Source organism: Malus domestica, chromosome 08, assembly GCF_042453785.1.
Source record: "Malus domestica chromosome 08, GDT2T_hap1".
In the NCBI taxonomy this organism is placed as follows: Eukaryota; Viridiplantae; Streptophyta; class Magnoliopsida; order Rosales; family Rosaceae; genus Malus; species Malus domestica.
Window position 1 is genome coordinate 15,048,209 of NC_091668.1, and position 61,621 is coordinate 15,109,829.

Below are 61,621 nucleotides of genomic sequence, written 5' to 3' on the forward strand. Positions count from 1 at the left end.
GACTAGCATCGAGGTTCGTGAGCTCATAGTGATGCTGCAAAACTCAACAAAAAAATAGCAGTTAAAATTTATAATATTTGTATACTTTAATATAAATTTAGTATTTGAGGTTGAAAATACTTACCAATAATTCATGAAGAACGGCTTCCTTGACTTCATGTGGGATGGCTTTCCATGACTCCCATAGGAAGGGGTAATGATTCCTAATAACTGAGCCAATGTCGTTGGCTAACGCACTGTGCTGCTCCTTTGTTGTAGCCACACGATGTCGAGGATCCCACATAATGGTGATCTTCTCGATCGTGGTGCGAGTGGTATGTGACGTTTTCAAAAGTCTGCATGGACCCTTGATGTAAACATCAGACAAATTCTATATTCTACCAAAAATTCGACAGAACCTCCCCTAATGCTATAACGTTTCCTACAACCTGCAAACAATATATGAACAAAAACAACACATCAACCCAACAATTCAAACAGCTTATACCAATTGGGGACGTTAAAGCAAAATTTACAATTTGTTAATATGACTTCTCACTGTGAGTCTGCAACAAGTTTTGGCTTCCAAGGCCAGGTGTGCTAGTAGTGGTTCTACTAATATAGAGAGCATATGTTAGTGGGATTACACGAACTCACAACAATATGCGCAAAGTTCTCAATAAGTTTGTTCTAATTAATGGGAATGTGACAGTTTTAAAGCTTCAAGCATGCCTAAAGACTAATGTCAATGTTGCTTTGACCATCATTAAACCAGAAGCAAGCTTATCAATCATGCCATTTACATAATGAAATGTCCAGCACAACACACCTTAACAATTGGGTCGAGTAATGCAGATATGACTGGACCAAAAAAAGGACCTAAGAGGATACAGTAAGTTTCTCAAAAACTTACTCCTACCTCCCCATCAATCCAATGTCCCAACCAAAACCCTCTTCCCCAACTGCCCTGTATCCAAAACCCTTCAAGGGTTTTACAGAATTATGCATTTTCAACTCGGTCTTCGATTTTCACAACCACCAAAAAAACTTTCAAAATTTCAATTATACCATGAGAAAGATGCATTACCTGTCTAGGACCCTTCTCCATGGACAGAGGAAGCCTCACTAGATTGCTCAGCCTCCTTAAAACTCCAAGGCCGTCGATGAGTCCGTCGGGCACTTAGTACAAGATGTGTCACCAAAGCAGTCGATGACGCAGGAGCTGTAGACATCGTTGGGCCAATAGGCATGACCAGAGGTACACCTGTCATGCCCATATCAAGTGAGGAGTTGGCAGCAGCACTAGCTGCTGGAGAAGGTGTCTGACTGACCCTACTAGCTGCCCGGCTGTTTGAAATTAAGTTCGACATTTACAAAAACAATAAATAAAAAAGTTACATTCCACTACTTTGACATTGATAACACAATATTTATACATTTATATTGCTCATATTTCCTAAGTTTTATGCTATGTTTTCTTGTGAAATTGGTTGTTTGATGTGTTTAGTGCATATTTTGTAGATAATGGACCGTAGAGAAGACTTTGGAGTCTTTTGGTGAGTTCAAGACTAAAAAGGATCAAAACTGAGAAGAATTGAAGTCAAGAAGCATTCCAATGATCATTAAATGTTAATTTGTTCAATCCACAATATAATGACTGCTGTGTGAAAATTATAACTGGAGCTGGAAGGTGCTGCGCATAACTATCATTTTTGTTGGGACTTCAAAAATTAATCAGAATGAACTGGGTGTTGTGTCACATATGCATGGAAATCTTTGGATGTCTAGTTTCGGCCGAATTTTATAGATCATGATTTGGATGCTTCTAGAAGAAGTTATACCTGTTTTAGTATGAGAATGTCAGTTCAGGAATTCTACGCGGAATTGGAGTCCAGTTTGAATCAGGAAACATGTTGGGATTCTTGTTTGGGCTAGGATTCAACAATTGCAGCAAACAAAAGCCTAACCTAAACCTAACTATATATTCCTTGGATGATTGTAAAAAAAAAAAAAAAGGAGCAGCAACATGAAAAGAAAAAAGAGGAGTCGCACTTCATCATACAGTTTTAGCGAATTGAACTAAGGAAGACGCCAACACCAAGGTGTCACAGCCCGTCCCAAAGTTTTACACTCGTGATGGTGAATTAACGGAAATGTCCCTAGTACGTGACTAAGGTATAATTTTCACGTTCGTTATATCTAAGCTCCTAAACTTTGGTAATTAGAGTGGAGATTTAGACTTAAATTTTATGATAGAATTTTGTAGTTGGGGATTGGGTAGGATCCCACACACCTCAAATCCTTCCCTCTTTCCCGTACCCTGTCTCTCTCTCTCCTCCCTCACGAACTCTCACTCTCTGTTCTCTCCCTCTCAAGTGCACGGACAAACTCCAAAACCACCCTAAACTTCTACCAACGACGGAGTTAAGACCACCATCAAACTCCTGGAACCTCCACGATCACGATGGTATCCATTTCAGGTAAGTTTTGCTTCGGAAAACCCTAGTTTCAAAGTTCCCGTGAAATGGTACTGTTCATGATCTTCTAAATGACTACGTTTTAGGCTAAAACAAGATCACAGCGAGCTTAGTGAGGTCCCAAGGAAGCTCGGAGTGCTTCGTTGGAAGTTTTTGGACGTAAGAACACGGAGATCGACAAGTTCAAAGTTTGGCCGGAGCTTTCGAGGCATTTTCCGGCGAATCCCCGGAGAGTTAGGAGTTGAGGTAGGTATCAATCTCTTCGTCTCGTCATGTACTACAGCTTTCCTTTTTGTTTCACTCAATTTCGTTGAGTATTGAAGAAGTTATACTCATTTGAAAAATACCCAGTTTCCGGCGACCTCCGAGGCTTTCGAGGCAGGTTCCGGACAAACCACGGCGAAATAGGTGTTTTGCAAGGTATCATTCTCTTTTTCTCTTCAAGGGCTACAACTTTCGTTTTTGAATCACTTGATTTCGTTGAGAAATGACAAAGTTATGGCAATTTGAAAAACTGCCCAGAAAACGGCCGCCGGAAAAACCAGTCCGGCGACCCAAGGAAGAAGATGATGCGCGTGGGGGCGCGTGGGCCGTGCTTGTCTTGGCGCGTGGGGGCGCGTGCTACAGTAAAAAATTATTTTAAAAATATGTCGACGTCCGTGACGTCGAGTAGATCACTGTGGTATATTCATATACCCAAATTGAACACCATATGAGAAAGTTATTGAGGATTGTTGGTTAGGTGTTCAAATAACGTTTTATAATTTTCGCATTAGGTGAAAATGTGAATTGATGATCTGACCGTTGGATCGTCACCAAACTTTGATACGTTGTAATACGTAATATTTGAGGATTATAGGAACTTACGGATTGGGAATCCGATTTACGGATCTTCCGGAATTGGAGTTGTAAGTCCATAATATAAAATGTTAACCGTCACTTAGTTTTGGAAATTGACGGAGATCCGACCGTTGGATGGTGATGAAATTTTAGGATGTTGTCCTAGAGATATATTGTGGACCTCTGGAAGTTATGGATTTAAAAATCTGAGTGGCAGATCTTCCGGATCGATCTACGTAGGGACGTATTTTATATAAGTTATATATTCTATCGATATGAATTCTGAGGTTGGATTTGATTACTGTTCTAGGCGGCGATCGTCATGACGCCTTAATGTGTGGTGCTAGGGAGTTGTTGGACGAACTCCAGGTGAGTGGGCAGTTTTGTTTTCCGTATATATATATACTTGACGTTTCCCAGAAATTGAATTGAAATGAAAATATGTTTAAAATAAAATGCATATGAATTATGTGGAAAAACGGGAAGTGAAATACCATGCATAGAATTGATATGAAAAGTATATAGAAATGTGAGTTGAAATGCCATGCATGAATTAATATATGATGCATATGTATGAATTGGTGCGGTGGACGCACAGGTAAGAATTGATTTATGATGCATATGTATGAAATGGTGCGGTGGACGCACAGGTGAGTATTTATTTCTGTTATGATGATGTTGATGTATATTGAGCTCAAATCCTGCACCATAGTTTAGTGCTTATAGTATTCACCGCATCGCACGCTCGTCTTGGATCCAAGTAGATGCTAGTCGTACAGTCCACGCGGAGTAGGTACGACAGGCCAGTCGCGAGAGTGTTAGTGAGATTCCGACTGGTGGGTGACCTTAGATTATGTGCACAGATGATTTATGAGAAGCACTAGAGCGTAACTTATGTGCAGAAGGCCGTACAGGTCACGCGGAGTGACTCCGGCAGAGTGTGAGAGTGATAGATTTTGAGCTCTAGGTTCAACCGGGCTAATAGAGGGCTTCCGGTTGATTACTTTATTGCACCTGATATGATTTATGTTGATGCATTCATACCTTATTACTGTTGAGATGATGTGGCATGGCATAATTATGATGAAAATGTTGAGTTAATGACTTGAAGTCTTGAGAATATATATGTATATTTATATTTTACATTTCTGGGAAAGTATACGGGTTTTACGGAGAGGGGTTACAACGTTTTGAGAAATGTTTGGATTTGGAAAAGAATGGTTTTACTGACCCACTCAATTTTGGTTTTGCGCCCCTCCAGGTTCAGGAATCACAAAGGTGTGGTGACTACGAGGAAATTGACGGTGTTCTGACAGATTGGACAAAATTAGGACTCACCTTCGGGTGTATCAACTTATAAATTGTATCTTAAAGCTTCCGTACTGTGTAAATGGTTACGTCACTCTCACGTGACGGCCAGCATGCCCTCCTTCGGGACGGGGTGTGTCAAAGGGGTCCTCCAAGGGTTTTTTTTTTTGGAGTAATTAGGTTTTCATCCTTATTTTTACTACTCTATTGATTAAAACCTTATTACTTTTCAATTTTTGATCAAGGTCCTTTGTATTAATAATATCATTAATTATTTCAATATAAAATATTTTTTATTTCTAAATATATTCATTTAATATTAAAAATGTTACAATTAGTATATTTATATTTATGGCAAAATTTTTTATCATATATTTTTATTTTTAGTTTGTACCCATTTTTAATTTGCAACCCTTTTTTAATTTGTACCAATTTTCCTTTCAATTTTAATTTGTACCCATATATTAATTTCTTTTTGTGCCCATATTTTTTACATTTTATTTGTATTGTACCCATATTTTTTTATTTATTTGTACCCATTTTTATTTTTGCTAAATGTACCCATTTTGAAGAATGTACCCATGTTTTGATACAATCATTTTTTGGTTATTTTTTTATGAATGTACCCATGTTTACACACACACACACAATAGTATATTTATATTTTAATATTTTTAATCCCACAAATTATGTTTTTTATTTAAAATCTCATTACTATAAACAACTATAAATTTTATTTTTTAATTTAAAAAATATAGTAACGTACATAGAAATAAATTATCAATTAATTTTAGGGACTTGGATCAAAAATTGAAAACCAACAAAGTTTCAGTCAAAGATTGTTCATAACTAGGGACCGCATCCAAAGTCTCCCTTTTTTTTTTTACATATTTTCAGACTTTGTTTCATGATTATGTTTTTTTATAATTTGATGGTTGTGATGAACTAATTCCTTTATTAGGGATCCGATGTAGTCTTCATGATAATTTTATGTCTTAGTAAACTTTACTCTTTTATCAATTCAAGGGTTTCTAGTTTCATTCATTATGCTTAAATCATTCTTTATGTTCATGTTATTGATTAGCTACCTTTAATATGAATTTTTAGATGTATGAGACAAGGTTATAGCAGACGCCATATGCTTAGCCTTGAGTAGCTCTCTTGAATGAATGAACTGATGTTGATGCAGACGCCATGCTAAGACACTTTTTGGTTTTCTTTGTTCTTCTTGCACTTAATGGATTTTTTATTATTGACTTAGACTAGACACCATGGTTAAGTTGATGATTAAGAATACTTGGTTACACCCGGATAATCATAATAAAGAGAGAATGAACCCTAGCACTTCAATTGAATTGTTCTTACTAAGTTATCTAATGACATAGAATTGGATTGATATGGTGAAGTCGGATAACTAGTGTTTCAACCATTGTTTTCAGAAATTATTTACATAAATTCTCTTTAATTTACTACACTTAAGATTACTTGATCAACTTTTCTTTGGTTAATTATTTGAATTTCATAGTTTAGTTGTTTTCGTTATTTTAATTCTAGTGGGTACTACAAAATTGGATTTAGTTAGGTGACTTTACAAATCCCTGTGGGTACGACACTCGTATTTGCTTGCTATATTATCATATCAATTCGTGCACTTGCGAGAAATATAATTTGTTCATAAGACATATATAGGAAGGAGATAATGATTAGCATTAACTAATTAATATGGTTTGGATATACTAAAAAATATCCTAACCTTGAAGCAAAATGCTATATATATATATACACGCGCGCGCGCGCAAAACATATATTGTATCCAATATCGTTTTCAATCCTGTTTATCACTTTCTCAGGGAAAAGGGACCTTACATGCTTTTCTCTAGCAGGTACCCTTTCAAAGAAATCTTGAGACTTGCGACTTGCACCAAGGGTAGACGGGCAACTGTAGGAATTACCAAAATGCATTAGAACATTTATCACAAAGAAAAAATAACACCCTGAGATAGAAGAACCAAAAAGATTAAACATGCTATGAGGTACTATAGGAATTACCAAGTTGCAAGTTTAGAGCTTTCGTGATAAGTTTTAGTTGTGATGTAAATTTCAGTGCCTAAACTTGCAACTTCTAAAGTAAGAATTCCACCCCCAAAATTTGAATTTTATTAGGAACGCTGTTAACAAATGAATTAAATAAATTCAAATTTTGGAAAGATGAATAAACAATTTTATATAAAAAAAAGATGATATATGGATGCGAAAGAAGCTATACTAATTGAACAAATTGTATTTGTGATAAATTCATACCAATCGACATGGGGGGTGTAAAAAAAGGGATCCTATCAACTTGTAATAAGCTCATGATCTTAGTCTTACTTAATCATTGACAAAATTAGGTCCTCAACATAAGTAGTATGCATGTAGAAAATCTAGAAAGTAACAAAACAATACCAATCTATTGTTGGAAGTATGCCCGCAAAGCCACTCATTTGATGTAATAGCTTTTGGAATACTTATTGTGTTAAACTATTATATGTTTAATGAAGGGTAAAGCTTATTGTTAATCACTATTTATTGTATTATGCGTTTAAGTAAAAAGGGAATCCAAGGAATGTATTTAATCTAAGAGAGAAGTGATCTAAGTAAGTTAGATTAACAAGACCCTTCTCTTATGTTCATTCCTAAAATGTTCCTAGCCATAGGATTGCCAATTGGGCATTGACAATCCGCTAAGGTTAGTATGTGTTATGTTAACTCAAGCATGAGTATGACTAGTCTCAAGTCACTTAGTGTTGGACACTGAGACAAACATATAGGTGCTCAAAAGGTAATTGAGTACACTGAACTATGATTAAAAGAGAGTTCGAACATACAAGTCATGTAAGAACTTGTAAGTTGCAATATGCAAAGTAGTCCTTTGACCTGAGGCATCATAGATGTCTAATGGTTAGGTCCTTGACCTTTGATCATGTCAAAGGCATTCCATCGAAAGTGTCCATGACATTGTTGAGGTCAAGCTATCTAGTCATGTAGGCATATGAATGCATAACAAGGGATCTCTAACCTTCCATGGTGGAGGAAGAATACTCTGAGATATGATTTGGGAGTCTTTGGCCAAAGCATACGAATATGACTTAGGAAGTTTGTTCCAAATCATATTAAATTGAATCATATAGAGAAGTATCACATTGGATAGTAGACATGAATCAAACTATCACTCAAACAATGTGATTAAGAGTATTGTATTAGAGAATGACCGTATTGCATTGTCATTGTAACTGGATAGGTTCTCCAACCACTTCTACTTAGCTTGGGTTGCCATGACATACTGCTAGGTGTCACTCATGGTTTGTGGAAGCCCAAAAGATTAGCAAACACTAATCTTCATCAAAGGGAGAATTGAAATGAAGTTTCAATTCACAATTGATCGTTAAGAGTAACAATCGCCCACTGCCTCACTAATTGGAACCTAATGGATCGTACACCGAGTAAGGATGAAAGTGAGAAATATAAATGAGATGGATAAGCAATTAAATGGTTTAATTGAGAATGGTCAAGATTAATTAATTAGTTAATTAATTATACGAAAGGTTCATATTAGGCTTTCAAGTTAGTTTCGAGTCTCGAAGCCCAAAGGGGTTTTATAAAGGTATCTTTATAGTCATTCTCTCACTAGGGTTTTCTTTTGAGGCAAAAGAGAAAAACTCTTTCTCTCTTTGTCTTCCAAAGAGGTCGGCTACACATAGAGGAAAATAGCTAGCAATCTTCCTTCCTCTAAGTCATCCATTTCATCTTCACACCTCATCCTTGGTGTGGAGACTTAAAGACACCAAACTTTTGGTGTTCTTGGAGTTCCCCTCCTCAAATCCTCAAGGAGCAAAGGAGAAGCAAAGAAGCAACCATCCAAGAAGCGAAGGAGGTGACTTGAAGGCCCTCCACTTGGGTGAATCCCTTGTGTAAACAAGGATGAGCTTCAAGGGTAATGAAACTCAAACTCTATCTTCTCTTTAATTTGTTGTAGAGTCTTTTGGTTCACCATTCACTAGACTTTGAAAGTCATGAGTTTTAGAATTGTTTTTGAATTCATGCCTACTTTAAAGTGTTATTAGTTTGCTTATGTGTTCAAATGTTCTCACATGTTCTTAGCTAGGACAAAATTTTTCCTTCATCTATCTGAACTGAAAATCAAGCAGAACCAAAGTAAACCAAAATATATCGAAGCAAAGAACTACCATACTAGAACTAATAGAAAATAAGGTTAATCTCGGTTTACTACCCTGAAGTTTCGTGGTTTTCAACATTTGGTACATGAAGTTTTTTTCATCCCAGAGTCATACCTCAAGTATTAATTTTGGGAGAGTTTCATACATCTGTTAACTTTTCCACTAGAAATTTTGTTAACTGATGACGTGGCGTCCATGTGGACAATAACTGAGCACCATGTGTCAATATGGGCCCACTTCAATATTAAAAAATTTTAAAAATACAAAAACACCAAAAAAGAAAAGAAAAAAAAAAGACCCCAACCTTCCCTCACCCCCCACACCCTCTCCCTCCCTTCTGCAAATCCCACCCAAATCCTAGCACCTCTCGATTTTCCATCAATTTGACCCATTTTAGACTGGGAGCCAAATTGGACTAGGAGTTGGAATTAGAGGTTTCAGGGGAAATGGGGAAGACCTAGATGGCAATCTGATTCACCATTGGAGATAAAACCGGATCTTGGTATTTGCACAGTGCAGAGCTCAGATCCTTTCACAATTGAGCTATTGCAGAAGAAGGCTTGAGGTTTAGACTTGCAGGTGGCTGCGTTGGCCAACATCCACATGTTCTGGCAGAGGCTGGTGACCTTGGAGAGGATCAGGAAGGAGAGAATGGCGGCTAAGTTGTGTGAGGCGACGTAGCAGCATGTAAGGAAGATGAAGAGCGTGAAGAGGATGACGATGGGGGTGCTGTGGGCGAGAAGAATAGAGGCATGGAATTGGAAAAGAGAGAAGGGAGAAGGGAGGGAAGGGAAGGGAGGGAGAGGGATAGGTGGGATTTTTTTTTTTTTTTTTTGTGTTTTTGTGTTTTTGTGTTTTTGTGTTTTTGTATTTTTTTTTTTTTAATATTGAAGTGGGCCTATATTGACACATAGTGCTCAGTTATTGTCCACGTGGATGCCACATCATCAGTTAACAGAATTTCTAACGGAAAACTTAACGGATGTATGAAACTGTCCCAAAATTAAGACTTAAGGTATGACTTTGGGTTGAAAAAAACTCCATGTACCAAATTTTGAAAACCACCCAACTTCAGGGTAGTAAACAAAGATTAACCCTAGAAAATATATCCATCTAGAGAACCAAAGTAAACATGGGTGTGCTGGACAAATACTACTTCCATTTATTTAGACAATTCGAAGATGGTCTAAGATATGCAAACAGAAACAACAACATGAAATATAAAGAAAATGTCTTTAAGCAGTAAAAATACTTTGCAGTATAAGCAATTGAAAAACAAAAAAAAGAAAGAGTTTGCGTATGTATGTGTGAAGGTGGCCAGATATTAGAAGAAACTATAAGCAATCGAAAACTACCACCCAATATTCTCAATTCGAAAACCATAACCCAATATTCTCAATTCGAAAACCCTAACCCCAATTTCTCAATTCAAACCCTAAAGCACTAACCCAGGATTCCCAATTCAAACCCTAAATCCCTAAATGTTCTAATTAAAACAATTCAACAAAAAAAATGAAAAATTGGACTAATAAATAATTGAATTAAGGGATACTGGGTATTAACCTAGTCTTGTTGCGGCGGCGGTTAGATGGTGTGGCGTCGGACTGCGTCAGCTTAGAGAGGGAGAATGACAGAGAGACAGAGAAATAGAGAGAGTGCGAGAAAGGGAGAGAGCAAGACACTAAGATAGTGAGTGATGAGAGATGGAGAGAATCGAGAGATAGAAGAGAGTGAGTTCGAACAAAATCGAGAGAGAGAACTAAGTTTGAGCTTCGCATGCAGAGAATGAGAGAGAGACATAGATAAGTTAAGCTGCCGAACTCCAAACGCGCCCAATTTTGACAAAAAAAAAATCAAATTTTTACATTTTTGTGCAACGACGTTGTTCTAATTTTCGTCGCGCGACCAGTTTTTAAATAAAAATAATAATTTTTAAATATTTGCTTTACAAACATTTCCAAAACGTCATCACGCATATTTGTACATTTAATTTACATTTTTGGTTAAATAAATAAATAATTTTTTTTATTAAAGGAAACTTTTGTTTGTATACAAAATAAATACCATTAAATAAATATCATTACATTTACATCACAAGTTTTCATTAATTCTCGTCTTAACTAGAATAAATATCATAACTATCGTTAGATTCAGACTCCTATTCCTCATCGTCTGTAGGCACGTCAACATCGTCACTGGCACACTTGGGTGCATTATATCGCTGTAGATCCCCGAGGTCAATCATAATGGAGTCGATCGGTATTTCGAGTTCCGGACCTCCGGCTACCTGATATGATTTTTGTACAATAGTCATATCCCGTGACATTTCTACACCAAGTTCTGTTGAAGCCTCCAATTGTTAGTCAGCAACGTCACCATAATCGTCATTGTCAGCAGGATCTCGGTCTGGAATATCATACAGCCCTCTATGTGCAAACTTTTGAACTAATTTCCATCCCCTTTCACCCTTAGGGTCATCTATATAGAAAATTTGTTTGACCTCCATTGCCAAAATGTAGAGGTTGTCAATATACCAACATCTGTTAGTGTTGAACGATAACAAACCATTGTCTCACTTAACACCTCCAATCCTACATGGGTTTGTATCAAACCAACGACAGTGGTCTTTGTAAAGCAATTGCACAACACTTGTCAGTTTTCTATAAAAATCAATGTCTGCAATGTCGCCCACACCCGGGACATGTACCCCACTATTTTGTGTTCACAGCTTGTCATCGCGATTAGCTGCCAAAAACTTGATGCCATTTACATGACAACCGAAGTACAATTCTGCACTTAGGGGCCCAATAGCCAAGTTGTACAATTCTTCAGTGTAAGCAAATGAATTCATGTCCTTCAATTTCTTCACCTACATTAATGATAAAAAGTTGACATGTTATTTTACCATTTAAAATTATGCAAATAACCCAAAACACGAACAACTTACATTTTCATGAAACCAACGAGTAAACAATTCATGGTGCTTCTTGGCATATAAATGTGTAGGATGTTCCCGCTTCATCAACTCTTCATGCTCATCTAGGTAGGTAATTTTCTCTTCACAATTGTTAAGTACAAACCAATGTGCTACCTCCATGTCCATTTTGTTAAACGACTCCCCTCTGATTGGTTCACCAAAGGGTTGTGCAATTTGGGCAAAAATAGAAAGTTTTTCACTTCTCACACCACCATCATTATTTCATTGTTGTCAATTGAACGTAGTCTCAATGTCTTGTAGGTACATTACACAAAATATAAGCGACTCAAATGCGACCCAGGCCTCCACGATTGATCCTTCAGGCTTTGCCTTGTTCCGTACACTCTTTTTTAATTCACCCAATAGTCTACATCAATAAACAAAATAACGTGTAAAATTAGTCAAATCGTACATACATCACGAAGTAAAGGAATTATGGCGATTAAATACCTTTCTATCGGATACATCCATCGATAGTTGACGGGTTCGGCTAGAAGTGCTTGATCCGACAAGTGAATCATGACGTGGATCATGCTTACGAAGAAAGCTGGTGGAAATATTTATTCAAACTTGCATAGCACTTCAATAATATCGTCGCACCACTGTTTAACGTCAAACTTACGCAAAGATCTTGCAGTTAATTGAGAAAAATATCTCGCCAAAAACATAATCGACTTCACCACATCTTCGGGCAAGAGTCGTTGAAGTATCACATGACAATCATGACTCTTGAGGCCTAAAAATTAGCTTCCATCCACGTTTACGCAACGGCCGATGTTTAAAGAATACCCATCCAGAAACTGTCCAGAAGATAGAAATTCCAAAAACTCTTTCCTCTTATCCAGTTTCACCGAAAACGATGCAAACTTCTTTCTGACTATGTCTCTGTCCCTCATCATCCATAAACCAGGCCTAATGCCCATTTTTTCTAGATCAATCTGAGCTTTTATTGTGTCTTTTGTTTTCCCCTCGATGTCTAGTATAGTTCTAACCAGTGTATCAAACACATTTTTCTCAACATGCGTTACATTGATGTTGTGTCTCAATTTTAAGTTGGACTAGTATGGGAGCTCAAACAACCTCATCTTTTCTATCCAGTTCAGATGTGTGTCTGGTCTTGTCCTATTTACAGATTTTCCTAATTGAGAAAAATCCAAACGATTCACTTGAGCCAAAATTTCATCTCCGGACCATTCTCTGGGTCTTGACCAAAGCTCTGTGCCATTAAAGAAAGCTGTCTCATTCTGACTCCACTCGTGATCCCACGGCAACCATCTACGATGTCATAGGTAACAAAATTTTCTTGCATGCCAACCAGATGTTTTGTTCTCTTTGCAAACTAGACATGTGTAATAATCTTTAATGCTCCATCCAAACACCATAGCGTACGCAGGAAAATAATTTATAGTCCACATCATTGATGCTCTCAAAGTGAACATCTTTTTGGTAAATTTATCATACGGGGGAATACCATTTTCCCATAATTCTTTTAGTTCATCGACTAACGGTTGTAAATAAACATCAATAGACGTGCCTAGATCTTCTGTTATCAACAATGTCATCATCATATATTATTTTTTCACGCACTTCCAAGGCAAAAAAATTATACAGAATTGCGAAAATTGGCCAAGTGCTGTGATTTTGGTTTAGAACCCCGAACGGATTAAACCCGTCTGTTGCAAGTCCCAATCTAACGTTCCGGGGCTCACTTGCAAAATCGGGGTACAACCGATCAAACTCTTTCCAGGCCTCTCCATCTACAAGATGTCTTATAACGTCGTCATCCATTCGTCTGTCCTTATGCCACCTCATGTTGCTTGCAGTGTGAGTTGACATATACAATCGCTACAACTTGGGCTTTAATGGGAGATAACGCATTACTTTTTGTGGAATCTTCGTTGTTCTATTCTGAGAGGTCATTTTAAAGTATGACTCATTACATACAGGGCATTTATCCAACTCTTTATTCTCTTTGTAGAATAAAATGCAATTATTTTTACACGCGTGAATTTTTTCATATCCCAATCCAAGACCGCTCAACACCTTCTTTGCACTTTTATGATCTGTAGGCAGGCAATTATCCTTTGGAAACATCCTCTTTAAAACCCTCAAAAAGTAATCAAAACACTAGTTCGACATACAAAACTTTATTTTGCCATGCATCAACTTAACAATGGTCCTATGCACCAAAAATCCTTCACAACCAAGGTTTAATTCTTGCTTGGCACTTTTTAATAGTTTTTCATATTTTTCAAATGCTTCACTGTCCATGGTGGGAGGGGCATCATCTTCTACTTCCTCATTCGTACTCAAACTAGCGTTTGGAAAAGCATCATTGATAATATCCATAATTTGTTCATTTGGGTCCACAACAGATTCAACTGTCTCCACTGCTCGGGTATTGTGTGAGGATGAAGCATGTTGTATTTGTTCTCCATTATGATTCCACGTAGTATAAGTCTCCATCATCCCATTTCTGACTAAATGGTATCGAACAATTTCAAAATAGTCAATATTTAAGTTGTTACACTTTCAACAAGGACACCGAATTTGAGTTGAACTCCGGTTGTTTGCAATTGTAAAATCAATTAACTGATTTTTTCCATCCAAATAATCATCAACACATCTATTAGGATTATGTATCTACTGTTTTTCCATATCACCTACATACATAAAAAATTTACAAGGGTTACAACAACTTCAATTATGACATGCCACCTTATGCCTCCAATATGGGTCCTATCTCATTCGAGAATGCACAGTTACATGTTGTAATTTATGATTCCAACACATTCGAGTTCGATCATGGGAAAACTTCGGCAGCATCTCCCTACAGTTCTTCAAGTGCACGATGTAGATACAAAAAACTACAATGGGCCCGAAGAACGGAAAGAGATGCTACCAAATTTCCCACGTTCTAAGTCTAATGCGTGAACCTCAAACTACAACATGTAACTGTGCATTCTTAAACTGTCCAAAATCTTAGGACAATTCAAGAATTAATTGGACCATAGTCATGCTTTCGCATCCATTCGCAAAGTCCAACTAATTCTCAAACAAGAATAAGGGGTAAAGTGAATAGTATCATGATTGATTTTTTAGTGTAAAAATGTGGTTTTTCATTAAAATGAACAGTTTCGTGAAAGTTCCCTTATTTTTATTCAAAAAAAACATTAAGCACATGTTTAAGTAAACTGTTCAAAAAAAAAAAAACTTCTAATTCATATCTCATTATTAAATAAGCACTATATTTAAAATAAAAAAACACTATTCTGCTTCTCTGCATGTAGTTCTGGTTCTAGCTGTAGTTCTGCCGCACTTTGATTATCAAACTTCCACTCCCAAAAACAAGACTTGAACATGTTGTCAATTTCCTTCATCAGATTTGGGTTACTTTTGTCAAGGTCCCAATTAGGTTGTCATGCGAAAATTAATAAAATAAAATCTCACTATTATATTAAATTTAACAAACATAATTATTATTTAACTAATAACTTAGCACGTACAGCTAACTCATCAATCATGTGCATCTTCAGCTCCTCGGGGATGGTTCTCCAAGACTCCCAATCCGCATCACATTTGAGACGCACCAATGCTCCAACGTCGAACCAAAAGATGGCGCACTTATCTGACTTCACCACCCCCATTAATTCGTTAGCGGTGATTCGGTAACGGTTCCAACCATAAGTATGTCAGACATGTACCTCAGCTATTTTCTTCTTGTCTATCACCAAAATATATATTCACAATAATGAAGCTAAATAAAAACTTTATATAAAATGAAAAATTTACAACGTAAACCTTTTCCGGAACCTTCGCCATCCATTGTCTTTGACGAATGCGCACCACCGTAGGCCATCACACCAACATTCAAAAAACAAATTGATTATAATCTGCAAAATTGTAAAGCATTTCCAAAATGCATTTTGAAGAAGAAAGAGAGCAGAAGCGCATATTTATAGGAAGGTTAGGGACTTTACGCGACGAAGCCTTTGTTGCGCAAACATCTGCAGTAAATACAATTTTGAATCCACTGATTCACATGCACTGAATGCTCTAACCTAAAAACTAAACAACCTTTGCGCGACGAAGCCTTTGTCATGCAAGGTTTTATCACCTAGTGCAAAACGTATAGATTCGAACTATGGCGGTAAGGTTATCCGCGTTTTTTGCGCCCTTTGCGTGACGAAACTGTCATCGCCAAAAATTTTGTGCGATGAACACAATGGATTGTAATTATGAAGTTTACGTAAACATATATGTTTAGTATCTATATTTACGTAAACTTCATAATTACAAATAAATATTCAGTTATAATATTTATTCTCAAAATAATTTAAAAATTAAGTAATTGAATTAATATTCCAAGCAATTATTTAAACAATAAAACATGAATTAAACCCTAATTAAGTCTAAATACATAACCGATAAAAAAACCTTAAAATTAAATATTGTCCTAAAAAATATAAATTTAAAACTACTGTTTCGATGGTCCTCCATTTTGCTCCACGACATAACGCCACCGCTTGTAACCCCCCTTCAACGCCTTCTCCATCAACTTTATCAACTCTTCGTTCGTTTCATCAAGAGTATAGTTACACTGTTACACATATATGCAAATAATTAATTCCAATATATAACAAAAAATTTAACAAAACTATATATTTTCAACTTTTGTCACACTTAATAATAATTGATCCATCACCGCCTTCTTTGCATTTTCGGGCACATATTTCCAAGAATGCCACTCAATAGTAGGACAATTAGTCCGCAATGTTGCATCAACTGCATAAGCAAACTCCACATATTGGCTCATATCATAGGGCCCGAAGGGCATGTTCTGCTCCTGATTTTTATCCTCCATTTGAGCACGAAGATAATTGTGAAGAATAAGGAGAGCAGAAGCGCATATTTATAGGAAGGTTAGGCACTTTGAGTGACAAAGGCTTTGTTGCGCAAACCTCAGCACTAAATACAATATTGATTCCTCTTATTCACATGCATTGAATACTCTGACTCAAAAACTGACTGGACTTTTCGCGATAAAGCCTTTGTCGCACAAGTGTTCTGTGGATTACCATGCACTGAATGCTCTGACCCAAAAACTTAACGGACTTTGCACGACGATGCCTTTGTCGCGTAAAACCTTGCACGACAATTGGAATTATTTATTTTATTCCATCTCAAAACTAGTTTCTCAAAATACTAATGTTAATATTATAGTATTTTCGAAATCTGTTCTCGAGACGAAACAAAATAAATACAGTCCATATAAATTTATTCTTCCAAATTATTAATATTAATTCAGTGTCATTATTTAAGTAACCATAAATAAGCTAATAAAAAAAAAACTATTCTAATCTTCTGCTAGTCTAGCCTCTTCGTGCCACTCTGTGTCACGTTGAACATGAAACTTCAACTCCCGGAAACGATACTTGAACACAACCTCAATGCACTTCATCAAATTTGCGTCACATTTGTCAATGTCCCAATCAGGCTAATATTCAAAAATAAATAAATTATACATATCACTATTATATTTTATCTGAATAACTAAATTATTATTTAACCAATTAATAATTTACATGTACTGCTAATGCATCGATCATGACCGTCTTTATCTCTTTGTGGACGTCTCTTCAAGACTCCCCAATTCACTCTGCATCTGTCACGCACCAAAACCCCAACGTCGTCCCTAAACTTGTTCACCATATTCGACTTCTTATATCCTACTAATTTTGTGTAAGTGATTCAGTAGCGGCTCTTAGTAGAAGAAGTGTATCAAACGCATGTCGCAACTCTCTTCTTTTTCTTGTCTACCAACAAAATAAAAACTTATATTAGTCTACTTAAATATTTAATTAATTTACACAACCAACAAAAATTAGTACGTATTACCGTTCTCAGAACCTTCACCTTGAACTCTCTTTGACAGAGGACCACAAGAGTCTGCCATCGCGTACAAAAAAACAAACAAAAATTGAAATAATAATTCGATGAAAGGAATTCTGGCTTATTTGCGTTTCTGTAATGAATTGTGATAAATAAGGAGAGCAGAAGCACATATTTATAGGATGATTAGGGGCTTTGCACGACGAAGCCTTTGTCGCGCAAACATCTGCACTAAATACAGTATTTATTCCTCTGATTCACATGCACTGAATGCTTTGATGCAAAAACATAATGGACTTTGCGCGACGAAGGCTGTGTCGCGCAAGGTTTCCTCGAGAAAAACTTCATCATGCAATTTTTTCGGGCCAAAAAAAAATTACCCATGGTTTTCTTATTAACTTTGCGCGATGAGCATTTTTTTCCGTCATGCAAACAATATTGCACGATGAAGTTTTCCGTCCCGCAAAGTTGCTCCAACATTGCGCAACGAAAATATTTTTTCGTTGTGCAAAACCATCTTGCACCACGAATTTTGCTTTGTCACCCAAATATCTGTCGCACAAATAGTTTTCCCTACTAGTGACTTAAAACTCTATGAAATTAACATGAAAAAGGAAGAAATATGACTAGCAAACTAATTCCAGATTATCACCACGTTTTTCTCAGCATGTGATAGACATCAAATAAGCTCCAAGTTTTAATCAGATAAAACCTATTCAGCTAACAATATCTCCCAATTAGCCACAACAACTAAATGGGCTGCTAGTTAAGTCCAAGCTAAAGTAACCAAATTAATCAGTTCGTATGCAGCCAAAAACTAAATGAATTTGAACCAAAACAAATCTAACTATATGTAATGTATATGCATGACAAATTTACCTGAGTGCATATCTCTAAAACGCTTATCATTTTTGTGATCAAAAGCATGAGCGACATACTTAGACTAAAGCAATTACAATTGAGACATGCATTAGTCCAAGACATTATAGACTCAGGCATTTTGTTTAGGAATAGCCAATTTTATCCTAAGAATCTCCCCCTTTGGCATTTCCTAGAAAAAACCCTCAATCACAATATTATAGACGGATAATAATATTAAAGACCATGCATAATATCAAAGTTTATAACCTGCACACACTCAAACAAGAAAACCTGTGATGCACAAAAAAGATATAAGTTGCTGAACATAAAATCATTTATATATGTAATAGCAAGTAAACAAAAAACAACCAGGTTTTCGAAATTTCTCCCCCTAAATATAAGATTCCTACTTCTCCCCCTTTTTGCCTAGAAAGGTCAAAGGCCTTAGAGGTAACCATTAGGTGCAGTCAGCAAAAGATAAGCGGAACATAACAAAATGTGACGGTAAAAGATTTCCTTTCTATGAACTAGAACCTCTTCAGAAGAATAAAGGTGGAGACAAATTCGGGAGGGGAAAGAATAACAAAGTAACGGTTGAAAGAATAAACATGGAAATAAACGTACATCTTTCATATTGTTAAGTTCCCCCTAAAAGAATGCTTAAAAAATAATAATAATGAAATGCAGCACGCAAATGATGTGATTTAAAAAAATAAAATAAAAATAAATAAATAAATAAAAACTACTGTATGAGACGCATATGATTGTACCAACAAGAATAAAATAGTGCAAAAACACATGAATCCTTATTCACAAACTAACATTTTCCCTAAAACATAACATGTATGAGTGTAGTTGCAAGTATAGCCGAATGTTGATACTACAAAAATGTAATTAAGTCTTACATGACTAACTTAACTTTAACCTTTAAGCTCACAAGACATATGCTTGATTTGTCATTCAAAGTGTTTCGGGTTGAAGTGTATACACTCAAAAGATTATTATATGAATGCTCTACTGTAGGCTTGCAAATTGATCCCATCTCCACACATCAAATTTACCTTCTCTAGATCAAGTAGGTCATTGTGAAGGGTTGTAATGGGGCTTTTGGGACTTGGTTAAACAAATGAAGGATATGGGAATCACAAAGTCTAAGAAACTAAAAGAGTAGTTGGAAATGAAATTGAGAGAGACATGCGACAATTAACCAAGGCAATAAATTAAGCGGTTTGATGAATGACATATAACTACACAATGAATATCTAACAATTCTTGTCTTCATTTACAACAACACACTTGATTTCTTATGATGTTGTTAGCTCACTTGTGACTCATAATGATTTCTTTTCCTCTTTTCTTCTTTTGCACTTCATTTGTAGTTGGGCTTTCTTCACAAAATTTGCATCTCCAACTTTTAAATAACCTTGAACTCTCTCCTTTGAAAAACATACTCTACTAGCTTCTTAGTAGGGTAGGGAATTTTTAATATAAGAGGCTAGGTAAGGGAAATGTAGGTTTAAGAACAAAAAGCATACATAAAGGCTCAAAAGGGCTAACTAGGAGGAAAAACATATGTAAGGCACTAGCTGATATGGCAATGGTGGTAAATTCCTAATGCCTACTATCGTCTCCAAAATAGAGTAATATATGATACAATGTTTTGAGAGGTCTCAAAGCAAGTTCTAGAGATGCAAAACACATAAGATCGCACACATGAATACAAAAAATGTATGAAAAATACATACACTATATTTTGGCACAAAAGCTCACATGGGTGCGGGTTTTACTCAAGTTTAACATGTTCAACTCATTAACATACATATATTATCAACAAGAGGCTATTGTCTACAACGGATCAAACATATCATGCTAGGGTCATGCTATCAAGTGAACAAAACTGTAACTCATATGAAATCATACTTTTTCATTTCACCTCACACATATTTTTTTTTAACAAGGAAAAAATGTAATATCTATAATATACGAACATGCAAGCATACATGAATGAAATCATATGCAAAGAGAGAGCTCGGTCAATATAAACGACTTGGAGGTGGAGAGTAATTGACAACTACATCATATGGTAAAAACTAACACACAAATTAAACCCTATTAAGATAGTTGTAGTACGCGTAAGTAGGGATCGTTCTAGGCCGGGGATTAGAAAGGATGCTAATCTACACAATTTAAACTCTAAAACACTAAACTAGACTCAAAAATAGAAATCTAGACTCTAATAACTTAAAACAAACTAGAATGACTCAAAACAGCACAAAACAAGCAAATTGACTTAAAACATAAATTAAGGATAACTTTGGACAAATTTCTAACTTAACTTGACTCAAAACACTAAAAAGAAACAAATTTGAATGAAAACTAAAGTGAAACAAGTAACTTGACACGAATTATAAAAGGGGATTGGATTTTGGACGAAATTAAACTTACACAAACAGATTATGAACACTAAACTAAACTTGGACGAAATTGGGTGAATTAATGGATGATAAACTAGTTAAAGGGTCCTTCTTCACACATAACACATATGCATATGAAACAATTTTGAGTTGCTTTTCCAATAAACCATGCACCTCAACGCCCCAGATTAACCTTAAACAGCACTAATTAACCCTCATATTTTCCTTAAGTCATTGAATTGGATGGATAACGCATCGGCAACCAAATTATTCTTCAATAGTTCCCTACATGAATAGCATAATAGAGATACAGTCAAAGATCATTAAGCTTTGTGAAAATCATAAGCGTTGACAAGACATTCGTAACTATGAACAGCATGATACTCCTGCTAGGAATTTACTTAACACGATTGTGACTAGCAACCTCCACTACTTATGAATATAAGTTCATAACAATTAGGTGAAAATCCCTTATATTCTAGCATCAAATTCATGCATGCAAACTAAGTATGCATCCTTAATCAACAAACAAGAATAAGTTCTTAATCAAACAGTTAAGTAAATTGCATTCACGATTTATGAAATTGCAACTAGAAGTAATCAATTCATATTGCATATATCATCATGGTTTCAAATTCACCCTTAGCTAAAACAAGTTTAGCTCCTCATGATTGCAACAAGACAAAGATAAATTAATTTAAACATTGAAAACAAAGGATGGATTACACTTAGAAACATTCCAACAATCCTTAGGGCTACTCCAACATTGAAAACAAAGTTTAGCTCCTCAGGGCTACTCCTCTCCTTCTCCTTGGATTGTGTGCTGCGGCACAAGGGATGGGTGATAGATGGGTGGAGGATGGGTAGGTGAGTAGATGGATGTGGGGTGGTGCGGATGAATGATGTTTTTTCTCCCCCCCCCCCCAATGTGTGCGACAGAAGGTAATTTATATAGGGATAGAGGAAAGCACGGCAAAGGTTAATTAGGAATGCAATTAGGACTCCAAATCCTCAAGGAAAAAGGGTAAGTCAATCAGAATCCAAGAGGGAAAAGGGAAAGGAGATGCGGCAGAGGTTTGGAGAAACGTAGGATGCCTTGCACGGTAAGGAAAGGGTTTCTTCCTTCTAGAATTAGGCAATTAAATGTCCTAATATATTTAGGAATCCTCCATGCAGCTGGAACTTAGGTAGTGTAGGATTAGGAAAAGGCTAAGTCAAAATAAGGTAGTTTGACTAGCATTCCTTCTTTCTTGCTGAGCTTTTTGATTTCATTTGTCTTGAATTTATTTCCTTCATCTCTTCAGCACATTCCTAGCCTTTTATGACCTTCAATTTCATCCATCCACCTTGCTCCAAGCATGTGCTATCCATTCCAAGCCCAAAACTGCTCCAAAATGCACTTTCTTGCTACTTTAGCACTTTCGACCTACAAACACACGAAAATAGCTTAAAATACTAAAATAACTAGGAACTAACAACATAAATGCAAGAAAACAAGCTAACTAAGTCACATAAATATGCTCCTATCAAATTCTCCCACACTTAGCTTTTGCTAGTCCTCGAGCAAAACAAAATAAACAAAACAGAACCTAAACCTTCCAACATTTGCCTCACGGATTTCCAATGCAAATTGACATGTTAAAAATCACTACTCACACAGATTTTAGTTATCCTTACCCTCGAGTACACACTTAATCGCAGTCACCATTCACTAGCTCGCATTTAATCAATTAAAACAATGTTTTGAATGTAGTAACATGCCTTAGAGAATTCACTCAATTCCTCACTGGATATACTCTCTATTTTCACATAGATTTTCTAACTACACTCTCTATACTAAGTATATGAGAGAAGATTGATGTAAACATGTAGACTAGTACTCACATATGTTTTAAACAAAAAAAAGCCATTTCTGGAGTTATTATTATATGTATAGATATGATCTCATGAACGGAATGCCACTACTTAGATGCGAGAACCAGGGATACCAAATGCTCATACCAATTCCAAACTCCACATATTGAAACACACAGCACTCAAGATAGAAGTTGAGGGTTGTAACGGGGCAAAGGGTATCGGCTAACAAAGAAAGGTTAGGGATAAACAAAAGTTCTTAAAATGATAGTAAGCAAATTAATGAAATTGACACTTAGAATTCACTTTTGAATGCAAAAATCAACTTTAAACACAAAGGAGATTCATAAAACACTTCGGGCCAGATTCACACTTTTGGACCCTTTCTTCAACAACCAATACTTGTGAGTTCATTCTCATTTATTTTGAACTTTTTTCCTTTCTTTTCCTTTTTTCATGATTTTTTTTCTTTTTTTTTTTATGACCATACAAATTTCAAACTAAAAACCTTCCCCCACACTTGTTTTTCTGTATAATGTCAATCAAAAGGAATTCCCTCTAAGTCATGCTTCACTATCCTTTAAGAACAAGGGTATGGAGAGTCCTATTCTAGGCTAGGTAAGGATAATGTGGGTTAACAAAGAAAATAGGCTAAATAAGGCTCAAGGGGGTTAAACCTACAATACATATGCAAGGGATGAGGCTTTTTGGCTCTGGTGGTAACTAAATAACTTCATCTTGTTATATGTTATGCACTCAATTTTAAGCTTTGAATGAAACGGGTATAAGTTCTAGTATTTGGAACTATAATGATGAAAACGCATTCTAAGTAGCAACCAAGCAAAGAAATAATAAGATCATGCAACGACTTTAGAAAACAACAAATCACAAATTAATAATTCTCCAAATAACGTGTAGGCTCAAGTCTTTCAAGGTTGTAGCGTTAGTTTGAGTTTCATCCTTCAAGCATGTTACAAAAAATGATTTTTTTTTCTTTTGTGATTACATGTGAATTCGTAAACGTCAACTACAACCAAGCATAAACCAAAAAGCATATCAAACTTCCATCCATGTTTGTAACTTTCTTTAACAGTCATGTAATTAAAAACCAAATCATCATCTTTGTGTTGGAAGGTACCCTAAGACACAACACACAAAAATGACTCTAAAATGACTCTTTTTGGGTATTTCAAAACATTTTCGTTTTTTTTTTTCAAATTTTCGGATTTTTTGTTATAGGACACAGTGATAAAAACCCACGAAAATCGATGAAAAACACTTTGTTTACCCCCCCACTTAAATCAAACATTGTCCTCAATGTTCAAACAAAGACTCACACATAAGCAATCAAACAAACAACTAGCAGACTTGACACTAATGGCAAAGTAAATGCAATAAAGAGTAGGGTTAAGGAATGCAAATCTGGTTTTGGAACCGGAGGTTCCTAGGGCTTCTTTATTTGAACGCATGGGTTGCCTCCCAATAAGCGCTTGTTTTAACGTCTTCCAGCTGGACGATACTTCCATTCAAACTCCCCTGTGTCCCACAGCATGGAATTGATCTTTGAATAGGAGGTGATACTTGAAATGATCCGGTAATGGTTTAAATTCTAGAGTGGGTGCTTGAATCATTAACAACATATTAGTATAAAACAAAATTGAAATTCAGGGAGGTGGCTTACACCCCTTCAAAAGTTGTAGGACTAGAAAATTCAGCCAGATTTGGTGTTTTGAGAGTTATGATTTGTCCCGTGTCATAAAAACCAACTTCTTTGGGAATTGTCGTCTCAAGTATATCCTCTTTGATGAATTCTAGACATTCCCCATCCACTTCTTGCTCTTGATTATTTGGAAAGGTTTCGAATATGTCTTTCTCACCCTCTTCTTCCTTGGATTGCATGATCCTGCAAGGAATAAAGACATTTGGTGGAACAGGGTCAGGACAAATTGAATTTGGGCTTACCTTGGTTGTAGTGGACGGCATAAAGGGCATATAAGGTTGTGGCAAGGGTGTTGGGGCTAGGATAGGCTGCGGCAAGGGTGGTTCTTCCCTTGCCATGGCCTTGTTATCCTCATCTTTTTCGAGCAGCAGCTGTTCATCCATGTTTTTGCTTGGTTTGGACATCTTGGGTTTATCTCCAACCTCCAAGCCAGTTTCCAAGGTGATAACTTCAGCAATTTCAACAGTTGAGACGGAGAGTTCACTTTGTTCTTGCATTTGCCCCATGAATTCCGTGATCTCTCCCATTTGATTCTTCAATTCGCTCATCACTTGGGCTTGATTTTGTAATTCCTGCGTCAAAGAAGTTAGTACATCAAGAATTTGAGCACAATCTATTAACGAACCTGAATTCGGTTGGAATTATTGCGGGGCAGGCTGTGATGGTTACATAGGCGTTGTATAGAACTCCTCATATGGCTGCCAATATTCTCCTTATTGAACCTCATTGGCTTGATTTTGTGAGCCCTGCGCCAAAGAAATTAATTCATCAAGAATTTGATCACAATTTATTGACGAACCTGAGTTTGGTTGGCCATATTGTATATACGGTTGTGGTGACTGCGCAGGTCCTGAATAAAACTCCTCATATGACTGCCAATATCCTTCATGTTGAACTTGTTGAGATTCCCACCACATAGAGTTTGAATGATCACTCCAATCTCTCTGTGGACGTTCATTTGCTTGATATTCTTGCCTATAAAATGCACCAAATGTAGGGACACTTTGCCTTGTGGTCCTTTCGACATATTGCGACAACTGAGAAGTAAGATTCGCCATTTGAGCTTGAAGATTAGTAATTGCCATGTCTTACTTCTCTAGTACCTAAAATCAAAGAAAACTAAAAAAAATATTAAAAATAAAATAGGGTGATTAGCAAATTTACTAATCCCCTGCAACGGCGCCAAAATTTGATGTGGTAAAAACTAATACACAAATTAAACCCTATAGATAGTTGTAGTACACGTAAGTAGGGATTGTTCTAGGCCAGGGATGAGAATGGATGCTAATCTACACAATTTAAACTCTAAAACACTAAACAAGACTCAAAAAAAAAAAAGAAAACTAGACTCTAATAACTTAAAGCAAACTAGAATGACTCAAAACAGCACAAAATAAGCAAATTGACTTAAAACAGAAATTAAGGATAACTTTGGATGAATTTCTAACTTAACTTGACTCAAAACACTAAAAGGAAACAAATTTAAATGAAAACTAAAGTGAAACAAGTAACTTGACACAAAATATAAAAGGGGATTGGATTTTGGACGAAATTAAACTTAAACAAACAGATTCTAAACACTAAACTAAACTTGGACGAACTTGGGTGAATTAATGGATGATAAACTAGCTAGATAGTCCTTCTCCACATATAACACACATGCATATGAAATAATTTCCAGTTGCTTTTCCAATAAACCATTAACCTCAATGCCCCAGATTAACCGTGAACAGCACTAATTAACCCTGAGATTTTCCTTAAGTCATTGAATTGGATGGATAACCCATCGGCAACCAAATTATTCTTCAATAGTTCCCTACATGAACAGCATAATAGAGATACAATCAAAGATCATTAAGCTTTGTGAAAATCATAAGCATTGACAAGGCATTTGTAACTATGAACAGCATGATACTCCTGCCAGGAATTTACTTAACACAATTGTGACTAGCAACCTCCACTACTTATAAATATAAGTTCATAACGATTAGGTGAAACTCCCTTATATTCTAGCATCAAATTCATGCATGCAAACTAAGTATGCATCCTTAATCGACAAACAAGAATAAGTTCTGAATCAAACAGTTAAGTAAATTGCATTCACGATTTATGAAATCACAACTGGAAGTAATCAATTCATATTGCATATATAATCATGGTTTCAAATTCACCCCTAACTAAAACAAGTTTAGCTACTCATGATTGCAACAACACAAAGATAAATTAATTTAAACATTGAAAACAAAGGATGGATTACACTTAGAAACACTCCAATAATCCAAGCTTGAATGGCTGGCAAGGCTCAGGGCTACTCCTCTCCTTCTCCTTGGATTGCTTGCTGCGGCACAAGGGATGGGTGATAGATGGGCAGAGGATGGGTAGGTGAGTAGATGGATGTGGGGTGGTGCGGATGAATGATGTATTTTCTCCCCCCCCCAACCCAATATGTGCGATAGAAGGTAATTTATATAAGGATAGAGGAAAGCACGGCAGAGGTTAATTAGGAATGCAATTAGGGCTCCAAATCCTAAAGGAAAAAGGGTAAGTAGATCAGAATCCAAGAGGGAAAAAGGAAAGGAGATGCGGCAGAGATTTGGAGAAAGGTAGGATGCCTTGCACGGCAAGGAAAGGGTTTCTTCCTTCTAGAATTAGGTAATTAAATGTCCTAATATATTTAGGAATCCTCCTTGCAGCTGGAACTTAGGTAGTGTAGGATTAGGAAAAGGCTAAGTCGAAATAAGGTAGTTTGACTAACATTCCTTCTTTCTTGCTAAGCTTTTTGATTTCATTTGTCTTGAATTTATTTCCTTCATCTCTTCAGCACATTCCTAGCCTCTTTTGACCTTCAATTTCATCCATCCACCTTGCTCCAAGCATGTGCTATCCATTCCAAGCCCAAAACTGCTCCAAAATGCACTTTCTTGCTACTTTAGCACTTTGGACCTACAAACACACGAAAATAGCTTAAAATACTAAAATAACTAGGAACTAACAACATAAATTCAAGAAAACATGCTAACTAAGTCTCATAAATATGCTCCTATCATTACACTACTTTGGTTCTCTTTTCTTCTCCAAACTTGTCTCACTTTTGGAACAATCAAAGTCAAAATAGACATAATCCTTGAATCCTATTAATCTCTTTCAAATAAGTTACAAATTGTTCCTTAAGATTTTCCTTTTCAGAGTTCCAAGAAACTTTTTCTTGAAAAGAATTTTTCTTCCTAAGCTTGTTGCACTTAGGCCGGATGTGACTATAAATCCCACAAAAATGACGTATAGGAAGTTCCTAGATTGTTTGGATTGTTTAGGATTAACTGAAGCCTCGACGGCATTTGACACAGGTGCAAAGATTGTAGACGTTTCAGAAGTAAGACTTAACCATTGATCGTCACCTACTTTCAAGCTAGGAGTTTCAGAGGCTTTAACAAATCATGTGACAGAAGTAGAACTTGTGGTCCTTTTAGACTCGAATCCCAAACCTTCTTTGTCTCTAAAACTCTTTCCATAACTAAGCATGTTATCAATTTTCTCTGAACATATGTTGAACTCTTCAACTTTCTTCTTCATTTCAATCAGTTCATCTTCAAGAGATATTTTGTCTAATGTGAGCATATGTAACTTCTCCAACATTGACTCTCATAGCTTTTCTTCATTGTCAATTTGAGATTGATGTTCAGCCTCAGCTTCCTTCTTTTTACTTTCAACTAATGCAAGTTTCTTTCTCTAGTTAGAGTTGTCCTTCTTGACTTGCATAGTGATGTCATAAAGATCCGAACACTTTCACATGACTTCTTCCAAGTCAGGTTTTTCAACAAATGAACCTTCTATGTCATATCCATCAACAATTCCTACGAAAGCAATCACTTCCTTCTCATTTTCAGATGCAGATGCATCTGCTGAATCACTATCACTCCAAGTAACATTCATTGCCTTATTTTTTTTTTCTCTTTTCTCTTAACAGTGTTTGCACACTCAGAAGCAATGTGTCTATACCCATGACACTCATGTCGTTGAACTTTATTGTTAGAACTTCTATGTTCACTAGTTCTAGAGGATCTAGATGCTTTGTCATGTGAGACATCTAGAGAACGAAAGTTTCTTGAGTTTGAACCTAAGTTGGTTCGTTGTTCACGACCCTAAGAATTATGAGACTTGAGAAACCTTCTAATTTGCATGGTTAATCCAACCAATTCATCTTCAAAAAGTCTTCAATAAAGCCATCACTTTCTTCTTCTTTGACAGCTTCAAGAGCAATGCTTTTCATCTTCTTGGAATCAGGATGCTCTAACTCATACGTTTATACAGACCCAATCAATTTCTCAAGCTTGTAGGTGTTTAGATCTTTCGATTCTTTAATCGTTGTCCTCTTAGCATGAAACCTCATAGGAAGTGAACTTAAGATCTTTTTTACAATCCTATGCTCTGGAATACTATCACCAAGATTATGGCAGCCATTGACAATTAAGCTAAGCTTAGCATAAAAGTCAGAGAAACTTTCATCATTAGACATTGTGATATTTTTTAATTTTGTGATGAAATGTTGAAGCTTGGATTCTTTAACAGTTGAGTTACCCTCATGAGTAATTTCAAGAATGTCCCAAGCTTCTTTCGCCGGTGTACACTTGCTTATGTAATTGAATTGTTCAGGCGAAACGGATGTGAATAAAGCATTCAAAGCCCTTTGGTTAAAAGTCCTAGAGCTACGATCATCAGTGCTCCATTCTTTCTTACATTCTTCTAGGAATTAGGACTAACAATTTTTGACACGACCCATTACCCCGACATGACACAACACGAAATTAACAGGTTCTTAGGTCGACATGATGACGAATTAGGTCATTATTGGATAACCCGATAAACACCTGTTAAGATAACAGGTTAGTCCGGGCGTGGGTACCCCATTACACGATAAGAAAAATATTAATTTTATAAATTTATACCACTAAAAAGAAATACTATAATGGTTGTTGGATCGGCTGAGATTTAATCTCGGTCGTCCAATGTTTTTCTCAACCCTAAATTAGACTATTTCTCATTCTCGAAGGCTCGAATCGAAGTAGCCGATCTCTCTCTCTCAATCTGAACTCTCGAATCTCAATCTTGAACTTTAACTTTGGCTAGCCACGAGTTCATGACCACCCTCTCCAGCCTCCTTCCACCACACCATTATCACCACATACGACCTAGTAACCCATCACCAATCAATCTGCTACTTTTGTCTCAAATTCTCTCTTTGGATCAAGCGAATCTCGAGCCCTAATCGATGTAATTGTTGATTCTTTTGAATTACTTTCAAAATATAGGGTTTTGCTTCAAGTTAGTTTTCGAATTAAGATTGGTTTTATTTCTTCAATTTAACGTTTTTCATTTCTAGGGTTTTTTCATTTAGAATTAGTTTTGAAGTAATATTTATGTGGTAATGTGGTATGTGCAAATTTAGAAGAAAAAAAATATATTTTTCTTAATAGGTCGGGTCATTTTACCTACTGGGTAAAAAGACCCAACCTGTTAAGAACCCGTTAAGATGGGTGTGACACGACATGACCCGTTAAGATAAAAGGTGTTACACGAACACGGCAAACATGACCTGTTTTCCAGGCCTACTATGAATGGACACATATACTCTTCTAAACCACTATTTTAACTACTTGAATTTTCCAAGTCTAAATCTATCATATTAATACTCTCTATACTATAGATGCTTTCATTATCACTTAAATCATCTAAACTATATATTGACTGAATATCTTCATCTTCTTCTAATTTGAACGTCTCTTATCTCTCGGTTGTTTACCTAACTTATGACATTTTGACCTAATGTGTCCTACTTCCCCACATAGGTAACATTTACTACTTTTATCTTTTGGTGCTTTATATTTTCTAATCCATGGGTTATTACTTCTTTTCCTAAATTGTTTTTGTCACATCCCGGCCCTGGGCGGACCACTTCTCGGGCCCGCTCCACCACCGTAGCACAATATTGTCTGCTTTGGGCCCCGACTACACCCTCACGGTTTTGTTTCTGGGAACTCACACGAGAACTTCCCAGTGGGTCACCCATCATGGAAGTGCTCTCGTGCACTACTCGCTTAACTTTGGAGTTCCGATGGAACCCAAAGCCAGTGAGCTCCCAAAAGGCCTCGTGCTAGGTAGGGATGGGAATATATATTTAAGGATCACTCCCCTGGGCAATGTGGGATGTTACAATCCACCCCTTAGGGGCCCGACGTCCTCGTCGGCACACCATGGCCAGGGTTAGGCTCTGATACCAAATTGTCACATCCCGGCCCGGGGCGGACCACTTCCCGGGCCCGCTCCACCACCGTAGCACGATATTGTCCGCTTTGGGCCCCTACTACACCCTCACGGTTTTGTTTCTGGGAATTCACACGAGAACTTCCCAGTGGGTCACCCATCATGGGAGTGCTCTCGTGCGCTACTCACTTAACTTCGGAGTTACGATGGAACCCAAAGCCAGTGAGCTCCCAAAAGGCCTCATGCTAGGTAGGGATGGGAATATACATTTAAGGATCACTCCCCTGAGCGATGTGGGATGTTATAGTTTTGGAATATATTTTCACTTTCTATATTTTCCTGAAGGTCTTATGTTGAAATTTTTATGTTGTTTATAGGGTTACTATGACTTATATTTCTTTTTGTACATTTTCTTATGCTTATTTTTTGTATGACATTCATACTATTATGGTAAATCTTTATTTTTACAACTCATATAAAATTGCTTCCTAATTTGTCGTTTTCTTTTATTTGGCTACACTCTTGTCTAAGTATATCATATACATGTTGAATTCTAGGTCCTATTGCAATATCATTTTTCTTTGGATGCTTTTGTCATTCATTCCAAATCTTTTCTCTTGTTGATCCTTTTATTTTTATCATATAAGTATCTAATAAATTAATATCACTCATTCTACCTATTCTTCCTAAATATTTAAAGAAATCTGAGTAATATTCAGCTATGTACTGTAAATCAAAATTTGTAATTGTTCTAAATTTCTAATAGCTCTTATTTGTTCTTGTTCACTTCTGTCATCTAATCTATTATGATCTAAAAATTCTTGTTTGATTAAAGTAATAAAACCATCCATATTAAAATGTGTTTTAACTACCTAATGATGTTCTGGATTTTGAATTTTCCATGATTGAAAATAATAAAAATCTAAACCATCTAAAGTATGCTCAAAATAATCTAACATATTTTGTGAATTACTAAAATATAACATTAATGTTGCATGTACTCAACCTTTTTTCCATCTTTCAATTGTTTTCTCTCAATTGTGTGGATCTACATTATCTAAGTTAAACATATTACCTACTATATTAATTTGTTATAACCCTCTCAAGTTTGGTATCCTATTTTTTCTAGGTGATCTCATCATTTTTTTCATCTATATAATCTACTCATGCTTGCTCATTATATTGTTCATTTGTTTGTCATAAGAATTGTTGATCTGTTCTAGCTGTGTAGCTTGGATTATTTTCTACTCCTGATATACTACTTTCTTCTGGTGGATTACATTCTATTTTTACTTCTAGTAAATTATTGTATTCTTTTGATCCTAAAATATGTTCTACTTCTATTTTTAAAATTAATTTTTTGCTTGTTTTATTAACACCTCATATATTGTTGGATACACCCTACATTTGCTTTTCTATTCAAAGTTTATCTTAATGCACCCCACGTAGTTTCCCATTATACCCTCACACCCTACACTCTTAATATACACCCCATATTTTCTACGTACACCTCACACTTCACATCTTAGGTGCATGTACATATTTTTATAGTTTTATTTTTATATTTTACTTCTGTAATCACAACAATAAAATTAGGTTAAAGAAGAATGTGAGGTGTATGTAGAAAATTGGATCGATGCCTTCTTGAATCATTGGAAGAAAATCTATATACTCGAAATGAGTTTTTTTTTTTTTTTTTGGGGGGTTATATAAGGTGCACATCTTAGCCGGTTATTATATTCTTAGCAGGGCTGACCCAAGCCCAGAGTGGGCAGGGCGACAGTCAGGGGCCCAAAAAAATTAGGGGCACCAAAATTATTAGTGTGACATATTTATATACGTTTTCAGAAGAGTATAAATTTATAAAATTTGGTTTAATGACAAAGAAATTTTATTAGAACAAGCGATTTTGTTGTTTGAAATTAATGAGGAGGTCTTGGGTTCAAAACACCTGTTTGCTTATTTAAATTCCAATTTTTACAAATTTCTTTCCATAACAGTATAAATTTATAAAATTTGGCTAAATGATTAGAAGTTTAATTAGAAATAATGGTTTTTGTATTTAAAATTAGCGAGAGGTCCTAAGTTAGAAATGCTATGTGCATGTTTATTTTTTTTCAATTTTTACGAATTTTTGTTTGGTTGTTAATTTATTTTTAATTACTAGCTAGTAACTATGTGAGTTGCTATTTTTAAACATTCGTTCCAATTCAAGTCTAATCTTCAACAAAGGGTAATGCATAGACTAAATTTTTAGATCAAATGACGTGTCATCCAAAGGTTAATTTGGTGCCCTTTCATTAATTATACATATCCCTAAAGACTCAAAAATATCATTATTTTTTTTAGTCTTATATTGACAAGGTTAATAAATAAGAAAAAAACACCTCATGATTTATACAAAAACACTTTAAAAGTTCAGATGGAAAACAAAACTCATAATCTATCTACTTATAAGCATGAAGTTTTTTGGTTTCCTTCTCTGGATACAAAATAAATTAGTTTTTCCGTGTTTCTAAATTATTGAGTTTGAAATGCTTTTCTAAATATAATTTTATCAATGTCTTAACTGTAAAAACAAATAATTTTTTTATATGAAGTGAGGGCACGTTTTTTGGCTTCGCCCCTGGCCTCAAAAATCTATAGACCGGCCCTGATTCTTAGCAATGGAGGTGTCCATTTCTAACAGCAGTCTTCTTGTGATTATATTCTTAGCAGCAGAGGTGTCCAGGTTTTTTTGACAAGAGACTTCGAAATTTGAATACTGGTGGCAGTTGAATGACTGAATTAGTCATGCAGCTCTTAAACGAAGTGTATTACTTCTTCAGCTTGACACGCGTTCGGAGAGCTACATACTGTGTACAAATAAAACCAGTTTTCAGTATGGTGATGAAAGCTTTGGAGATTCGAGATAGTGACAATGTCATCAAATGAAAATGCAGCAAACAATATAGTTGTCCAACTGACCTGGTATAGCCGCTGCAAACTTGGTATTCTTTGCTCATCTAAGGATACAAGCATGAGGTCGAAATTGTTTGATCCAACTGAAAAAAATAAATAAATAAATGTTTGATCCAACCATCTCTTGGGATGTTTATGTTAAAAGTGATTTGGAGTGTATCTAGAATTTATTATTATTTTTTTTTAAATCTCATGAGGTCGAAATTGCATTGCATATTAGGGTATACAAGTTATTTGGTATTAAATTTTAATGTGAGGTGTATTCAACATTATGTGGGATGTTAATAATAAAAGCCTTAATTTTTTCATCTCTTCATCTGAAATTCTATGTAGTTCTAAATCATATCATATGTCTTATATTTTTCTACATATTGTTCTTCATTAAATTATCAGTCTATGAGCTTATCTATATAATATGATCAAAATTTTGCTCAACAAAATTAATATCTAAATTATCAAAAGTCATATGAATACTGTCATTTTCAATTTCACTCTCATCATTTTCTATATTTTATAATTGCTTATAATTACTAATTTAATTGTTGATTCACCTGTACTAGTTTCATATATTTGTAAACTATCTGATTGTCTATTTCTTGCTACTTGTAAATTAGGTGATGTCGACTGAATTTCTTCTAAAAAACTATTATCTACAGGTTTTGCTTCTATCATATTTACATACTTACTACCAAATGTTTAAACTAAATTTTGAAATTCTAAATTAAGCTTATGTGTCACATCCCGGCCCGGGTCCACCACATCCTGGGCCCGCTTTACCATCGTAGCACGATATTGTCCGCTTTTGGCTTACCATTCCCTCACGGTTTTGTTTTTGGAAGCTCATGAGCAACTTCCCAATGGGTCACCCATCATGGAAGTGCTCTGGCCTCCTTCTCACTTAACTTTGGAGTTCCTACGGAACCCAAAGTCAATGAGCTCCCAAAAGGCCTCGTGCTAGGTAAGGATGGAAATATACATTTAAGGATCACTCCCCTGGGCGATGTGGGATGTTACATTATGAGTATATTTAGTAGACATTGTTCCAATATACATTAAACTAATACATAAATACTTATATTCTCCTTTCATATTATAATTTTTTGTTCTTATGCTTACTTTAATAAATTTACTAAATTCGTTAATTGTCATAACATAATTAGGAATACAATCTATTACTGCTAAATTTGAACTTAAGTCTACTTCAACTGTTGTTATTGCAACTTGTTGGTAATTATCTTATCTATCATCATATATGTATACTAAAAATTTTGTGCCTACTTGCACTCTAGTTAATCTTACTATTCCTATTGAAATTGTTCATATATGAATTTGGTTAAAGTGTGATTTTCTGAATTGATGAACTGCTTCTTTACTAAGTAAATTAAGTGTAACTTCTTTATCAGTACAATTAACTTCATGTTGATAGATGTTACTTACAATCCTACTTCTATTTTCAAATAAACCTAGTTGATACAAATTATATTTATTTTATTGTGCTCTCTCAAATCCTCTTCTAATAAACTCATGTGCTTCTTCTACATTTAGATAAATATCTTTAGCTCTAACTATTTCTTTTCTTTTTCATCTAAAGAGTTTTATTTTTTGTTATCAAAAGGGTTTATCTTAGATCTTCTAATGTGATTATTTGTACTTGAAATTAAATTTTCTAGCTTTTGTAACAAAGATGGTGGAAGTGATAAAGATGTGCTATGATTAACTTCTATTATTTGTTCTTTAATTTGATTTAATTTTTCAGCTAAATTTAAAACTAATTGGATAATTAAATTATTTTGTCTAATAGGGATATTACTACTGGCTACTTGCGTCGAAAAGTTTGTTAAACATACTAGTTCTTTATCTAACTAACTAATTTCTTTCAAAGCTTGAATATATTTCCAATTAGTTCTAGAATCGGTCATTAAATTAATAATCTATCTATTTTATTATGTAACTTATTTACTTGTTCACTCAAATATTTTTCTGCTACTTGAATTTTTTGTACTTCTAATTTTAATTGTTCAACAATTTTTTAGTGATCTAAGTTCTACTTGATTAGGCTTACTATTTATAATATTAATAAGTTCTTTTATTTCTCTTTTGTTAAGAAACCTTTAAAATATTTTTATTATTATCTTCTAGATTGAGATGTACTATAATCTAAATTTTGCTTAATAGTTTTTATGCAATTTTTCTAAAATATTCTAACAGCTAGTCTAATAAATAATTATGCTTATTATTTTCTAGTTTTATAGTTTCTACTTGATTAATAATAAGATCTACAGTACTATTTGTTTGTGGATTTTCTTCACTATATAAAATATGATTATGCTTTCTTAATGGAAAATAACAAATTAAGCTATTTTGGTCTAGGGTGATTTTTTATTTTTTTTTTCTGTTCACTAATTTCTAAATTAAGATAATCTATCATAAACTACAGTCTATATTTTTCTAAGGTTATGGCTAATTGATTTCTTAAAAACTCTCTTTCTTCTCTCAAGGTCTCTAAAATAGATCTGTTGCACTTTTTGCTTCTAATACGTTATGTTGTATTTCTGTGTTTTTATATTTACCAATAAATGAAGGGTGTTTAAAAACTATCTTGCTGCAATCACTTCTGTATTTATTTATGCCAGATATCTTTATAAGGAACCAAACTGTCTGAATACCTTGAAGGACAGTATATGTATTTTTGAAAACTTTTGTCCAAATGGTTAAATGGAAGTTTTTAAGGACTTTTCATTAGTCTTTCCTTTTTTTTTCTTTTTTTTATTTTCAATTATTTGGTTGATTCAATTTGTACGGTTATTTGATTGCTCTTTGGACAACCCCAACATCGGCACTTACCGGAGCGGGCGAGAGGCAGGAGGCAAGCCGGAATGGAACATTGTTGTAACGAACAACTGCAAATGTGCTCGAAGCCGCATAATCTTGGGATCCTCCCGTGCTTCTGCTGCCTAATCTTTTACTGTTAGTCGTGGTTGTTGAGAACTAATTGAGGGGGAGGCCCTACAGGTTTTGATGCTTTTCGTTTCAAATAAAATACATGTAGAAATAAATAATCCATTTATGAAACGGACGTCGGAAAATGGTTCCTGCCCATCTCTGTCTACTATTGTCCTCTAATTCGCCCTTTGTCCAAAAGTCATAAACAAACGAGCATAAGAGATAAGAGTGCGCACAAATCACTTCACAAACACCGTTGTAATTCTTATCCATAGAGAGAGAGAGAGAGAGAGAGAAGTATTAAAGGTGTAGAACTAAGAAATCTGATAGCTTAACAAGTACTGTGAACATTTCTACCATATGTGGACATGCCACCTAAATTTTACTCAACTCCTACAACCCCAAATTCCTGATAACCAGAAAAAGGCGGCAAGTTTAAAGAACAATGAGAAAAAATTCATTTCCTCCTCTTAGCAGGTGGCTGAGGAAGGTCTTCCTCCTCGTCTTCCTCGTCCTCTTCTTCTTCGTCTTCAGTTTCTTCCTCCCCATCATCACCATCATCGTTGTCGTCGTCATCATCATCATCGTCCTCCTCATCTTCTTTATCATCATCCTCATCCTCTTCACTTACACCATCACCATTCGCCTTGGGCTCGTCTTCTGGATTTTCTTTACCGTCCTTCTCTTCCCCAGAGGCATCATCCTCGTCGCCACCATCTTCATCCTGGTCATCACCAGCATCATCATCATCATCATCCTCGTCCTCGGTTTCACTTGCATCTGTGTTCTCAGGACCAGGTTTTCCCACTACATAAAGCTCAGTAATACGAAACCTGCATAGAAATTTTGGCCTCAGAAATCCCCTTCAAAAGAATAAAAGATAAAATGGTGGACATTTTAAGTCAGAACACTAACTCTGTGACAGCCTCAGGTTTTTTGGGAAAAACATTGATTGTGTTTGGCATAGACCCCATCTGAAAAAACCAGAGTGTGAATGGAGATACAAGTTAAAATAAGCAGTATTTACTTACCAAGTTGAAAAGGTTCAACTCAGCAGCAAAAAGAGCAATAAGCCAATAAGTCAAAACTAGATTAGGACAGTGCAGCTTCATGATAAGTCATGCTACACAGACACACAGGGTCAGAATCAACTTAGCTTATATGGTCACTAAGATAGCTTATTTTACCCGGTGTGAAGAGTTGGACTTTTATACATTAATGGAAATATCATTGATACTTTCATTTTCAGATAAGAGAAGAAATAAAGGATGCCTCAAGCCAATAACACAGGCTTTCATATTTCAATTTACACCAGCGTGAAAAGCGAAGGAAACTAAAACCTACCCCAACAACTCTATCTGTTCAAGACCGTGACCTACGGCCTAGAAAGGTAAATTTGAGTGTTCCCCTCCACTAGAACAATCTGGTTAAATTTTGATAAAATAAAAAAAAAAAAAAAACACTAGTCCTATAATTGTAAGCCAACATAAGGCAAATGACAATCCTTTTCCTCCCCTCCATGAGGACAAATTGAGTTGTAGACTGCATTTTTCTATGTCCCTGCGACATATTCCACCTTATAAGAACAATATTAAAGCAGAAATATACTCTAGTTCAAGAAGAACCATGCGCCAACCAAAAAACCCTGAAACACAAGGTAATTTTCAATATAATTTAGGACAAAAGGCTAGCATCGCACATCATCATTATGGCACAGGAAGTATCTCATCTGGAGGACATCGTAAAGTAAAAGTGGTCAGGCCATCATATAATTGAACCCCAAGTTGATTATATTCAGTCGACTTCCAAGTAATAACAATTTAAACACTGACCAAGTCAGGATCTAGGGAAACGCATTCAAATTCTATACATTAGACATAACTAAACAAAAAATCCTCTCTTCCAATCTCTTTGTTTTCATCTTTCAAGTTTATACTTTATAGCCGCACACATCAAGTTTGAATCAGTACGAAAATACTCAACAAACGACAAAAACACTAGTTAAAACAACAGCACATCAGAAATCTTACAATTGTAAAAATGTATGAGAAAAAAGTATAGTACAAGATTCCGAACAGTAATAAAAAATAAAATTTAAAAAAAAAAAGAAAAAAAAGGGGAAACCGACAAGCATCTCAACAAATTCACATAGTCCTAAGTAGAGTAAAAACTATGAAAACCACAGGGAGCAAAAAAAAAAAATCATCACAAACATATTAGCAAAAGTAAAAACAAAATATATAAAATACGGAAGAACGTCATAGTTCTTGAAGCTAAAAAATAAGATAAAATAAAACCCCCAAATTACCTAGAGAAATCCCAATGCACTAAACCAAACACAACTAAACTAAGCAAATAACATAAAATTGTTAATTAAAAACAATTCAGACCACAAAATTGAGGCAAAATTAGTTGTGAAGTCAGAGAAAATATACCATCAAGCAGGACAAAGCAAGAGACTTGGCAGCAGCAGCAATGGTTGCCTCAGCCACCACAGCCTGCACCACAGAGCAGAGAAAACTGTCCAAAACGAAGCCGTTTGAGCAGAGGCTGTCCATCTCCATGCCCACAAACGAGTTTCTAGACAGAGAAAACCCTAATTGAGAAAGAATTTGAGGAGAGGGGAATTTAGGGTTTTGGGAAATCGGGGACTTTAGTTAGGGTTTTGAGGATATTGTACTTGGGTAGAGAATTTTGATGCTACCGTAGCCACTAGGACCTGGATCCCGAAGGAGTAGCAGAAAAGATAGGTTGACAGCAATAGAAACGACGAAGAGTTATTGACCGTAGGATATGTAGCAAAGATAAGATCTTGGATGTTAGATGTGATCTGAAGGGTGTGGTTTAACAGTGTTTCGTTGAAATGAAGGTGCTGTCAGTTTTAAGAATTACCTTCATTGACTTATCGGTTTTAACTTGGGCATTGTATTTGGGATTAAGTACTTATTTAGTCCCTTAGACCATCTCCAATTGATAATTGGTCAGATGACTCATTTTAGCTCTCTGGTCCTTCAAGATATTAATATTTTAATAAACGGTACAAAGTCATATTTTCTTCCGTCTCCAACCGAGGGTCAAAGGGCCAAACATAATTTATTATTTAAATTTAAAAAGGGAGCTGATTTTCACACACCTTTTATAGCTTTTCCCACACCCCTCTTTGTTCCAGGCCATCGGATTGAATAAATCAAACGAAAACAACGGATATGATTAGCCAAGGGTGTGTAGAAAGCTATAAAAGGTGTGTGTTTATCATTTCCCTTTAAAAACTACAACAACTTAAATTCAAAAAATAAAACTTATATTTAAAAACTACAACTTAAATTTCAAAACGACGAATTAAATTTAAAAACTACAAATTAAATTTAAAAAATTACCTACAACAGGATTTTGTTGCACATCTTTGGGCTTAAGAAGCATGGAGTAGACGTTTAAGTTTTATATTGTTAAATGTTTTTAAAAATGTTATTTAAGTTTCATGTTATTAAATGTTTTTTTATGTTGTATAATTTGTATGTTGGTTAATGTTATTTACTGTTGTTTCATATTGTTTAATGTTGTTTCATGTTACTTAATTTAATTTAATGTTGTATAATGGCTTAGGAAGTTAAAGGAAAAAAATATAATTTAAAAAAAAATATGAAACAAATTTTGTAAAATAGAAGTTATAGGAAAAAAAATATAATTTAAAAAAAAAATACGAAACAAATTTTGTGAAAAAGAAGTTATAGAATTTAAAATAAAATAAAACAAATTTTGTGAAATAGAAGTTATAGGAAAAAATGAAATTTAAAAACAAATATGAAACAAATTTTGTAAAATAAAAGTGTTGAACAAAAAAATAATAAACATATGAAAAAATAGAGTCCACACAAATTGGGTCAAACTACAAGGTGTAATCCAAGCCCAAAAGATGAGGATGGGCTTTACCCACAAATACATCCAGAAATAAATAAATAAAATTATATTTTTCTCCTACAAAAGTGGGGAAGTAACGTGCACAAAAGAAAAAAACAGGTGCTCCCCATTTTCTGCAAACAAAAAGGAACGTGGAGTCAGAAATGGTGGTTAACAGAAAGTGGCAGGAGGTCATGGCCTCTACCTCTCCCCCACGTAACAAATTCTAGAGCTTTCCTAGGATGCCTATAAATAAGCATCACCTGCAGCAAGTAAGGGGGAACAAAAAAAAAAGAGGGGATACTCTGCAGAAAAAAAAAATAGAGAAACATTGAGAGAAAATACTCAGAGCAACGAAGTGCTGTCAGGAAAGAGAGCAAGCAGTTCAACCTTCGTGCTTTCGAGTCAAGAACCAAATAAGAATATTCATCACCAGGTATGAAACAAGTTCTATTTAAATTATTTTTTCTGTCTCTTGTTTCGTTGCAGGAAGAACAAAAGCAGAGCAACGCAAAAAGCGTTGCGGCATAGACCACCATAGAGAAACAAATAGAAGGCAAAAATAAAAGAAAGGGGAAGAACATGCAGAGGTCCACGGCAAATGATTTGTTTTTCCTAATCTTTCTTTTAGCCTTTTGGCTTTTGTTTCTTTGTCTGGTATTTTCCTGCACCAAACAGATAGAGGTGGAGACTCTGAACAAATCTACCAGTTCCCCACTAACAAGCAGCAGAGATAATCTCCAAGAATCCCATGAATTTCTTCAGGGTGGCCTAGACCACCCCGTGAAGTTCCAATCAAAGTCTAAGTAACCCATACATGCCGTCTGTACATTATGCGACTTGAAGTAGATGGGTTTGGCAAATGCCGTGTTGCATAAAGCCAGAAGAAACTCATTCTTTGCGGTCCAAAACAGATGCATTTGTGGCAAATAAACAAGGGAAAAGAAGCAAAATGCAACTTTTGCTCCCCTTGACCGACTCATATTTGGTCTCTATGAAGAAAAGACAGCAAGGACACAACACATACAAAGATGTAACACAAGAAAGAGAGGAAATTATTCTGTTTGGTGTTTTTGCTACCCACGGGTACAAAGCATGGAGGTTGCCTTTGGCTAAAAATTATATGAAAACTTATTGGGGAAAGAGTCCAAGGAAAAGGAGAACATGGAAAAGATGGTTTGCAAAAGAAAAGAAAACTGAAACTTCCCCTAACCGACTCATGCCTGGTCCAATTCCACAAGAAGAAAAGTTTTCAAACACAACTCTTGACCAAAGACTGCTACAAGACAAAAAGGAAAGAAATGAAATTTCCCAATCTTTGAATAAACAGCCAAAAGAAGGTTCAAAGCCTTCTTTGCCACGTGAAGATGGAGCAAAGATATTCATTGTGTCAAAATTAAAATTTTCGCCTGCTTCTCTGCCACAAACATTTAAAAGAAGGTTCAAAGCCTTCTTTGCCACAAGAAGATGGGACAAAAAAAAAGGTTCAAAGCCTTTATATTAAACACTTGTTGTCCCAAGTCTACAAAGAAGGAGAAGCTTGCTGCCAAGTTATTTAGGAAACTCATTCACATGGCAAACACCCAAGGGACTAGAAGACAAGTCAAAACTACAAAAGATTTTGGGAAAAGCATTCCTTTGTACAAGTGTTAATTAGAAAATATGGCAAGTATTCAAGACGAAATACGAATGGGAACACAAAAAGTGTGTCCAAATCCCCATTGTCAAGACCAGTCAAATAATTTCCCCTGTGGAAACAGAAATGCCAGCGAATACTTACACTCTAATACATCAAAACTCATTCAAAATACAGCAGATACGAGGAATGCATTACTACGAATTTAAGAATGCAAATTCCCACCTTTGGAGCCATGAATCAACACTTGTTTTCAAAGTACTGCAAAATAGTTTGTCCAAACAACCAATCGAAGAGACTCTGTTACTTCTGCACGAATTAATTAAACCAATCAGTCACAGTTCAGAGCTTCAACCCACTACAAATGAAATTCAGAACACAGAAAAATGAAAACGGGGTTACCTGCTGGTTATCTTCTTCCTCTTTCGCCTTGAATTCAAGCCACAAAAAGAGGACAAGCAAGTGGTGAAGAGCCGAGGCAGTAGAAAGAACAGAAATTTGCGACCTACATAAGAAGCCTCCGCGATTTAGAAGGAAGATAGGATAAAATTGGAGCAATTCAAAAGAGTTCAAACTTCACCAATCTTACCCTTATTCATTTTGGAATTCATCGGCTGACAAATCTGAAAAGAGTTTCAAAACATTACGAAATCATTAGGAGCCCAAGTATTGCGGAGCTGCTACCTTTTGCTTCTAGAGGAAGACTACCGGAATTTAGAGTCAAAGAAAAGGAGGACTTCTGAGGCCATTTCGCAAGAGAGGGGAATGAATAAAGCTGCACCTCACGTGGGAGCTTGGTCACGTAGAAGAAAGAAGAGAAGTCTTTGGACTTGGAAGAGTTGCATAAAAAAAAGAGAGAAAGTAAAGTTTGTTGTCAGGAGTTTGGTGGGTCAAATCAAATGGGTTCAAGGACCTATACTGAATGAGGTCGAAAAATCAAAAGAATATATATAATAAAAAGGAGAGGGCTGCCATATGTTTTTTTTTTCCATCTTATAAGCCTGTTTGATCCAAACACTACAAATATATATAATAAAGAAAGGAACGTGAGTATTATGAGCATGGTTCATGGATTAAAACTCACGGCAATGGCTCTATGACACCAAAGATTGAAAAAACATCATTGTTTCCCAAAAATAGGGAGATATTTATGAACTACGCTGGTTTGATTCCGTTAAGGATACGTAGGCAGTCTGGTATCAATTTTCAGACACAACCATGAAATCAAGATAATGAACTACGCCGGTTTGATTCCATTAAGGATACGTAGGCAGTCTAATATCAAGTTTTAGACGCAACCGTGAAACCGAAACGAATCCCTGGTTTATATAAACCAAATTCACTCCTGCTATCAAATACCAAAATGGCACGAAGCCGAAGAAAAGTTTTCAAAGGGCACGAAGCCATATCAAAGTCTCAAGTGGCACAAAGCCGAAGAAAAGTCTCAAATGGCACGAAGCCATATCAAATTTTCAAATGCTCCTTGCCCGCATGAGCTGAAACTGCATAAGGCACCATGCTCATCGCCCGCATGAGCTAAAACTGCACAAGGCATCAAATCCAAACAAGTACCAAATACATGAACTACGAGTGACTTGATCCCTCAAGAGGGTACGTAGGCAATCTAGGATTCAACCTAGGTACAGTCATAAAATCAAACAAATACCAAAATCCTCAAGTTACATTTTTATTCGAATTGGAATCAAAGGGTATTTCTTTCCCAAAAGAAAGATTGTAATTAATAGGCGTGTAGCCTAGAATGGGTCGAACTCAAATTAATAAAACCCTCTTCGGAAAACTGAATGAGGGTGAAATTGTGTCGAGTGAATTATTTGTTTACATATTGTGTACAATTTTTGCTCAACATAATTTTTGGCACGCCCGGTGGGACCCATTTTCCCTTTCATCTCTAATTTTGAAGATAATTAATGTGCTATGGTTTTTTTGTTTTTTGTAAACAGGAAACATGGCGCCACAAGTTACTGTTTACTTCCACGAACTCCCTGCTGCTGAATCCAAGCTTGGACATGGAAAACATGCTAGTCACCGAATCTCATTCACCATTGATCAAGCACCAACTAATTGCAGCATGGTGAAGACCAAGGTAGCAACAAAAACAAGCAAGGTGGCTGTGAAAGTCATCAAAGTTGGACCGAAGAAAAGCTCGTCCAAGAACGCCCTAAGGAACGCAAGGAAGAGAGCAGCACGAGCTCTTAGGAATAAGATCGCTAAGGAGCGTGTACTTGAAGATATTGAAATCATCTCAAGGGAGCTTCTTGGGGCTATTTCATCTAAGGACACCAAGGTGCCTCGACGCAAGATTGTCAAAGTGACATCATCACCACTTACCAAGGTTCCCGTCATTACTCAAATCATGATCGGAACAATCCCAATCACTTTACCTACAACGGAGTCGGTCATGATGACCTCCGTCGAGGAAAATGAAGAAACCTTGCCAATAGTGTCTGGAAATGTTCAACAAAAGGCCAAGGCCTATGAAGTTGTCGAGGAAGGTAACAACATTCAATTCGAGGGGCCTATCACACGTGCAAGGACCCGAGTATTGGCAAACCATTCTCCCGAGAGTTCATCTTCCCTTGGAGATACTCTTGAAGGAAATGAATCTTTTTTCCAAGAAGAGATTCCTAGAGTAATGACTCAATTCCAAAGGTTGGAGATAAATGAAGATGTCGAATCTGAGAACATGCAAGTTCTGATGACTGGCGCATCAAATACAGAAGAACAATTGCTAGAAATGCAACGAAAACTAGCGGAAAAAGAAGCAGAAATGGCGGCTTTGGTAGCTAATAAGGAAGCTGAAATTGCGACTTTAGCAGCTCAGTTAGCCGCTCAAGCTAGTATAAATAATGCTGGAGAAAGAGCAAGGAAAGAAACAGAAGGAGAAAGTTCCGGTAGCCAACTTACGCATCAAGATATCAATGCAATTTTCGCTGAAAAGATTCGCGAATTTCAAATGTCTTTAACGACACCAATTCTCGGATATCGGAAACCTTATCCAGCTCACTATGACACGGTGCCATTTCCCCAAGGGTATCAAAAACCGAGCTTTGATAAATTTGATGGTCTAAGTGGTTCTCCTCAAGAACACTTAGCTCATTTTTACTTAGCTTGTGGGGAAACATCGCAGTCAGATCCCTTATTGGTTCGACAGTTTGTTCAATCACTCAAAGGGTCCGCCTTCACATGGTATACTCAGTTAGAGCCAGGATCTATTATAACATGGGATGATATGCAAAGAGCTTTTCTAGCTCAATTCGTCAGTTCAAAGAAAAAGGTCACGTTAATGGATTTAGCTCAAACAACACAAAGGTTCGGAGAAAGCGCGAGCGAATTCATCACAAGATGGAGAAGCCTTAACCTACAATGCATGGAAAAGATTTCTGAATTTTCGGCAGTGCAAATATGTTACAATAACCTCATCCCTGAGATTGCAACATTTGTAGGAATTGCAGAGCCTCGAACTTTCGACGAGTTGGTATCTAAGGCAAGTAATGTGGAGAAGCAAATGTCCCGGAAAAATGTAATTGGAAAAATGATTCAAGACTTAGAAAAGAAGTCCGACATCAAGAAAGGAGATAACAAAAGAATGTCGAAGAAGGGAGATTCTATGGCGACATTTGTCAAAGTAGACAAGAAAAGTGACAATATAAAAAGAAAAGAAGAAACCAAAGGGACGAGGAGGCTTTCGCTTAAGGAAAGAAAAGAAGTTAAATATAGTTTCGATGATGAAGATGTTGGAACTATCTTCGATGAACTCCTTGCAGCAAAGATGATCACGCTTCCTGAACCAAAGCGTCCTGCTGAAGTAAATAAGACCGATGATCCAAAGTATTGTCGGTATCATCGACTCATCAGCCATACGATAGAAGATTGTTATATCCTTAAGGATATAATTCAAGAAAAAATCAACAAGCATGAGATCGAAGTGGATTCATCCTCAAAACATCAGACGGCAACGTCCAATATGATCGAAGGAAAATCAACACCCTCCGCTCCATTACCAGAAGGGGCAATCCCTGTAGGATTCCATGTCGATAATGAAACCACAGTTGTCCATGCTTATCCTGGCATGCCTCGTTCCAGAAATCCAAAAATTCCAACTCTGTACGAGCTCATGACGGCACCAAGTTTTGATGTTTGGGAGGATTCGTCATCACTTGAATCCGAAGACGAATGGCAAACCGTCAGTGAAAAGAAGGTGAAAAAGATTGCTAAACGTCTTTCTTCCACAAAGCGATCAAAAGGAAAATTATGGAGTGGACCACCCTCAAAGGATGGAAAGAAAAAAAAGAAGAATACTCAAAGAAGGCCTAAAATCTTTCAAGATGATGAGTACAAGCAGCCCTTCAGAACACCAATAACCCTTGGAGACTACCTCCCTCCAAAACTTTTTAAGAGTAAGCGAGGCGAGGAAGAAATTGGAAATTGTCTCACGACCTCATGTGAAATCCACAATGATGATGAGGTAGATGAAATAACTCTACGCTCTGGTCAAAGGATCCTGTCTGCTGACAAGAAAGAAGGAAAAGAAGTAGTTGATTCAGTCAAACATTCCGATAAACCAAGTGCAAAACAAGTTCCAGTCATTACCACTGTAAAGCCTGCAGTAGAAATTTCAGTCTCAACCACAAAAGCAAGTACCTCTAAGAGACATGCAAAAGATGTGCTACAGTCCCAAGATGGCAAATATGACATCATCGACCATCTTAAGCGCATTCCATCTCTTCTCAGTGTGTACGATGCTCTGAAAATGTCAAAGGAGCTTAGGGAAGCACTCATTACGGCCTTGACAAATCCTGAAGTATTTGAAACAAACTTCAAATTTGCAGAAGTGGATACAACGTCGCCAAGGTATTGCGCTTGCTGCCTCGCAAGCATCACATTTGATGAAAATGACCTTATACTTGGAAACGAGTATCATAATCGGCCCTTGTACGTTAGTGGACTGGTAGGAGATACATCAATAAATCGGATCTTGCTTGATTGTGGATCAGCAGTAAACCTACTTCCTCTTCGAACACTACGAGCTTTGGGGATGAATGTTCGTCAACTAACACCATCAATGCTAACTATTCAAGGCTTCAATCAAATGGGACAAAAAGCAATGGGAACGATAGCCTTACAAATGGAGATAGGAGAGTTGTACTCCGACGCCCTTTTCCATGTAATCGATGCTAACACATCTTACAATGTTTTATTAGGGCGTCCGTGGCTTCATACATATGGTGTTGTTCCTTCTACACTCCATCAGTGCTTCAAGTTTTTGATAAATGGCGAAGTCAAGACAGTTCTAGCGGACACTGACCCATTTAGGGGTGAAGAAGTGAATTATGCAGATGCAAAATTCTACAAACAGTCAAAGGTCACTTTTTCACAACCAACAAAAGATGAAGTAGTGCAGAAGGAATCACAATCACCAATTGTGGAAAAGGCAAAGCCGTCAAGGCTGGTCAAAATTGTGAGTTCTAAAACTCCAAAGTCCCGAAAATTAGTTCTCAACCGTTCATTAAAAGATCAAAGAAAACCTGAAAATAAGGCAATGGAACAAATCCAAAATGCATTTGAAGCACTAGTGACCAGCTACACGAAGCCTCTACGCAGAATTAACCAATCAATTCCTAGAGGCAGTTTGATAGTCTCAACAAATCTGCAAAGGAATAATGGTCAACATGGTCGCATTGTTTCGTTCAAAAGAAATGAGTCTTCGTCAAAAGTTCCATTAAAGATAAAAGCAAAGGGGCATAAAGCTAAAAGGAGTGCTATCAATGTCACAGTGCACCAAGGAAATGGAATGCTCAAAGCATTTGTCTCGGAAACCAAGAATCATGAGTTTGAAGGCTTTACTAATCTCGAGAAAGCAATGTTGACTGAAGAAGAGTCCAACAGCAAGCCACCTCGAGTCTCAGTCTTTCAACGACTTGGTAAAATCACCAATTCTCAGCCTAAGAAATCTCATAAAAGCAAAAAATGGAGAGTCAAAAGCCAAAAGGTGAAGATAAACCAAGACAAAAATAATGATGCACAAGAGGAACAAGATGTTGTTCAAGTTAGCATGATCGGTAGCAAAGAAAGAGGTAAGGAGTCTGATAACGAGCCAATTGAGCCTGCTAGGCAATTCCCCACCTGCTTTCCTGTCAAAAAGAAAAATGGGCAAAGTCGTGCTTGCGCAAGTTTCAGAACCCACAACAATGCACCGCCACTTCTAAGTGAAGCCTATGAAATGGATGAAGAATCAAGCACAGAAGAGGAGGTTCATAATGTTGCTCAAGTAAACTGCGTCACCATTGAAGATGAAAAAGATGAGAATGGTGATAACTCAACCGAGTTTATTGACAACGCTCAACCGGCACCACCTCAAATAGAAGACGGGGGGCAAGCCACTGTGGATGAACTCCGAGAAATCAATCTCGGAATAGATGACGAGCCAAAGCCTATATTTGTAAGTGCCCTACTAACACCGGAAAAATTAGAAGATTACAAATGTCTTCTCCAAGATTACCGCGATGTGTTTGCATGGGGCTATCAAGATATGCCTGGTTTAGACACTAAGGTTGCAGTTCATAGATTGGCTGTATCAAAGGAAAGGCGTTATGTTAAACAGGCACCACGACGCTTTCGACCTGAGCTTGAAGTACAAATTAAGGCTGAAATTGACAAACTGATAGACGTTGGGTTTATCAGGGAAGTACAGTACCCTACATGGCTCGCCAGTATCGTACCGGTAAAAAAGAAAAATGGACAAATTCGTGTCTGCATAGATTTCAGAGATCTTAATGACGCATGTCCAAAAGACGAGTTCCCGCTTCCAATAACTGAATTATTGGTAGACGCCACAACCGGTTTTGAGGCTCTATCTTTCATGGATGGATTCTCAGGGTACAATCAAATTAAAATGGCACCTGAAGACGAAGAACTTACAGCATTCCGCACTCCGAAAGGAATCTACTGCTACACTGTAATGCCGTTTGGACTTAAAAATGCAGGAGCCACATACCAAAGAGCCATGACAATCATTTTCAGTGATATGTTACATAGCACCATCGAATGTTATGTGGACGATCTTGTCATCAAAACAAGAAAAAAGGAACGTCATTTGAACGACTTAAAGAAAGTCTTTGACAGACTCCGAAAACATCAATTAAAGATGAATCCTTTGAAATGTGCATTTGGAGTAACATCCGGAAAATTTCTTGGCTTTGTGGTAAGATACCGAGGAATCGAAGTCGACCCTTCAAAAATCAAGGCAATCATGGAAATGCCTCATCCTCGAAACCTGCGAGAGCTACGAGGACTACAAGGAAGATTGGCATACATCAGAAGATTCATCTCAAACTTATCTGGGAGATGTCAACCATTCACAAGGCTGATGAAAAAGGATGTGCCTTTCGTGTGGGATGACGCATGTCAAAACGCTCTCAGCAGCATTAAAAAATATCTTTTGAAACCCCCGGTGTTAATGGCTCCAATTAAAGGGAAACCTTTAATTTTGTATATTGCAGCACTTGAACGCTCACTGGGGGCAATGCTTGCACAAAACAATGAAGAAGGAAAAGAAAATGCGCTCTACTATTTAAGTCGAACGCTCGTAGGGGCAGAGCAAAATTACACCCCTATTGAGAAGGTTTGCTTGGCTTTAGTTTTCGCTGTACAAAAATTACGACATTACTTACTGTCACACAGCATTACTTTGATATCTAAAGCGGACCCGCTTAGATACTTGATGTCAAAACCAGTGCCATCCGATCGTCTTGCAAAATGGTCTTTGCTACTATCGGAATTTGAAATCAAGTATGTCTCTAAAAAAGCTATAAAGGGACAAGCACTAGCTGATTTCTTAGCAGCTCATCCTGTTCCCGACAACATGGAGTTACCAAGCGATTTGTCGGATGAAGAAGTATTCTCAACATACGTTTCTCAATGGCAACTTTATTTCGACGGAGCAGCAAGGAAAAAAGGCGCGGGGGCAGGTATTGTGTTCATCACACCATGTGGAGGCCTAATCCCGTATTCATTTTCACTCATGGAATTATGTTCAAACAATGTGGCAGAATACGAGGCACTCATCATTGGACTTGAAATTGCACTTGAGCTACATGTCGATTGTCTTCAAGCTTATGGTGATTCACAGTTAATCATCAAACAAATGAATGGTCAATATGCTGTGAAAAATGAAAATCTAACCTTGTATCATGAAAGAGCAAAACACTTGGTGTCACAATTCCAAGAAATCAACATTGATCACATTCCAAGGTCTGAAAATAACAAAGCCGATGCATTGGCAAAGCTAGCGGCATCTTTAACTCTCCCTGAGGAACGAGAAGTTAAAATTACAGTAGGAGAACGACATATACTTCCTTCAACACTAAAGCGGATTGAAGAAAACCATGAAGTCAACGTGGTTACAGTCCTGGAAGTAGATGAATGTTCTGATTGGCGGCAATCTTTGATTGACTATCTTCAATATGGAAAACTACCAACTGATCCCAGAGGAAGAGTTGATGTACGAAGAAGGGCCAACCGATTTGTGTATCTGAATGACACACTATACAAAAGGTCTTTTGACGGGATATTGCTAAGGTGTTTATCAAAAGAAGAAGCAGCCTATGCTCTCTCCGAAACTCATGCCGGTATTTGCGGAGCCCATCAATCTGGACCTAAGCTTGCAGCTCAATTGAAAAGACTTGGGTATTACTGGCCTACAATGGTTCAAGACGCGATGAAACATGTGAAGTCATGTCGGGCATGTCAAATACATGGAGACTTCAAGCACCAAAATCCATTGCCCCTCCATCCGACCATCTTGTCTTGGCCATTCAATGCATGGGGTTTAGATGTGATAGGCATGATAAGCCCAAAATCGTCTCTCCAACATCAGTACATCCTAGCAGGCACGGATTATTTCTCAAAGTGGGCTGAGGCAATACCGTTGAAAGAAGTGAAAGCGGAAGATGTTGCAAATTTCATAAAGAAAAACATAATCTATCGCTACGGAGTCCCGTCCAAAATAATCTCAGACAACGCCCTCTACTTCAAGTGTAGGGCCATGGATAATCTTTGCAAAAAGTACAACATTCAACAAGCCTTCTCCGCAAGTTACAACCCAACCGCCAACGGTCAAGCAGAGGCTTTCAACAAAGTGTTGTGCAACATCTTAAAAAAAATGGTGGCAAAGAACAAAAGAGATTGGCACGAACGCCTTCCCGAAGCATTATGGGCCTATAGGACCACCGTCCGTACATCCACCCAATGTACTCCATATAGTCTGGTGTATGGATCAGAAGCTGTGCTACCCTTGGAAATTCAACTACCTTCCTTAAGAGTAGCCACACAACTGACAAATCCTGAGGAAAATGTAAAAATCAGGCTAGCGGAACTTGAAGCACTTGATGAAAAACGACTTGCAGTGCAACAAAGACTTGAAATCTATCAAGCTCAAGTGGCAGGTGCATTCAACAAAAAGGTTAAGTTTAGATCGTTCTCTGTTGGAGATTTAGTCTTAACCGTCCGAAGACCCGTCGTCATCACCAGAAAGATGCAAGGAAAATTTGAAGCCAAATGGGAAGGACCGTATGTTGTCACCAAAGTCTTCACCAAAGGTGCCTACGAACTCTCTAACGCCAATGGGAAATGCATATACCCATGCGTTAATGGAAAGCTCATGAAGAAGTTCTACGCATAAACAAAGTGAAATGAACTCCGAGAGGGAAACAAGTGCAGAGGAAGCAAGTCAAGATAAATCCTTTCCTCTGAACTACGTATGACTTGATCCCTAAAAAAGGGGTACGTAGGCAGCCTATCATTAAAAATGGGTGCAGTCATAAAAAAAAAAAATCAAAATCAAATCCCGAAAATTAAGGGGTGAACTACGTTCGGCTTGATCCCTTCATGGGGTACGTAGGTAGTCTAGCTTTATTACTAGATACAGCCGTAAAAATCACTTTCCCGAAATCAAGGGATGAACTACGTTTAGGCTTGATCCCTTCACAGGGTACGTAGGCAATCTGATCCCCAAAATTAGATGCAGCCATAATATATCAAAAATTATATTTTTCAACGGAATTAGCATTTATTTGAACTGCCACATGCTAACATTTTCAATAAATATCAAGGCCAAAAGCCACTAAAAATGATTTTAAAATGAGAATGGCAAAAGCATTTGTTCAAATAGTCATATGCTAGATTTCGTTTAAACTTTTCCCAAGCAAAAGTTGAAGGACAAAACATAAAGTGATTTTCACTTATGTAGAGTGATAAAAAAAGGAGGATGAGTCCAATACATTGAAAGAAATAATTATCATGCATGCTTGGTTACGAAAAGATAGAAAAATAAGCAGAAAAGGAACATGGCAAAGGCATATAAAAAATGGGTTTATGAATCCTTTATCATTATGTCTCAGCTTTTGGAATAAAAAAAGCTTTGCTTTCCCACTCCCCAAAACAAAGCAAACGGTGGGATTTTCCACCAATTCCCAATCCCACCGGTTCAAAAACAATTAGGAGAATTCACTTCTTCTTCATCAACCAAACTTCCAGGGAATCTCTTTTTCTCACTTCTCTCGGCAGAAATAGAATCAAAACCTCTAGAATAGGTTGAAACCAAACAGGAGGGGTAGCAACCTTCGTTGCATCTCCAAGTCACAAGCAGTGGCAGCAGCAAAGAATGCTTTGTCTCATCAGAAATATATGGAGAGCTAAGTATGGTTTCCTCTTCTATATATAAAAGTGATAACAAAACATCCAGAAGTTGAACACGGAGGATCAGTCAAAGCATAAACTGGGCAAAGGAAACAATCAAAGCATGTGATAAATCTCAAACATACTGGGCGCAATAAACCTATTATTATCAGTCAAAGTTGGTTCAAAAGTCTGCTAAAAAAAGAGAAAGAAAAAGCTCAACTTAAATATCCCAAATTGTAGAAATGCAAAACAGAAGGAAAACGACTTAAAGCCTACTCCGGTTTGCTGCAAAAGTGGAGCAGGGAAGCGATTGAATTCAAAATTCTTTCTTCTGCAGATTTGTTCAATGCTTCAGCACGCACAACATCTGGGAGAAGCCCTTCATTCGCATCAATCCGGGACTGACGAAGTTCTACATCCAAGTTCTTTTGTCGCTCAAGTGAAGCTTTAAGGTCACTCACACGACGCTTAACAGCAAGTCTTCCAGAATCATATTGTTGACGAAGAACACGAGCAACCTCCTCTGCTTCTTTAACAGGCAATTCTTCAGCTTCAATTTTCTTAAGTTCCTGAATGGAATTAGTTAACTCTAACTCCAAAGCCTTCTTAGTGGACAAACACTCATCATGTCGACGAAACAAATCATGAATCTGATTACCTTGATCAATAATCCCAGCATTATCAGAAATCTGCGAAGCACATACAAAAACATGGCGAACAGTTTTGACAAACCACTCAAGCTCTGTTCGACCAGATTCCAAAAGATTAATAATGGGACGCAAAACATCAAACACCAGGTTCACTTCCTCACGGCAGCCAAGAATTTCTGTAGGTGAGTTACAAGAGGAGAGTCTGACAAAAATATTCTCTACTTCACCAATAATATATCCTTGCCTAAGATTGCTCACCTCCGGGCCGAACAAAGCATGGATAGATGTTTTCACTTCTTGCAAAGATGAGGGGACAACTCCATCAGATACATAAGCAGCTGACTTCTCCCCGTAAGGCTGGTTCATCACCTTTACATGCAAAGATGGCGCACTCGAATGTTTAGACACCACTTCCGGAGTAAAATTACCTGCATCAGCAGCAACTACAGATCCAATATCCACACCATTAAAGTCATCAGGTTTCTCATAACGAGCACGCTTAAAATTCACATCACGGCTACTCCCTAAAGAAGACCCTGATGACGAAAACTCCGGGATAGCCTTGCATTTCTTGTCAGCCGTTGTCTTCTTGTTCTTAGAAAGACCTGAACTCTGACCAACTGGATGCAAGCTGGGAGACTTCTCAATTCCCACATCAGAAAGCAAAATTTCTTTTCTCAGACCTGGAGTTATGTCTCTCAGAACTGACACACTAAAAACTGTCTTTTTATTAAGGGGACGTTTATTGAAGATAGCATAAATATCAGCTAAAGAGGTCCCAAGATATGTTGCACAAGAAGTCCTCCACCATTTGCAATACCAAAAGGTACAAGTTCCTTGATGAGTTGAACATGGAACATAAAATAGAGATCCGGTGTTCCTTTTAAGAAGCACAGCCTGCGCTTCAAACATATCCTCAACACTGCAATTTAGTCTACTAGAAACACCAAACGCTAAATTGTTCGCTGGAACTCCTTGATCAAAGCCAAATTGACGAGCGAACCTATTAGGAAAATATGGTTCTATCCAAGATTGTTCATCAATTCTGACAGGAAGCTTTGCAGTACGAACACATACCAAAAATTCAAAATAATCATCAAATAGGTCCTCATTATCCATCAAAGAACAACCTTTCTCTTCCACAAAAACAGTTGGGCGATAAATAACAGATTTATCGCTCCGAAAGATAAACCTCGCATGAGATATATTGACCTCCCTGGGTTCAATACCCGCATATCTCGCTAATTGAGGATAACCCTTAGGAAAATCACTATCAGGACGAGATCGGTATAAAAATGGAAAATGTTCCCCTAACCAACCGACAATATAGTGAACCGGCATGGAAATATATGTGAAACCAGGTCCCCTCGGACAAGAAACGATATCCCCAAGGCCATGATAAATATAGCCAAGAACGGTCGGTGCAAGGGAGACTCTAGAACCCTGTGCCATCAAACAAGCCATAGGAAAAGTCTCGGGTCTCACTTTACCGCCCTTTGAAGGCAAAACAAATTTACAAAGCCAGAATGCCAAAAATGCAGCCAAAGCCCCTTCTTTTGTGACTTCCAGCAAGTTTTTTTGGGCTTTAAAGATCTTTTGTTCATTCGGGGACATCCGCTGGTTTTTCTCACCATAACCCGCATAAATTATTTTTCCTCGATAAAAATGGTCCAACCATTGATTCCAAAATATTTGTTTTTGCCCATAAAATTTGCACAATTGGGAATAAATTCCCAGAAGTTCAGGAAGAGTGGACGGGTAAGCTTCTTTCCTGCACAGATCATGATTTGGAGGAATAAACTCTTCATAAGGAGTACCAAGAATTGGTAACCCTCCTATCACCTTCAAGTCATACAATGAAATACTCATTTCCCCATTTCCCTGATGGAAGGTGTTGGTTAAGGGACCCCATAACTCACAAAAAGCCTTCCATACATTAGAGGAGTATTTGTAAGGATAACGGGACACTGCCATAGCACCATAAATATTTGCTTGACGCAGCACACTCGCATAAGTTCGTAAAGTAGTCTCTGTCCACTCCAGCACACCAACCTGAAAAGTAGCACAACCTGTGACCTTGACACTCAAACCCCAATCTGTCTTCTCTCGAATCATTCTGTGTAAAAGTGGAAAAAAATTAACGTCAACTTTAAACTTGGTGTCCCCATCAGCTTCATTATTCACTTTCATCAGAGTATAAGCCTGAAATAAGTCACCTTGATTCCGACCAACTTTGATAGCACCATCTTCCGGAATAAAATCAAGATGACCAGAGTTCACTTTGGAAGGAAGAAACCAAGCGGGAGGATCACTGAAAGAAAAGTTGTAGTTAAGTGAAGCCAATGGAGAAGAACGCCTGTACCCTGGACCCGTGGCCAACTCTTTCCCGGTCTTGTCAACAGCTCGCTCAGTACAAAATTGGCCATCTGCATTCAATCCCTGAAATATTTAATGCAAGCAATTGGTCAAAACCTCATTATATGATGCAATCACATCAAGCCTTATACGCTCAAAGAAATTTCACGCATAAGGCTTGAGGGGGCAATCTGTTGAACAAAAAAATAATAAACATATGAAAAAATAGAGTCCACACAAATTGGGTCAAACTACAAGGTGTAATCCAAGCCCAAAAGATGAGGATGGGCTTTACCCACAAATACATCCAGAAATAAATAAATAAAATTATATTTTTCTCCTACAAAAGTGGGGAAGTAACGTGCACAAAAGAAAAAAACAGGTGCTCCCCATTTTCTGCAAACAAAAAGGAACGTGGAGTCAGAAATGGTGGTTAACAGAAAGTGGCAGGAGGTCATGGCCTCTACCTCTCCCCCACGTAACAAATTCTAGAGCTTTCCTAGGATGCCTATAAATAAGCATCACCTGCAGCAAGTAAGGGGGAACAAAAAAAAAAGAGGGGATACTCTGCAGAAAAAAAAATAGAGAAACATTGAGAGAAAATACTCAGAGCAACGAAGTGCTGTCAGGAAAGAGAGCAAGCAGTTCAACCTTCGTGCTTTCGAGTCAAGAACCAAATAAGAATATTCATCACCAGGTATGAAACAAGTTCTATTTAAATTATTTTTTCTGTCTCTTGTTTCGTTGCAGGAAAAACAAAAGCAGAGCAACGCAAAAAGCGTTGCGGCATAGACCACCATAGAGAAACAAATAGAAGGCAAAAATAAAAGAAAGGGGAAGAACATGCAGAGGTCCACGGCAAATGATTTGTTTTTCCTAATCTTTCTTTTAGCCTTTTGGCTTTTGTTTCTTTGTCTGGTATTTTCCTGCACCAAACAGATAGAGGTGGAGACTCTGAACAAATCTACCAGTTCCCCACTAACAAGCGGCAGAGATAATCTCCAAGAATCCCATGAATTTCTTCAGGGTGGCCTAGACCACCCCGTGAAGTTCCAATCAAAGTCTAAGTAACCCATACCTGCCGTCTGTACATTATGCGACTTGAAGTAGATGGGTTTGGCAAATGCTGTGTTGCATAAAGCCAGAAGAAACTCATTCTTTGCGGTCCAAAACAGATGCATTTGTGGCAAATAAACAAGGGAAAAGAAGCAAAATGCAACTTTTGCTCCCCTTGACCGACTCATATTTGGTCTCTATGAAGAAAAGACAGCAAGGACACAACACATACAAAGATGTAACACAAGAAAGAGAGGAAATTATTCTGTTTGGTGTTTTTGCTACCCACGGGTACAAAGCATGGAGGTTGCCTTTGGCTAAAAATTATATGAAAACTTATTGGGGAAAGAGTCCAAGGAAAAGGAGAACATGGAAAAGATGGTTTGCAAAAGAAAAGAAAACTGAAACTTCCCCTAACCGACTCATGCCTGGTCCAATTCCACAAGAAGAAAAGTTTTCAAACACAACTCTTGACCAAAGACTGCTACAAGACAAAAAGGAAAGAAATGAAATTTCCCAATCTTTGAATAAACAGCCAAAAGAAGGTTCAAAGCCTTCTTTGCCACGTGAAGATGGAGCAAAGATATTCATTGTGTCAAAATTAAAATTTTCGCCTGCTTCTCTGCCACAAACATTTAAAAGAAGGTTCAAAGCCTTCTTTGCCACAAGAAGATGGGACAAAAAAAAAGGTTCAAAGCCTTTATATTAAACACTTGTTGTCCCAAGTCTACAAAGAAGGAGAAGCTTGCTGCCAAGTTATTTAGGAAACTCATTCACATGGCAAACACCCAAGGGACTAGAAGACAAGTCAAAACTACAAAAGATTTTGGGAAAAGCATTCCTTTGTACAAGTGTTAATTAGAAAATATGGCAAGTATTCAAGACGAAATACGAATGGGAACACAAAAAGTGTGTCCAAATCCCCATTGTCAAGACCAGTCAAATAATTTCCCCTGTGGAAACAGAAATGCCAGCGAATACTTACACTCTAATACATCAAAACTCATTCAAAATACAGCAGATACGAGGAATGCATTACTACGAATTTAAGAATGCAAATTCCCACCTTTGGAGCCATGAATCAACACTTGTTTTCAAAGTACTGCAAAATAGTTTGTCCAAACAACCAATCGAAGAGACTCTGTTACTTCTGCACGAATTAATTAAACCAATCAGTCACAGTTCAGAGCTTCAACCCACTACAAATGAAATTCAGAACACAGAAAAATGAAAACGGGGTTACCTGCTGGTTATCTTCTTCCTCTTTCGCCTTGAATTCAAGCCACAAAAAGAGGACAAGCAAGTGGTGAAGAGCCGAGGCAGTAGAAAGAACAGAAATTTGCGACCTACATAAGAAGCCTCCGCGATTTAGAAGGAAGATAGGATAAAATTGGAGCAATTCAAAAGAGTTCAAACTTCACCAATCTTACCCTTATTCATTTTGGAATTCATCGGCTGACAAATCTGAAAAGAGTTTCAAAACATTACGAAATCATTAGGAGCCCAAGTATTGCGGAGCTGCTACCTTTTGCTTCTAGAGGAAGACTACCGGAATTTAGAGTCAAAGAAAAGGAGGACTTCTGAGGCCATTTCGCAAGAGAGGGGAATGAATAAAGCTGCACCTCACGTGGGAGCTTGGTCACGTAGAAGAAAGAAGAGAAGTCTTTGGACTTGGAAGAGTTGCATAAAAAAAAGAGAGAAAGTAAAGTTTGTTGTCAGGAGTTTGGTGGGTCAAATCAAATGGGTTCAAGGACCTATACTGAATGAGGTCGAAAAATCAAAAGAATATATATAATAAAAAGGAGAGGGCTGCCATATGTTTTTTTTTTCCATCTTATAAGCCTGTTTGATCCAAACACTACAAATATATATAATAAAGAAAGGAACGTGAGTATTATGAGCATGGTTCATGGATTAAAACTCACGGCAATGGCTCTATGACACCAAAGATTGAAAAAACATCATTGTTTCCCAAAAATAGGGAGATATTTATGAACTACGCTGGTTTGATTCCGTTAAGGATACGTAGGCAGTCTGGTATCAATTTTCAGACACAACCATGAAATCAAGATAATGAACTACGCCGGTTTGATTCCATTAAGGATACGTAGGCAGTCTAATATCAAGTTTTAGACGCAACCGTGAAACCGAAACGAATCCCTGGTTTATATAAACCAAATTCACTCCTGCTATCAAATACCAAAATGGCACGAAGCCGAAGAAAAGTTTTCAAAGGGCACGAAGCCATATCAAAGTCTCAAGTGGCACAAAGCCGAAGAAAAGTCTCAAATGGCACGAAGCCATATCAAATTTTCAAATGCTCCTTGCCCGCATGAGCTGAAACTGCATAAGGCACCATGCTCATCGCCCGCATGAGCTAAAACTGCACAAGGCATCAAATCCAAACAAGTACCAAATACATGAACTACGAGTGACTTGATCCCTCAAGAGGGTACGTAGGCAATCTAGGATTCAACCTAGGTACAGTCATAAAATCAAACAAATACCAAAATCCTCAAGTTACATTTTTATTCGAATTGGAATCAAAGGGTATTTCTTTCCCAAAAGAAAGATTGTAATTAATAGGCGTGTAGCCTAGAATGGGTCGAACTCAAATTAATAAAACCCTCTTCGGAAAACTGAATGAGGGTGAAATTGTGTCGAGTGAATTATTTGTTTACATATTATGTACAATTTTTGCTCAACAAAAAGTTATAGGAAAAAAGTAGAATTTAAAAAAAATATGACAAATAGAAGTTATAGGAAAAAAAATTTGAATAAAAAATAATAATAAAATTGTAAAAAACAATTCAAATGCAACGGCTAGCTGAAAAAAAATATAAATTAAAAAAAATATGAAACAAATTTTGTGAAATAGAAGTTATAGGAAAAAAATAGATAGAATTTAAAATAAAATAAAACAAATTTTGTGAAATAGAAGTTATAGGAAAAAATGGAATTTAAAAAAAAATATGAAACAAATTTTGTAAAATTAAAGTTATAGGAAAAAAATATGAAAAATAGAAGTTATAGAAAAAAATTTTAAATAAAAAATAATAATAAAACTGTAAAAAAAAAAATTCAAATGCAATGGCTAGCTGACGTCAGCTAGCCGTTGCATTTGAATTTTTTTCTTAAGCATTCCTGTCGATTATAATCGACAGGAAAAATCATTTTTCTGGCCAGCCCTCTCCGATTCCGTGGGGCCCTCTCAGATTCCACAGCCCTCTGGCCTAGCCCTCAGTTGGAGACGGTTTTCAGGCTATTTTCGGTCTTCTAGCCCTCTGGACCCTTCGATTAGAGATGGCCTTAGTTTTAGGGTAAACTTCCATTTGATCCCTTACACTATTACTCTAGTTGATTTGACACCCTGAACTATTTGAAATAAGTCAATTAACCCTTTGTCGGTAGATTCCATCCATTATTTCGTCAAATTCAAAAGAAAATTAGTCTTTCCTTCATCAATTCTTATTGTCAACTATAACCAACAATGTAATTATGACACGACAAAACAAAATAATGTGTAATGATAATGTGAAATGGTCCGTTATGTAAACGTTTGGTTGTTTATGTTTACTCATTATGCTTTATATTTTTAAATTATTTTGTGTCCATATGTTAAAATTTTATTGGTGGTTATAACTGACAAGTAACAATTAATGATGAATGACTAATTTGCCATTGAATTTGACGGAATTGATTCCACAATCTAATAGCAAGGGGTTAATTGATTGATTTTAAATGTTCAAGGGGTTGAAGTACCAAAAAAAATAGTTTAAGGGGTCAATTTCAACTAGAGTGATAGGAGCATATTTATGCGACTTAATTGGCTTGTTCTCGTGCGTTTACGTTGTGTTTCCTTAGTTATTTTAGCGTTTAAAGTCATTTTCGTATGTTTGTAGGTCTTAATAACAACGTTGGCAAGAAAAGTGCATTTTGGTGCATTTTGGATCAAAATTGGGCTGAAATGGATTGCATGCATGAGGATGGACGTTTTGGGCATATGTGCGTGCAAGTGTGTGTGTACAAATGCAAGGGTAAACAATGACAACTCATACACATGCAAACTCACGGCAAGAGAGGGAGAAAACACATGCAAAGACACCCACATGCAAAGTGAAAGAAAGGCACGGCAAGGGGAAGGAATTGTGCTTGTTTTGTGGTTGAAATGATGCAAAGAACATGTATGTGTGCAAGTGTAATAGCTAGGATGATAACATGGCAGCAAACACATGGCAAAGAAAGCAAACACATGGCAAAGAGAAGAACATTGCAGCACACACATGGGAGCACACGACATGGGCAGAAATTGTGTGTGTTTTGTGGTTGAAATGATGAAGCATGTGTGTGTGTAAATGTAAAGGAGAAACATGGCAGAAAATGTGTGTGTTTTGTGGTTGAAATGATGCAAAGAACATGTATGTGTGCAAGTGTAATGGCAAAGCAAAGAAACATGGCAGCAAACCCACATGCAAAGTGGAAGAAAAGCACAAGGCATGGGCAGAAAATTGGTGTGTTTTGTGGATGAAATGATGAAGCATGTGTGTATAAATGTAAAGGGGAAACATGACAACTCATACCCACACAAGCTGCACATGCAAAGGAAATGGAGTGGTCCTCTCTCAAGC

General features: G+C 36.8%; 2 protein-coding genes and 3 long non-coding RNA genes across 5 annotated transcripts; 2 read left to right on the forward strand and 3 right to left on the reverse strand.

Annotated features, from left to right (window-relative positions):
• The first annotated feature begins 2,247 nt into the window (after window positions 1–2,247).
• Window positions 2,248–4,745, forward strand: LOC139197941 (uncharacterized). The gene is made up of 5 exons (XR_011583349.1): window positions 2,248–2,459; window positions 2,543–2,702; window positions 2,808–2,876; window positions 3,607–3,665; window positions 4,558–4,745. It is a non-coding gene; the product is annotated as an uncharacterized lncRNA (long non-coding RNA).
• A 32,254-nt stretch (window positions 4,746–36,999) lies between these two features.
• LOC103441491 (uncharacterized) lies at window positions 37,000–39,553 on the reverse strand. The gene is made up of 3 exons (XM_008380175.4): window positions 39,137–39,553; window positions 37,617–37,675; window positions 37,000–37,534 (listed from the first exon to the last, which is right to left on the reverse strand). Exons 1-3 carry the CDS (start codon window positions 39,263–39,265, stop codon window positions 37,159–37,161), a joined length of 564 nt encoding a protein of 187 aa, XP_008378397.3. The 5' UTR covers window positions 39,266–39,553; the 3' UTR covers window positions 37,000–37,158.
• A 2,664-nt stretch (window positions 39,554–42,217) lies between these two features.
• LOC139197933 (uncharacterized) lies at window positions 42,218–42,908 on the reverse strand. The gene is made up of 2 exons (XR_011583333.1): window positions 42,637–42,908; window positions 42,218–42,543 (listed from the first exon to the last, which is right to left on the reverse strand). It is a non-coding gene; the product is annotated as an uncharacterized lncRNA (long non-coding RNA).
• A 1,292-nt stretch (window positions 42,909–44,200) lies between these two features.
• LOC139198051 (uncharacterized) lies at window positions 44,201–51,934 on the forward strand. Its single transcript, XM_070826303.1, has one exon. It carries the CDS (start codon window positions 44,201–44,203, stop codon window positions 51,932–51,934), a length of 7,734 nt encoding a protein of 2,577 aa, XP_070682404.1.
• Window positions 51,935–57,817: 5,883 nt separating this feature from the next.
• On the reverse strand, window positions 57,818–58,508 carry LOC139197962 (uncharacterized). Its single transcript, XR_011583391.1, has 2 exons — window positions 58,237–58,508; window positions 57,818–58,143 (listed from the first exon to the last, which is right to left on the reverse strand). It is a non-coding gene; the product is annotated as an uncharacterized lncRNA (long non-coding RNA).
• Between the last annotated feature and the right edge of the window lie 3,113 nt (window positions 58,509–61,621).

Coding starts and splice junctions, on each gene's coding strand:
- LOC103441491 (XM_008380175.4), bottom strand. CDS start 39,265: ATGGAGATGGACAGCCTCTGCTCAAACGGCTTCGTTTTGGACAGTTTT. Junction 37,676..39,136: donor TTGCTTTGTCCTGCTTGATG/GTATATTTTCTC, acceptor TGGTTTTTTCAG/ATGGGGTCTATGCCAAACAC. Junction 37,535..37,616: donor AAACCTGAGGCTGTCACAGA/GTTAGTGTTCTG, acceptor ATTTCTATGCAG/GTTTCGTATTACTGAGCTTT.
- LOC139198051 (XM_070826303.1), top strand. CDS start 44,201: ATGGCGCCACAAGTTACTGTTTACTTCCACGAACTCCCTGCTGCTGAA.